At 32.9% G+C, this 72,089-nt stretch overlaps 1 long non-coding RNA gene across 1 annotated transcript; it reads left to right on the top strand.

Moving 5' to 3' along the window:
- The first annotated feature begins 28,809 nt into the window (after positions 1-28,809).
- LOC145107300 (uncharacterized) lies at positions 28,810-32,355 on the top strand. The gene is made up of 2 exons (XR_013707805.1): positions 28,810-29,960; positions 31,511-32,355. It is a non-coding gene; the product is annotated as an uncharacterized LOC145107300 (long non-coding RNA).
- Positions 32,356-72,089: the final 39,734 nt, after the last annotated feature.

The raw sequence follows: 72,089 nt of genomic DNA, 5'->3' as shown, positions 1-72,089 counted from the left end.
GTGTGCGGCCAGGCCTGTGTGCGGCCGTACACTCCCATAGGAATGTGTCCAAATCGATTTTTCCAAGACTTTGTGATGATCCTAAGAAGGTGTTTTGGCCATTGCTTAGCCGGATTGAGAGTTTGTTGCTATTTTGGACCCTTAAAAGGGTGTGTGCGGTCACACTTGGTGTGTACGGCCAAGTGTGTGCGGCCATGGTGTGTGCGGTCGCACACTCCTAGCAAAAATGGTCCAAAACGTGTTTCTAAGTACGTATCTTGTTCCCCTAAGTGTCCTTGATCATGTGCTAGAATACTACTTGAGTTTGAGGCCTTAAAGCACCAAAATAAGGGGTGTACGGCCACATGAAGGTGTGCGGCTGCACACTCCTTTCAGATCGAGTTTTGGGGCTTTTAACAAGGCTCTAATATATCTAAACACATGTAGGAGTAGGGTACTTACAGTGTAGAAGCGTATGGGGGTGTTTGGAGCCCAAGAACTTAGTAGATTTTCTTGGTGTTCTTGGTGTTCTTGAAGAACACTTGAAGATTCACTAGAATGAGTTGATTTCATGGAGGGATTCAGTGATTTACACTAGGTGGAGTAAGGAATCTATAAATCAAAGGCTAGAAACACTTACCACTTGAAGATCTAGGTGAAAAATCGGGATCCACTTGAGAGAAAACGAGTTCTTGACTAAGAGGGTGTAAAAGGGTGAAATGAAGGCTAAGACTCTTTCTTACAGGTATGTGAGTGCTGCCAGACGAGTATGCTGCCGAAGAAGGGGTGTGCTGGTCGGCTGTGTGCGGCTGGCTGAGTGTGCGGCCGCACACACCTTGCTGGGTGTGTTTGGCTCGATTTTTGTGATGCTACACACGTTCCTATCCCTCCTAAGACTCATATCAAGATTATACTATGCCTCAAGTACCCATATAGACCCAAAACTTTATTACAAAATAGCAAAATGAGGCTATCTTTGATAAAAATGAAGAATTGTACGAGTTAGAAATTTCGGGTTGTCACATTATCTAACCAAAACACGCTCTTTGACTAGACCTAGCTTTACTAATTCAACCTAAACAAGCTCTTAGATTGTATTGAAAAACCGCATTAAGTTTTGTACAAGGTTCCCAACAATGTTCATTTCATCTCATACGCTCGGAAGAGTGAAAACATGTGATATATGTTTTACAATAAGAAAACTTATTGTTTGTTACCAATTATTAACTTAATAGAACAATTAGGTGCCCTAAAAGTTAATTAACTACACAAAAACTCAATTCATGAAAGTGCCCAATCAAACACAAATCAAATTCAAGGGTTCTAGTTTAAACAAAAACATAATCACTAGAATAGAGTCACAAATCAAACATCAAGTTATATGCTTCAAGTCAAGAAATCAACATGTTTTGAACAAGAACTAGAAATTAGCGTTTCTTAGCCATACATGGCTAAGAACAAATCAATCAAAAAGAATAATGGAATTCGAAATGTTTAATGCTTACAAAAGGAAATCAAAAGTGTTTGCAATGATTAGGTCTACTCAAAAGCTCCAAGAAATCTCCCAAAATCGCCAATATCGCCCAAAGTTGCTCCAAAAACCGTCTCTCTTTGATAAATGGCTACCTCCCTTGTTTTATTAACTGATCACGTGCTTTCCATAAGACCATGCATTTTTAGCATGGCCAAGCCTTTTGCCTGTGTGTTTTTGGCATGGCCATGTGTCTTGACCATGTGTTTTTGGCATGGCCCATGATTTTTGTTAAGAGTCCAATAACTCTTTACTGTTGGCTCCTTCTTCAGTTTAGCTTCACCACGTGTCACGTTGCTCAAATATAAGATGATAAAGGACAAACACAACCCGTGTCGGTGTGACACGAACCATGTTTCAAACGTAGTCCTTTGCTATGATGAAAATACAACAAGGACTCAGGTTATGTCTTCATGTTTTCTTCCATCGCATGACCAGTCCATCTTCTCTTCATGCTCCAAAGCTCCATGCTCCATGCTCCAAGCTCCAAGTTCCATGCTCCATGCTCCATGCTCCAAGCTCCATAATTCCTGCAAAATAAATCAAAAATAGTGAAGTACCATTCATTCTTAATGAAATATGCAATTGTCCAAATAACTAACTAAATGGAAGAAATATGAAGTAGAATGCTATAAAAGGATGGAAATAAGCATGCTAAATAGGTTCATAAAATTCACCTATCAAACCTCCCCAAGCTTAGACCTTTCTTGTCCTCAAGAAAGAACAAAATGAAGAATCACCCTGGATTGGTTACATGTTTCAAACCACTTATACCAGCCAACGCAGTTCACAGCCAGCCCCGATGTCATAAGTTCAAGTTCAAGTCCAAGGGGATCTTTTGACAGCCAAGCTTATTTCCTAGTTGTGTTCATTTATGCAAATCAAGTGCTATGGAATTGTCTACTTATTGACTCTTGACTCAAAACTTGTGGAATTGTCCACTTATTGACTTTTTGTTTTGACTTTTTTTCCTCTTTTTTTCTCTTTTTTTTTACTCTTTTTTTTACGCGACATAAATAGAGGAGTACAGTTGTGAGGGGAGAGTACCATATCTACATGTTCAACTTACATGCTCCGCCTGATTCTTTATATTTTCGTCCTTCACTCTTTCTATTGTTGGAACATCTCACAATCTATTATCATGAGAGACTTCTAATACATTTTTCGGGAGACTGATGTAAACGCACAAAGACCCGTAAGTATAGTAGGAAACAATGTCCCCAAGCATGATATTTAGAAGGGAATAGATAGAAAGAATTTTTAGAGCGCTGGGAGATTCGAGTGACTGAAATTTTATATTCATTTTATGATTATTTTGAATTTGGATTTTGGGTATGATTGAGCACTAACTACTCATAAGATCGGTCGTGTGTTCCAAGGGCTAACCTATATCTATTGTTATGTTTCGGTGTTGATAACCTTATCAATTTTTGTTTTGCACGAGTAGCTTCGGGAGACGTGTTCGTGTGTGCTTAGATTGCTTTAAGATTTTTTTAATGAAAAACGAACAAGTTCTAATCTCAAGCCACAAATCATTTACCACCTCAACTGATTCAAGAAGATTAGGTTCCTTTATATTGATTTTTTTCTAATATGCAAAAAGATAAAAATGCTAAAAACAGAAATCCTTTTGGAATTTTTTTTAAATACAAACTAAGAAATAGTTGAATGGTATTCCTGCATTGGTCTTATTTGATTCAGGGGCTACCCTATCTTTTGTATCTCCTGCGCTTAGCAAGAGGTTTGGCGAGGCTTCAGGAGAGTTGGATCATCCACTAGAGGTTGAGATTTCTGATGACCATCTGGTGAAAATATCAAGGGTTCACTAGGGCATGTACCTTGGAGTTATTTAATGAGTAGTATCCGATTGACTTGGTTCTGATTCCCCTGTGAGAGAGCAAGGTCATTGTGGGGATGGATTGGTTGAGACCCAATGGGGCAAATATTGATTGTGGACTTAAGTTGGTACGTGTTCGGACCCCATGTGGGGGAGAGTTGGTGATCCATGGTGAGGGTGCTCAACATGGGCCGACTCTTTGTTCAGTAGCCAGGTCCAGGCGTTATCTTCAAGAGGGTTGTTCTGGGTCTGTGGCCTATATGATGGATACCCGGGAGAAGGGTGAGGCGAACATTGATGATGTACCGATTGTTTCGGGAATACCCGAATGTGTTCCGGGAGTGCCTCTAGAGAGGTAGATGCAGTTTCAGATTGATTTGGTTCCAGGAGCGGCTCCTATAACTAAGCCACCCTATCGGTTAGCAGCTCCATAGATGCAGGAGTTGTCTATGCAGCTGCAAGAGCTGATAGACAAGGGATTTATTCGACCAATTAGTTTACCCTAGGGAGCTCCGATCTCATTTGTGAAGAAAAAGGATGGGACGCATCGGATGTGTATTGACTACCGGGAGCTGAATAAGTTAACGGTGAATAACTGTTACCCACTCCTAAGGATCGACGATTTATTCGATCAACTTCAGGGCGCATCTTGGTTCTCCAAGATTGATCATGAGGGTATGGGACGGGTACATGCAGAAGACGGCCTTTTGAACTCGTTATGGTCATTACAAGTTTGTGGTGATGCTTTTCGGACTCACCAATGCCCCTACCGCATTCATGGATCTCATGAATCACGAATGCAGGCCCATGTTGGATCGGTCTGTGATTGTGTTTATTGATGACATGCTGGTCTATTACAAGACCCAAGAGCAACATGAGGAGCACCTGAAGGAGGTATTGGAGACTCTAAGTAGGGAGAGATTGTACGTGAAGTTCTCTAAGTGTGAGTTCTAGTTGTGCGAGGTGAAGTTTATGGGTACCTTGTAAACTAGATCGGTATTCTGGTCGACCCAGCCAAGATTGAGAGGGTGAAGACTTGGGAGGTTCTTAGGTCTCCATTTGGGATTCGTAGTTTCCTTGGATTAGCAGGTTAATTTCGGAGATTCATTCTGGATTTCTCCAAAATAGCGGTTCCCTTGACTAGACTGTCACATTTCGTTGGGGGCCTGAGCATCAGGTAGCTTTTGAGACCTTGAGACAGAAGGTGTGTGAGGCACCGATTCTAACCCTGCCAGAGGGCGTGGAGGATTTTGTGGTATATTATGATGCATCGATCACAGGTTTAGGTGAGGTGTTGATGCAGCAGGGTCATATGATTGCGTACACATCAAGGAAGTTGAAGCCTTAAGAGGCGAATTACCTTACACATGATTTGGAGTTGGGGGAAGTGGTGTTTATGATGGCTTTTGGTATACTACAGCATCCTATGGTGCATATACAACCCTAATTGCTTTGGATCTATGTTTTCTCTAATTATACATGCAATATTGTTTCCAAAGCATTAAGCCTACAACTATCATGCAAATGACATAATCAACATAAAAGAGAGTTATAGAATTACCTCTTTGTTGTAGCATGTAGAACTTCTTGAGTTTGGCCTTTAAAAACTTAGTGACCCAAGTGTTGCACCTCAAATGGAATCACAACACACCTTTGGACAAAGGATGACTTTTGAGAGAATATTCTTGCAACCAAAATCGGCTCATGGAACTCCAAGGATCACTAGTGCGCCATTTTGGATGTTAAGGGACTTCTTATATAGTGTGGTAAGATTAGGGTTACATCCATGTAAATTAATGCCCATGACCTTTCATATTACCTAGGATCCATGGGTTAAACCTCCATGAACTATCCATGGACTACCATATTGGTTTAGCCCATCCTAAATAACAATTGGCCCACTCTATAAGAATCATTGATTTACCAAATCAATCCCCATATATTTAATTAGTCTCTTTTGATCACAAAATTAATTCCAAATTAATTCTTGATCAATACTAATTAAATCATATGGTTTCATGTTAATATATTAGAACTTATAATATATTAACAAATCATAAATAACCTCTTCTCAAAAGTCCCTCCTATCAAATTGTCCTGGTGATATGCAACCCAAATGGACCATGCTACTCTCGGCTCAAGTACATACCAATTTTACTTATGGGCTTAGACACATAATCCAATAGTATCCCTATTGGATAAGTCTAATAACTATTATTGCAAGTACGACTCCACAACCCGACTAGCAACCGTAGCTCTTAAAAGCCCCTGTCGAACTCTGACCTAGTCAATGACGCGTCCATTAGATAAGGGATCATATATTCCTCCATTCTATATATCATATGGACATGAGACATGGATTTTAATCATTCTCCCTGTCCATCTGTTGTTTCCTGACTTTCGATTTATGATGACTGACTAATTGAACAAATCAAATCAGTCCAGGCATGGCCAAGCGCTTAGGGTTGTCATCACTAAATCATCGAGGGGTCCACAGATATCGCTTTTATCCCTCTAAGGGTAAAAGGAATGGATAAACTTCGAATCAAATGTTTGCTTGTACTTACTCATCAAATCACACACAACGATATGTTTTATAACACCAAGTTACTGGTGCGTTTACAGATGTCAATGTGCAACCGACTTGCAACTACAACTCACATGTCTCCGTTTCAAGAATATAATATATTACCGTCTCATGATCACTCGTGATAAAATCCATGAAGTGATACAAATGAGCGTGGGTGGAATCCAATACTCAAATCTTATTATAGGAGTACTCATGAATACTACAGCAAACTTGTGTTATGTCTAACACCTTAGACAATCCTGCAGACCCATTCATGACAGTCTTGCCTCGATACCTACTTCCAAAGTATGATCGACTGTGGATGGTTAGAATAACCTAGTTATTCGGGAAGTCAAAACATGCAAAGTGAAACACAAGAATAATCGAATCCAATATGGTCTCAGAACTTATGAATATAAATAAAACACCTTTTATTTAATCACCATATTGATTACACATTATTCATCGCATAATGTTTCGATTTATCAACTTAATACTTGAATTAAACAATAGTTATCCCATGCTCCAAGCATGCACACTATGGTTACCTATGGTCCTTTCTTTGTGAAATAGATCAATTGAAAGCATTTCAATGATACTCATTTCACAATTCCAAATCCTTACCGTAAATGTAAGAATACCAAATTCTTGCCATTTACTGTAATTTGTTAGATTCTAAACTTATATGCAATGATCCTCTTGTAATGACTATGCACAAAAGTCACAGAGACTTGGGAACAGACATTACAAAGTATTCCAATGGAGAGCAATTCCATGGAAACGAAGTCTCACATTCAAAGTACATTCCTTTTAACATCCTTCTTGCATTAAGTTTCCTAATCTTACACAGATTTAAAGAATAACATCCACTTATGGAAACATTTCCATATTCCCATTTTGACTATCACTCCTGAACAAGAGTTACCTCTTCTCAGAGTATGTCAATATGGTCCTTTCCAAAATTTACAATATACTTCCAATTGTCCATAAGCAACTACTCTTTGGTAAACCTCAGATTGTCCTCGACAATTGCTTAACCATTTTAGTCATATCTCGTTTTAGTCCCTTTTCCCTCTTAATGCCCTAGGTATTTGGAAAATTAGAACACGATAATATCATAGCATATGCAATCGATCCTATACCCGAAGCATATGGGATGCGATTCATAATGTCCTACATAAAGAAATGATACTTGATCAGTCGTTTGTTATAATATTTCTATTTTCCATGTTCTCACAATTCGAACTATGAAGAGGGATGCCGTAATCATAATCGAATTTGAGACCGCAATTAGAATTTCCTTATGTTGAACCATTCCAACATAGCATTAATATATATCCTTGACTAAATTTGATTAAAAAATCTCAATCTAAGCTTTTAGATTCGAAATGAAGTATAAATTCCTCTCCCTTAATTATAGCAAAACAACTTTTCAAACCCTACAACTTTGCGAATTGAAACCTTTTGTTTTCTATAATTAACATTGCGAACTTGCAACACTTACCATAATAATTATGCTCCCACTAGCATAATAATTATTATCTTACTAGGATAACACTTATGCTCCCACTAGCTTTGACATGTACCCAGAAATCAGTTGGACTTCTATAAATCAATACTTATTGACTTCCTTACCAAAGTTCAAATTTCTGGTATGAGATGCTTCAATAATACTTTATCTATGCTTCTCCAACTCACACACCTTTCCTTAGATAGCTCACATGTGTGTCTGAACAATTTTAGAACTTACAGTAATAAGTCTCAAATGTTTAGACATTTGTCATTTCTCACAATTCAAACTATGAAGAGGGATGTTGTAATCATAATCGAATTGGAGAATGCAAATATCACAATTCTATCTCCTTAAAATCTACTTAGTGAAAGCGTTTCCTCACAATCATTTTCATGAATTAGATAGAAACCTTATGACACTTAGATTTTTTGGTGTGTTCCTATCCATGTGAATCTGTCATAACCATAATCACAAGACAAGGTTAGTGACAAATCCAAACTCATATGGACTGGACTTGTTCAATCTTAATTTCTTGCCACCTGGCAGCACAAGGGCCTACCATTGCTTCCAAGTTGTTATGCAAACAATTAAGAACTCATAGAACTCACATACATAGTCAACTTTAACTGGAATGGGCACAGAAACAAGAATATGTCAACACGATAGGTTACAAACCTCAAGTCGCGTGCTAGCGATAAACAATAGGTTTACTCTTGATTAGTTCTTGAACCTTTTTCAAGATCTTTAAGACTCCCACTGACCTCTTTACATATAAGACTCTCTTGTCAAGAACCATTCCTTGACAAACAAATATTCAAGATTTAGTGTGGATTCTTATCAAGGCAAACACTTCACACAATTGGCCTTAGTTGGTCTTTGTTTTATCCAAAACATCACATGTTACCAATTTCAAATGTATAAGAGTAAGAAAACATTTTACTCTACATTTGATAAGTGTTATAAACCTTTCTTAAGATCATGTCACTCAAGGCATAATTTTGGAGTATGACTCTAAGACTTGTTTTTGGAACGAAGTATGACTCATCTTCTTGACTTAACCATTTCAACAATTCACGATTCCTCTTCTTAGCCATACAAATTCACTAAGATATCCTTAGAGGATCAATTGTGATATGGTTTTCCATAATCATTAAGATTATCATAAAACACGATACTAAAGCACTCTCCAATCTTTTCAGATTGGAGAAACTTTTATCTTTCTACCAAATTTGATTCTTCTCATTCGTTCTGCCATACATTGAAACTTTTCCAATGTTTCAGAATTGTACTTAAACTTGTAATCATAACCATATCTACTAACTTTTAGTAAATCATGACGAATAGTCTTATCGATCTTTGTGGTGGTACTGACCAGCGCACAACCAAGTATACCCAATCGCCTAGTCCTTCACTTGAGTCACATATACATGTGAACAAGGAATTAGTCTTAATTTCCCAAAGATGAAGGTTCTCATTCATCACACAATACAAGTTGCATGATTCCAAGTTTCTATCCAATTGAAACTTGGGTGATGAGAATCTTTCCTTATTTGGTAAATTTTGACTCTACCACAAACGAAAGAATCAAATCCATTTTCCAATATTGCTATCAATGGAAACATATTAACAATAATTTTCACAAATGCCATTGTAAGGAGACTTAAAATAAGATAAAAATCAAAAAAAATTCTTTATTTATAAAAGTGCGGAAAACTTGTCCTTACAATGAAAATACAAATGAAAACTATGTTGTTATCTATTCCTAAGCAATCTATCATAACTCTTAAGCAACAGCTCAAAATTCTGATCATAGAGCCATGCGATTGAAATCCATCTCTTCGTGATCAGAATCAGCTTATTCTTCCTTTAAGCTTCCTTTCTTTTCTTCGATTCTACAAAACATCAAAATGTAATTACATTACATCATGTATTAAGAATCTTCAAATAGGAACTTAATGGAGTTAGACAGTGGACTTACCTGAAGTAGAGTCAAACATTTTGACTTTACCATCTCTTAGATCTCTCAGGTAGTCAGGGTAGCTTCGCTTCCAATGTCCCTCTAAATGGAAGTAGAAACAAATGGTTTCTTTTGCATCGGCACATGAGACAATCCCAGAACTTGCCCTTCTCTTAAGTTCAAACTTTTTGACTTTAACCAATTTCTCTCTCCTAAGAGAAGAAATCATTTCTGTATTGTCACGGTTGTCCATGGAAATTTGGGAAGTAGATCTTCCAATCAACTTTGCTTTACCAGTGTGTCAAATCATTTCTGATTCAACAGCAATAAGCAAATAGGTAAGATCAATAAGGGTCATGTCGTGGTCTGTCATATAGTAGTCCTTAACGAACCCAGTCAACAACTAACTTCCTCGAGACTTCGACACCCAACACTCTCAGCCTGCCAATATGTGACTTCATCTTTAAGACATGAGTACACACAGGTCCTCCATCTTGATGTTTCATTGCAAGTAGGGCTTGAGTGACCTTGAATTTTTCAAGTCCTCGAGCTTGTGGGTTAGGGAGAATAATTGGAGAAGGTGGAGGAAATGAAGTATGATTTCTACTTCCACGATCCGACCGTGGAACATCATCTTCAAGAGGAACGGTTATTCCAAAAGATTTGGGAAGACCATAGTCGTCTGAACTAGACATCTACAAGGGAGAAATTCAAGTTAATTTATTTAAGTCCTTAATATAACACCCAAATGAAATATTAAATCTAGGACCCAACACAATATTTTACAATTCGGAAGAGGGATGCCATAATCCAATTGTAAAATATTTGAAGGTAGGTAAATGACGATTTACCAATTTCCACCATGAAAAACGAAATTGAACATTAGGTTTTAAATGAATTGAAATTCCTAGATCCTTTGAGATTCATTGTACTTTTCAATGGCATGTTTAAATCTCGATTGTGCCCTTCAAGTTTGTGACTGGGATGCCGAGGATCACAAACAATGTGTGAATAACCATGCAAATTAGCTTGGTACACTTAATGTTACAACCACCTAATCAATGTGCCGGTTAACTACACACGCTCCATTGATCTAAGAATAACATCAATCTACCCTTTGCCATGAACTGTCAGTCCCAGATTAGTGTGCTAGTTAACCACACACGCTCCACTAACGACTAAACAAGGTGCAAAGTGCAATTGCATGGGTTAGCACCAAATTCACATTTTTCCTAAAGTAACTAAGATTGGGAATTTAATAAAAGTTTAGTTACTTTATAATTATCATTATACTTTAAATGAAAATTAATGTCCTATCCTACCCGTTCGGCTAACGACCCTCCACCAGTTAAGGAAGCGGTGGGTGACAGTGGACACCCATTAAACTGCCATTTTATAGGCAGTAACCTTATACCCCCCCCCCCCCTTATAGACCGGATTCGGGAATGAGACCTACTAACGGTAAGACTGACTTTGTTCTTATACATATATAAATATTAAACCTATAATATTATAATAGTATAAGGATTGAATTTTAAACTTTTAAAATTCTAGGGTTTGGAACTAAATGTTTCAAAGTGAGACTTTGCATTTACAAATTCCAAAACTTGAGGGCAAGTTTTGAACTATTGAAAAACTTTTGGTATCCATAACTTATGAGTTTAACATAGGTTTTATGAAAAGACCCTTGACATTCCATAACTTGAGGACAAGTTATGGAGTTCATAAAAACATTTATGTAAAAGACTCTTCAAGTTCCATAACTTGAGGACAAGTTATGGAAGACTTAAAACCATTTAAGATGACATTTAAAAATGAGACCTTTCATTTTCCATAACTTCAGAACAAGTTATGGATTTCACCAAAAACAATTAGATCAAAAATTCCAACTAGCAAAATCAAACAATTTGCCTATGATCTAATTAAACTCATAAGTTAAGATAATTCATATCAAACAAGTTTCAAGAAATTAGCCTAATCATATAAACTAATACAAATCATGAAACTTTGATAATTATCTTTTATTTGGATGAGAATAATCATTACCATATCAACAAAGTCAGATTTTATGAACTAAAACATTTTGTGGTAATGAATATAATCCAAAACAGGCCAAAAAAACTCGAAAAACTGCTGTCTGGACAGGCAACTCGTCGAGCCCCATACTGGACTCGACGAGTCCAAGGAAAAGTTCAACCTACTCGTCGAGTACAATAATGGACTTACCGAGTAGAGCTGTCAGACAGCAATTTTCAGCTTTGAAAATTAACACATTGCATCAAATATAAAAGAAAACAACCCATGGCTCTAATACCACTGATGGGTTTTGGTATACTACAACATCCTATGGTGCATATACAACCCTAATTGCTTTGGATCTATGTTTTCTCTAATTATACATGCAATATTGTTTCCAAAGCATTAAGCCTATAACTATCATGCAAATGACATAATCAACATAAAAGAGAGTTATTGAATTACCTCTTTATTGTAGCTTGTAGAACTTCTTGAGTTTGGCCTTTAAGAACTTAGTTCCCCAAGTGTTGCACCTCAAATGGAATCACAACACACCTTTGGACAAAGGATGACTTTTGAGAGAATATTCTTGCAACCAAAATCGGCTCATGGAACTCCAAGAATCACTAGTGCGCCATTTTGGATGCTAAGGGGCTTCTTATATAGTGTGGCAAGATTAGGGTTACATCCATGTAAAATCTAATGCCCATGACCTTTCATATTACCTAGGATCCATGGGTTAAACCTCCATGGACTATTCATGGACTACCATATTGGTTTAGCCCATCCTAAATAACAATTGGCTCACTCTATAAGAAGCATTGATTTACCAAATCAATCCCCATATATTTAATTAGTCTCTTTTGATCACAAAATTAATTCCAAATTAATTCTTGATCAATACTAATTAAATCATATGGTTTCATGTTAATATATTAGAACTTATAATATATTAACAAATCATAAATAACCTCTTCTAAAAAGTCCATCCTATCAAATTGTCCTGGTGATATGCAACCCAAATGGACCATGCTACTCTCGGCTCAAGTACATACCAATTATAGTTATGGGCTTAGACACCTAATCCAACAGTCTCCTACTTGGATAAGTCTAATAACTATTATTGCAAGTACGACTACACAACCGGACTAGCAATCGTAGCTCTTAAAAGCCGCTGTCGAACTCTGACCTAGTCAATGATCCGTCCCTTAGATAAGGGATCATATATTCCTCCATTCTAGATATCATATGGATATGAGACATGGATTTTAATCATTATCTCTGTCCATCTATTGTTTCCTGATTTCCAATTTATGACGACTGACTAATTGAACAAATCAAATCAGTCCAGGGTGGCCAAGCGCTTATGGTTGTCATCACTAAATGGTCCACAGATATCGCTTTTATCCCTCTAAGGGTAAAAGGAATGGATAAACTTTGAATCAAATGCTTGCTTGTACTTATTCATCAAAACACACACAACAATATGTTTTATAACACCAAGTTACTGGTGCGTTTACATATGTCAATGTGCAACCGACTTGCAACTACAACTCACATGTCTCCGTTTTAAGAATATAATATATTATCATCTCATGATCACTCGTGTTAAAATCCATGAAGTGATACAAATGAGCGTGGGTCTATTCCAATACTCAAATCTCGTTACAGGAGTACTCATGAATACTACAGCAAACTTGTGTTATGTCTAACACATTAGACAATCCTACAGACCCATTCATGACAATCTTGCCTCAATACCTACTTCCAAAGAATGATCGACTGTGGATGGTTAGAATAACCTAGTTATTCGGGAAGTCAAAACATGCAAAGTGAAACACAAGAATAATCGAATCCAATATGGTCTCAGAACTTATGAATATAAATAAAACACCTTTTATTTAATCACCATATTGATTACACATTATTCATCGCATAATGTTTCGATTTATCAACTTAATACTTGAATTAAACAATAGTTATCCCATGCTCCAAGCATGCACACTATGGTTACCTATGGTCCTTTCTTTGTGAAATAGATCAATTGAAAGCATTTCAATGATACTCATTTCACAATTCCAAATCCTTACCGTAAATGTAAGAATACCAAATTCTTGCCATTTACTGTAATCTGTTAGATTCTAAACTTATATGCAATGATCCTCTTGTAATGACTATGCACAAAAGTCACAGAGACTTGGGAACAGACATTACAAAGTATTCCAATGGAGAGCAATTCCATGGAAGCGAAGTCTCACATTCAACATACATTCCTTTTAACATCCTTCTTGCATTAAGTTTCCTAATCTTACACAGATTTAAAGAATAACATCCACTTATGGAAACATTTCCATATTCCCATTTTGACTATCACTCCTGAACAAGAGTTACCACTTCTCAGAGTATGTCAATATGGTCCTATCCAAAATTTACAATATACTTCTAATTGTCCATAAGCAACTAATCTTTGGTAAACCTCAGATTGTCCTCGACAATTGCCTAACCATTTTTGTCATATCTCATTCTCGTCCATTTTCCCTCTTAATGCCCTAGTTATTTGGAAAATTAGAACACGATAATATCATAGCATATGCAATCGATCCTATACCCGAAGCATATGGGACACGACTCATAATGTCCTACATAAAGAAATGATACTTGGTCATTCATTTGCTATAATATTTCTATTTGCCATGTTCTCATAATTCGAACTATTAAGAGGGATGTCGTAATCATAATCGAATTTGAGAATGCAATTAGAATTTCCTTATGTTGAACCATTCCAACATAGCATTCATATATATCCTTGACTAAATTTGATTAAAAAATCTCAATCTAAGCTTTTAGATTTGAAATGAAGTATAAATTCGTCTCCCTTAATTATAGCAAATTAACTTTTCAAACCCTGCAACTTTGCGAATTGAAACATTTTGTTTTCTATACTTAACATTGTCAACTTGCAACACTTACCATAATAATTATGCTCCCACTAGCATAATAATTATTATCTTACTAGCATAACACTTATGCTCCCACTAGCTTTGACATGTACCCAGAAATCAGCTGGACTTCTATAAATCAATACTTATTGACTTCCTTACCAAAGTTCAAATTTCTGGTACGAGATGCTTTGATAATACTTTATCTATGCTTCTCCAACTCATACACATTTCCTTCGATAGCTCACATATGTGTCTAAACAATTTTAGAGCTTACAACAATAAGTCTCAAATATTTAGACATTTGTCATTTCTCACAATTCAAACTATGAAGAGGGATGTCGTAATCATAATCGAATTGGAGAATACAAATATCACAATTCTATCTCCTTAAAATCTACTTAGTGAAAGCGTTTCCTCACAATTGTCATAAATAGCATTTTTGCTAGGAAATTCTACTCTCATGTAATCATTCACCTAGTGTAATAGTTTGTACTCTAAGAAAATATCATACTCTATGCTCATTCAAATACATCTCATGTGTTTAACTAAGGGCTGAAAACCCTAAGAATCCCGGTTTAAGTCCATTATGGCTAGGGTTTCCTTATTGGGCCTAATGGACTAATAAGCTTCCAATTTGACTATTTTGGGCTTAGGACCCTTAAATAGGCTCTAATTGGACCCACCTTCATGAAAATTAATATTTTGGGCCATAATGGGCCTAAAATAAATTTGTTTACCTTTAGTGGGCCTTATTGGGCCATAACTAATCCAATTAACCCTAGTAAGCCATAAACCCATTCTTTTATGCCATTTTGGGCCGTGAACTACCCTAAAGGCCCAATGGGCCGAAAAGTAGTTATTAGGCCTCATAAGTTCGAACCAAGGCTAGAAATAGGCCAAGTTAATCTACCTCCCTTCTCTTTAGCCCATTTTCGGCCCAAGTAAAATCAAAAAAAAAAGAGAGAGATTAATGAAGGATTCTCTTAAACATGACACCTAAGTATTATATGAAGGTAACCTAAGTATTATATGAAGATTAATGAAGGATTCTCTTAAACCCTTCATGTAATGACCAAGGATCCTACTTCTCCTATTCTTCTTAACTCTCGGCTATGAGATCCAAAAACCATCACTACACTCATTCTTGTATACAAAAATCTCTTAAAGAAGCTCCCAAGAAATCCTACATTTTCCTCTAAATTTTCGAGAATCAGAGTATACTTCAAGAGGTTCTCATCTAGATCATCACTCTTTGGTAAGTTGTTATCATACTTAAGTCTTTGATTTTCATCCTTAAGCTAAGAACACTCTCTTATGAAGCTTCATTTCGTAATCTAACACCTTAGAAACTTTATAAGCTCAAAAACTACTTCAAGGTGTTGCTAGGACCAAAAAGCTCTTCATCTCTTCTCTAAAACCGAAACATCAAAGCAAAGCTGAGTTCATACCCCCTTGTTTTCGGCTTTTACATGATTTTTGGGGGAGAATACAAGTAAAATGTGTAGATTTATGTGTTATATGCATGTCTTGTGTGATTTCTTAGTTTATTTTGTAAAAATGTGTTAGATCCTAACAAATCTCGACATCTTAAGTAACACTGAGTAAAGATCCATGAACTAAGACACCTTATACATCATATTATCAAGTTAAAAGTGGTTATATGTTGAAGATATAAAAATTTAAGGCAAAAACCTTGTTAAGGGTCAAAATTGTCAAGAAAACAAAAGATAAGGGCAAAAAGTGACATATATGTTTTTATAAGGATCAAACAGGTCCTACTTGTATAAAAATGGATTTTTGTGATAAACATGCTTTCCAAAGGGGCAAAAATGTAAATTTTAGCTTAATGGGCCAAACATTTGGGCCTTACGGTTTTGGGCCCACATTTGCGAAAAAATGAAAGTTTTGGGATTTAAAAATGTTATTTGACCAAAGTTTGTGTCATAAATGTAAATAAACCAAATTTAGGGGTGAAAATAACATTTATTTCTAAATGGGACCAAAAATGTAACTTTTATCAAAATTGGGCCAAAAGTGTCAATTTTTACAATCAAGGGGCTGAAAATGCACTTTTCTGCAAAACTGGGCCAAAAATATCAAAATATAAATTCTTGGACTAAACCCGTGAATTTCTAAACATTTGGGACGAAATTACAAATTTTTATAAATTATGGACTAAAGTGTTATTTTTACAAAACTTTAGGCTTTAATTGAAAATTTGAGGCTTATTGGCCAAGAACGTTGTTTTTACAAAAAGAGGACTTTCTATAATCAATTTGGCAAACATTGAGCTAAAACAAACAACGAAACAATAACGAATGGACGAAATACATCGATAACAATTTTATTGGGCCTAATATTCACATTACATGGCCAATGGGCCTTAAGGGCCCATTCAAATGTATATTGAGCCCAATATCTTCCATGACATGTTTATTGGACCTTGCGACCTATGTACATGTTAATTTGGGCCTGAGTTATGGGTCACATGTTTGTTGGGCCTTGGTGATCCATTTACATGCCTATTGGGCCCAAATTACCCTCTTACATGTTATTGGGCCTTTGTGGTCCATTTACATGCTAATTGGGCTTGGATTGAAATTCACATGCTTAGTAGATCGTAACTATACCTTTACATAATTATTGAACTTCGTATACTTATATATGTACCTTTGGATTTGATAACATACAACATACCCGTAAACATTAAACATAGTACGAAAGGTTGAGAATCTGGTGAGACGTGTCGGTTGGCACCTTTGAGTGTACAATCGTAGCCTGTAGTTATAACCAGAGTTTCCTGGAGGGAGAGCGGGAGTTTGTGTATAGATCTATACGGGGTGACCCCCCATGCCTTAGTTGTTCGCTACAGCTAGACTAGGCCAGTCTAGGGCGACAAACCTTACCTACAACAAAACCGACGCCTGAAAACGTCAAGACAGGCGAATTAGTCATTATCAAGCATGGTTGTAACGGCTCACTTAGAGACTAACTTCATCAAAGATTTCGGTATTTTTATACAAATCTAGACGATACTAAAAACATACATACATCGATACTCGATCACGGGATTTTATGATTACGATACTTTTATATGCAGAAAATATCGAATTTTCTGGGATAAATACATTTATACATTACCTTCCACTTACAACAGAAAAATACAGGGTTTCTATCTGGATTACTTTTTTTGTTTATTTATACATTTCAAAAGCAGTAAACACACCTGCATTAATACTTGATTTTGACACATTATTTTCAAACCACTTTACAGAAAATATCGGATTTTCTAGTGCTTTACGAACCATACAAAACTTTTCAATCAAACATGCTTATGAACTCACCAACATAATATATGTTGACGTTTTCAAAATAATTTGTATTCTCAGGGACTCGTTAGACAGAAGAATCATCAAGAATGTGGGATTTTGTTTTGTGTACTGTTAAACATCATTCAGTGAATGTTTTGGTCATGTAATTTAAAAGATTGTACTTGATGTAAACAATGGCAGTTGTATTAAATTATGCATGGTGATGATGATGTTATGTTTCATTTATATTCACTGTAATGATATTTCGAAATGAAGTCACGCACAAGCCCCCGGACGTTTCCGCCGTCTGGTTTGGGGGTGTGACAACAATCATTTTCATGAATTGGAGAGAAACCTTATGACACTTAGATTTTATGGTGTATGTGTTCCTATCCATGTGAATCTGTCATAACCATAATCACAAGACAAGGTTAGTGACAAATCCAAACTCATATGGACTGAACTTGTTCAATCTTAATTTCTTGCCACCTGGCAACACAAGGGCCTACCATTGCTTCCAAGTTGTTATGAAAACAATTGAGAACTTATAGAACTCACATGCATAGTCAACATTAACTGGAATGGGCATAGAAATAAGAATATGTCAACACGATAGGTTACAAACCTCAAGTCGTGTGCTAGCGATAAACAATAGGTTTACTCTTGATTAGTTCTTGAACCTTTTTCAAGATCTTTAAGACTCCCACTGACCTCTTTACATATAAGACTCTCTTGTCAAGAACCATTCTTTGACAAACAAATATTCAAGCGTTAGTGTTGATTCTTATCAAGACAAACACTTCACACAATTGGTCTTAGTTGGTCTTTGTAGACCTAGGCATAAACAATCAAATAACAATAACCAATTTCCCCGGCAACAACGCCAAAACTTGGTGGGATGTCAAGTCCACCAAGCAAATTACACCCTTTGTTTGCAAATAAAACATAATATAATGGTAAAAATGGGTATTGATCATGGGGGAAATGGTTGTATTCAATCACCAATGCAATCCAATAGAACTAATGTAAATAAACTAACTAACTAGAATTAAATTAAAAGGGGGGGGGGGTGTTGTGATTGCTTGAAAACTAAAAGACTTGAATAACTAAGAAGCTTACAATTAAGCAAGATGGTGAGATGCTCAAATATTGGAGAGAATTGGTTAACCAAGGCAATTCAACATAATGAACATTTGTGTGTTTATCATTAGGATTCAATATGAAGCTTATCATTCATCCCAAATTGGTTGATATGTCAAGATTCCTCATAGGTAGTATGGAGGTTGGGGAAGCCCACAACACACCTTCTTAATCAAAATCAAGGATTCAATTGAAGCAATTGAACCCAAGAAGTTGATTAGCCTTAAGAATGAAGAAATCCCCAATTCCTAGAGGATGTCAATGCTTACACATCCATAAAGGAGTTATTATTCATAAGCTAGAGATGATTTCTACCATCATAAAGCCCTTGTTCTAAGTAAATTCAATGATTCAATGCTAAACCAAAGAAATAAACCAACAATTGCTCATTCAAGTACCAAGCTCATGATCAAATTATTAAACAAGCATAAGAAATATGAACTAGAATCATAGACATAAGATAATTAATAATCAAGCATGAATCCTTCAAAACCCACAAATATACAATGGTTTTAGCCAAAGTTAACCAAAATAGAGAAACTAGCCACTCATGGCAACAAAATAACAATCACAAAAGTTTTTTTGCATCAAGAATCTACCAATCACTTATAAAGATGAGAAGAATGAGTATCCAAGCTCCAAAAATCGCCTCCTCTGGTCTCTAATGGTGGAAAATCGAAATGTATTTGAAAGATCAAACCCCCAAGGTAAATGGTAAACAAAATGACCAAAATGCCCAAAAGTGTGCAGTTGAGCGGGTACCCGCGCAAGTGTTGCGCGACTGAGACTCCACCCTCGCAAGTGTTGTTGGAATGCTATTGGTCCATTTTTCTCCACTACCCAAGATTCCCTTGGTCCCCTCCATGCCTCACATGATTCAAATTTGGCCAATCATCTTCAAGCTTAAATATGGATAGTCCAAGCCCAAAATAAGAATCCATGACCCATCTTCACAAGCCCACTTCATCCAAATCTTCAACTTTTTAAGACCAAATCTCCTTTGATGGATCCGTAAAGCCTAATAATGCATCGAAAAGCCCACCAAGCCCAACTGAAGTCAAACCGCAACTGCAACGAGCTCCAAAACCCTGCAAAATATCTCATGCAAAATAGAAAGTACCCGACACGATCCAGGATAAAGAAAATAAAGAATATACAATGCAATATTAATAAAAAGAGCTAAAAATACTAAAATAAACTAATAAAAATAAGGAAATAAAATAAGTTATCACTTGATGACTCCATGTGTTAGTTTTAGTTTTGGGCTAATATTCTTTATATTATGGTCCTTAAGGTGGTTTTTGAGAGTATAAGCTACTCCAGAAGAAAATAATGTTAGATCCTAGTGTCTCTCATGTCCATTGAGCATAAAAATGGAGTCTTGATGGATTGAGCTTAACCATGCAAGGGTTGAAGTTGGGTGTATGAAGCTAGTTCAAGATTTGACCCATTTAAGACATGCAAAAGCAAAAAGTTTGCAACTTTATGGATTAAGACACCCTAATGAGCTTAGATCTAAAATTGGACGTTAGGTCTTAACTGATTAAGACCTTGAAAGTGGACTTTGGCCAGCTGTAGTGTACGTCGGGCGTACCTAGGCGTACGTCGCGCGTACGCTCAAGAAGTCTCGTGGATGCGAAGGTAGTGAGTACACCTGGCGTACTGGAAGTACGCTGAGCGTACTCACCAGAATGGGGCTTGGGATTTATTTCGGGTCGTTTTGGGGCTTAAGGACTTGGGCCCTTGTTAGGCCATGAATTTTTATGTGATTGGCTTTTAGACTTGGACCCATTTTTTTCATGACATATCTTTTACGCATTGGGACTAATTGTATGTAGGCCTTGGTGGGTTAGGCCCAATAAGGAAAGGATTGAGCAATTTTTCTTTTAAAGCTTGGACTCTCGGGTTAGATTATTAATCTAATTTCAAATTAGGATTTTGTACTTGTGATCAAGTGAGTGGATTTCGCGAGTCATTAGCCCGAGTGTGATTTGATATCTTCAGTCTGAGGTGAATTTCATTCACTGTATCCGTGGGTCGAAGGCACCAATGCCGTCCCACTAGATAATGTTTGTAGTATGAAGATTGTCTTCGTGACAGTTGTCGAAGGCATCAATGCCGGCCCACTCTGTTGTTATGATATTATGTGGTAGTGTTATGGGTGAAATAGACCCAATACTGGTTGAAAGAGATCGAAGGGGTTGAAATATACCCAGTACCGGTTGAAAGAGACCGAAGGGGTTGAAATATACCTAGTACCGGTTGAAATAGACCGAAGGAGTTAAAATATACCTAGTACCAGTAGTAAGAGACCGAAGGGGTTGAAAGCACCCATATATTCTTAACTGTTATATATGTATGGTATGAGGTACTTTGGAGGAACTCGTTAAGCTTTGTGCTTATGGTTTTTAGTTTATGTTTCAGGTACTTCCAGTTCGAAGGGGAAGGGCCCGGCATGATCGCATCGCATCCGTCTATGATTTTCCGCATCACGTGATTTTGGGATTTTGTACTCTGATAATATGTTATTATGATATACTCTCGACTGTTTTTATATGATTACCGTATGATTGAAATGAATTTAAAAGTGAAAATTTTATTTGAATTTTTTGGGATGTTACACCATTTCCAAGTTCCATTTGATGAATTTGAATGAACTCATCACAATTACGAAGATAATGGGGGATATGAATAATTACCAAGTTCAAGACAAAACTTCGAATATCATTAGGTATAGTCACATAAAGATCTTCTTAGACTGTTATTTTGCTCATCTAGCATTATCAGATTTTGAGTTCGCCATTGCCTTCAACAAAAAGTCAAAGGTTCCTACGTCTTTGTTGAAAGGGAAATTCAACATTAATGATTATGAAGATGGTGAAATCATCAATCAACCTTTGGGAGTTTTTTTAAAGGGAGGAATGTGAAGGGTGGGAAAAGGAAGTTTTTCTTCAATACTGATGATGTGGATATGTATTCAAATTAGAATCTTTTCGGTTCCCTTCTTTGTATCAACAATTGCAAGAAGAATTTGAATGAAGATAGAGCGGAGATTAGGAAGATCATCGTCTGGTATATGGAAATAAGAAGAGTGCTACTGAAAGTGATAAAGACAATACCCATATCCTGAAGATTCGATATTAATCTTAAAGGGGGAGATTATAGAGTCATATTTGTTGTGATATATCGAAGGCTTAGGTAGTTGTCCTAGTAGCGAAGGTTGTGTAAATATCGAAGGTCTTCATGACTTTGATATGTATGTATTTTATCAGGAATTTTTGTAGATTCTCTATTAACATCGAAGTCCTGGTAAACATTTTGCATCCGTTAAGTACACTATAAATAGTGTAGGTAGGTAAGTCTTCTGTAGCTTTTTCCATTTTGAGCACTGTGCTTTCTCTCTCTCTCTATCTCTCTCTCTACAATTGTACTTGTATCAATCCGGATCAATACGAGCTGAAAAAAGATCTTATTTACATCATGTGCTCATTTTTACTCTGATTTCTTTTTACGATTAATTAAACATCTTTTCACTTCCTTTCAACCATACCATTTTGTTGTGGTGTATAAGAAGTCATAATATGATGTATTAGTCCGATAGATTAGAAATAAACTAGATCATAATACTCACCACCTCTGTCAGTATCCAAACTTTTATCAATTCATTTTTGTGTAGCTCTACTTGTTTATAAATTTTCAATTTATCAAGAGCTTCCTCTTTTGAATGCAACAAATACAACTGCATAAGTTGAATATAATGCGACTGCTTCATGCACTTTGAAAATTATTTGGATTCGAAGCTAACTACGAGATTATGGGATAAGTACGAAGAAGACATTGTTATACTATGATTCGGAAAGCACAATCATAATATGTCATAATCCAGTACAACACTCAAAAATGTAATATATTGCATTGCAATATCACTTCATCAAAGATTATGATGAAGATGGTAATGAGTTTGGTTTGAAATTGGTTAATAATTTGTATGACCGGTTGTTGTTGATGATGATGAAGATGATTGATGGATTTTATTAAAGTGAATGTCATTAAAACGAAAACAGAATCTGTGAATGCTAAAGTGATCAGAAAAAATGTGATGGGAAAGTAATGTCGGAATGAAGAATGAAGAATTGAGAAGAACCTGACATCGGAGCGAAGAAATGATGAATGACAATGGCTTTATATTTGGAACCAGTCTCACAGGATGGTCTCACAATCAGATAATCGATCTCTTTGATAAACCTTTTCATAGTTGAAATTGACTCACAACTGATGCAAAGATCTCCCAATGATGAACGGTGTTGTAATCGGAGTTTTCACTAACCTCGTCGTAGTTGATTAAAACTCCAATCCGACTGTATCTCGCAATTTGGGTGTTGACTGGGTCTCGCAATTCATCTCATTCTCGCAAAAGTATCGTGGTTGGAACATTAGCTTCGCAAATCAAATATATCTCGCATATGATGTGATTTTGTAGATTGTTTTTGATCTCGCAATTTGTATTGGTCTCACAAACATATTTGGGTGTCGCTGGTTGTTGTGGCTTTCCCATTAATCCATCAAAAGGGGAAGAAGGATGCTGGTTTATCATTTTAGTTCCCTGTCTTTATGAAAAATGATAGTTTTGATCCAATTTCAAAAATGATTGTAAATTCAAGGGCTGCTGATCATATTTGGATTTTTGGTGAATGTATTTCCCCTGAACAGTACTTATCTGATTCCGATTCAAGTCATGGCAATCCGGAAGGTCAAGTTTCGCAAAACATCACATTTTTTTTGACTTTTTCGTATTTAAAGCTTCAAGTTTATTTCATTTGTCGAGGGGAGTATAACATTGATATATCTTATTCAAGCTCATTATCATGCCCATTTGAAGGTTTTATAATCACTTTTTTTATTATAAAAAGGGGGAGAATTTGATATGGACATTCGAAAGTGGATTGTGATTTATCAAATTGGTGATTTTTGATGAAGCTTGTGGTAGAGAAATGAAAGTGGGGTATATCATTTTTAAATATTAATGAACTTTAGGAGAAGGATCCAAAAGGTTCTACTAATGAGCATGACACTTTGATTAACTCTAAATCTTAATGACTTCTCGATCAAGTGAATTTAAGAATCTTGAGTTTAATTTGTTACATTATATTTTTTGATGATTTATATCATTATCTTATTTGAAGATCATTATGACTTGGAGGGGGAGTTCTTCAAAGATATACAATGATTTGGATTTTCGATTCTGAAATGGGTTTTATGGCGGGTTTGGTTTCTTGATTATCTTTGGGATTACTTTAGAAGATGAAGTTTGAAAATATTACTTCTAGAAGCTCTTTGGGGATTAAAGTTGATATTTTTACTTTGGTGCTTGGTTTTGCATTCCTATATCCTAGAACCTATTTTTGAATACTATTGAAGAATCAAGATGTGTAGATTGCTTTGATGTGTTGTCACATGTTCTCTTCTTATTTGATAGATGTTTATTTTGGATGATGAAGCCTCGTCATCCATTCCAAACTTTAAGGGGGAGAATGTTGGATGCAAAGTTATACATGGATGATGACAAGGTCCTCCTTTATGACTTATGTGGTTTTTTACCATGACTTGTATAGTTTTCCTATAAATAGAAATGTACCACTCCTAATGTGAGTAAGTGACATGATGTAATCCTTTTATGAGTTAAGGTTCTTTAGGTAGATTAGTTAGAGAGAGAGAGAGAGAGCTATTTCTTTATTGTAACATCTCTATTATTAGTAGATTACAAGATCATGTTTACCAAATACTTCTTCGTGATTGTGTTCATTCTTATATTTTGCATCATCAAATCATATTATTTGTCCTAAAAATAACAATATCTAGATGCATCATAAATAAAAGGAATGACAAACTTTTTGTTTCCTATGGAAGGTGTTGCATGAAAATCACATAAATCACTATGTATGTGTTCCACCACCTTGCTTTCCCTAACTACATCCTTAAAAGGTTGTCTAGTGATTTTAGTTAGCATGCAAGTTTTACTATTTTCATTATACATGTCAAAAGCAGGAATTAAACTCATTTTAGACATGTATTTAATTCTTTTGTAATGAATATGTCATATGCTAGCATGCCATAAATCTGATTTATATAAGTTATTGCTAGTACTGGTTGAAGCCATGAAAATCAAATTATCATAAGAAGGATAATTTAAATTAAGCCTAATCATACCATTACATACATAACTAAATCCAACAAAAGTATCATGTCTTGAAAATATATACTTGTCACTTTCCAACATTTGTTTGTAACCAGACTTATTTAAAACTATTTCAGATAAGAGATTCTTTTGAATCCCTGGTACATAAAATACTTTGTCTAAATGCAAACATTTTCCACAAGTAAAATTAAGTAAAACAAATCCTAATCCCTAGATTGGTTTAGTTGCAACATTTCCCATCTTTACAACAGATTCATCTTCAATTGGTAGACTTTCTTTAAACTAACGAAGATACTTGCAAACATGACTTGTTGCACCATAATCAACCCACCATGCAACATCATCATCATGCACATAAAATGCCTCATAAATTATAGAGAAGTAATTCTGAACAATATTAAGTTATACATTAAATCAGAATTATGACCTTGTTGATTTTCTCGATCCTTATATCCACTTGGACCAACATCTTTGTTCACTTTAAGAAGACGAAAATCGTTATTGAAATGACCATGTTTGTTGCAATTCGAATAAACCGGTTTTTTCTTTTTGTTAGAAGATTTATCCGCTTTCCCTTTGTACTTCCTTTTTCCTTTGAACTTGTTGGAGTTCTTTGATCCATCACTTACCACCATATTCACATAATAGAACGAACTTGGTTCTTTCCTTTAGGATTATTATCAAGTTCTTGAGTCCTTAAAGTGTCTTCAATCCTTAAATGGGTTCTAAGTTGAACCAAAGTTAACTATTCCTTGTTATGTTTCAAAATACGTTTAAACTCTTTCCAGGAAGGATGTAGTTTGTCAATGATTACAGCCACAAAAATGGCTTCATCCATTTTCAGATTATGTTGAACAAACTGTCCCAGAATCCTTAACATTTCATGGAATTGTTCCATTACGGGCTTAGTATCAACCATATTGTAACCCATGAAATTACTGACCAGAAACTTCTTACCAGAATCATCTTCAGCGATGTACTTGGATTCTAGTGAATCCTATAGTTTATTTGCAAATTCGACATTTTGATAAACATAAAATAGAGAATCAGACATACCATTGAGAATGTGGTCATGATAGATGTAACCATAATTTTCCCACTTCAATCTCCTTCTTGTTGCCTCCAAGGGTTCATCTATAACGAATTAAGGAATAGGTATACTTAGAACATACACCACTTTCAGAGTTGTGAGGAGGAAATGCATCTTCTTCTTCCTGCTTGTTATGTCCTTCACATAATCTTCGGTTTCCATTATCACAAAATGTTTTAATCTTTGTTAGAAAATCGGGGTATTAGAATGCTTGGATTATTGAGAGTTGTGAAAACACTTTCAGATTAAAGCATTTCGTGGGTACACTCGAAAATATCTAATCGGATAAAACTCAATATTCAAGAACAAAGAATGAAGAAGATGTTATGTCGTGTGTTATGTACCAATCTCATACAAAATTAATCAATTAACATGAGTTAACTTCTTGTCCAAAAACTGGCAAAGATAGTTACAGGTAAGTAACCTCATGTCTGAAAACTGTCATAAAATCTGTCACTAACCACCTTGAAAACGGGTCTAGAATTAGGGTCACAAAACCAGCTCGACCCCAGCTAGGGGTTGCCACCCCTTGGACACCGCTTCCAGAGGTGCTACCCCCGAACCCCCGTATGTTTCAGAGGTTTCACCCCTAAATAACAGTGTACATTCAACCAAGACAAGCTTAAACAAATGGGCACTCCTCACCATCCTAACTTGTTTAATATTTATCAAGACAATATTGATCAACAAATTAATCATATTAAACTTAAACAATATTAGTCATAAAAATCACAAACACGACATTCCAGATCAATGTCGTACTCGACTCTATTTCATAATCCAACAATATAAGTTATGATTGTTGTTGAAAAAGATTACAGGCGTTTACACCCATCCGAAAACCTCAAGTAATTTCTTATGATTTTGTACTTTTATAAATTATGGAGTTATTTGTGTTTTTTTAATTTATACATTTTATAAGAAATAAAAGAATAACTTTAGCGATATAAGTTTCCATAACTTAATATTATACTACAAGTTATGTACATAAAGGATAATGATAAATTTAAGATGGCAAATTATTAGTCGAAAACGTAATCATTAATTGAAAATTGCAATTTTATCATACAATAAGCTAATATTAGACTACTAGCCATGTACGACATATAATAATAATATAAAGATTGATAATTATTAAGTGAAAATGTCATTACTAACTGAAAATTACAACTCCTAATAAATATCCTCCCTTATAAATTAAGAATTTTTTGTCACATGTCATTCTCTAATGAGTTTTGACACTTGTCATTTTGTGATGATTTTTAAATAAATAATATCCACATATCAATTTATAATTTTTTTCTAATTTTTAAAATTAAAAAGCCTCATAATATTTATAGTTATATATGTAAAGTATCAGATGTAATAAATATTATACTAAATTGCAATTAATATGTTTTTCATTTTTTATTTCAAAATTTTATTTTAAAAAATAATTATTATTTACATTTTTAATATTTTATTTTTTTAATCAATCCGTGTAATACATGAGTTTTACACCTAGTACCTTAATATAAACTCCTAGTCTAAACCCGGCTAACTAAATATCCACTAAAAACTTAAAATAAAATATTGATTCTATCGTTAATCATGAAGGAAAAAAAAAGGCTTGAACCATAATGAAATAAAAAAGGCTTCATTAACCAACCGAAAATTCAAACAATATGTTCATTCATATACCCACTCAATTATGTTTGTTAAATGAAAATTCCATATTCACACACATATATATATATATATATATATATATATATATATATATATATATATGCGCCATATTCTCTTCATAACCCATGACATAATCGTTTCAAGGCCCATTACGTGTGTATATATCATGGTTCTAAAAAGCACGCCATGGCGCTTCAAGGCGTGCCATGGCGTGAGGCGTGGTGTAGCCGTTACGAAAACGTCCAATGCGGGTTTGTTAAGCGTGGCGCCCAAATAACGTGTCAAGGCGCGCCTTATCGTGTTATGGCTCGAGTTTTTTTCAAGGCGCGGGTTTTTTTTAGCGGGCCTAAAATAATTGAGTTTTTGTTAACTTTTTATATTAAATACTAATACAAACACTTCTAAAAACTTGATATACTTAATAAAATTCAATAAATATATGATTTATCTCTTTTAATATATATAAAATAGTCACGCCTTGAAAAACGTCATGACTTGCCAAAGCTTGTCATGGCTTAACTTTGACCTTGCCGTCAAGTCACACCTCGCGTTATTTAGAACATTGGTATATATATATATATATATATATATATATATATATATATATATATATATATATATATATTCAAACGAGAACATTTTTTATTGTGAACATTTAAGAACAAATTTGAACCACTAATATTAACATTAATGTTAGAAATGTAAAGATTTATTATTATTATTTAATTGTTTTTTAATATATTTATTATTTATTATTAGACAAAAGCTACATCACTTTCACAATACGTAATCAGATATTGTTTGAACACCACCATCAATATCATTGGACCACCGGACCACCGCACTGCCGCTGCCGGAATCACAGTACCACTGCCGCCAGAGCCACCGTCTTTTTCCTTCGTGTCTACTCCTTGTACCTTCGGAAACCACATCTTCCTGTTATCCCTACGTACGACTCCCTTGTTATTTATATCATCAGATAACGACGATTCAATCGCGTGTACAAGCTTCTAGATCGTAGCCATAATAATTTCCCCTTCGCCAATAAAGATTTCAACCTCGTTGTGAGGCTTGGTATGTCTTCTGAAACCATAAAAGAAGACTAGAATTTGATTATTCACTTAAGAGATTGTTGAATGATGAAAAGACATACCAATGTTATTAAGAGACATCTAGTCGACGGACAAAAATCGGTACTGTACAACTTCATTGTACTCCATTCTCAAGCCAATTAGGTTACAAATCGTTTCAATATATTATTAATTAGCATTTCTTTCCTCGCATCCTCATGTAATGTTGATAATCGGTATATATTCTCAACCCACTTTTTCCTCAAAATTCAGATTTTCCTTTAGTGGTTTTTAATTTGGAATAGTTTGCTGTCCATTATCTCATAATCGATCTCATCTTCTTTTCTTAATAAGATGTAATTCATTTTGGTAATCGGCCTTAATGCTGGAAATTGGTAAGTTTTATGAGTCATTTGATTATGCATTCCAAGTGTTTGTTGTAATGCCTAACAATAAGGGAGGGGGAAATGAACACATACTATAATGCTCTGATGATATTGCTGATTGATGTTGTTATGGTGTTGGTAAAATGACATTGCCCTTGGTTGGAGTTCCCTCAAAGTACATTGATTTTTGTTTGGTGTTATCCAAATCAGATCATGGAAGTTGTTCCACTGCATTGGCGCATGTGTTAACCCTTTTATAACTTTGAGAATGATATTTACAACTTTAAGGATATGGATGGTCTAGATCAAATCACTAAAGAATGATGGAGAGACACATAATCATTCATCCATCAATAATTCCTTTAGTTATATCAGGAGAGCATCAGGAACCGTGTGATTGATGGAGGATGAATTTTTGGACAAAATCGAAAAACCGAATCAACGCAAGAACCCATTTATCAAAAAATAAATTGCTCTTAGATTAACTAATTTATTTACTAATTGTTTTTTACAGTTGATAATTCATAATGTGAGCTGTTCATATATAGAGAAAGTAAAGAAAAACACAAGAATTCTTCAGAGTTACCATTGGATGAGAAAAGAAGTATTGGAAAAAGACTAGAGATCTTAAAGGATTTGGAAAAACATCTGTTGTTTCAGATTTACAAAAGCTTGATTGAGGTGATATGTTTTAGATGGTTACACTTCTTTTCCATCTCATAAAAGCACATTCCTAATCTACCTCTTCCATTAAGGTCACTTTCTTCCTTCCTTCATCTCCTAATTGAAATTTTTTCAAAGGATATGATCGATAACTGTTTTTGTTTTAATATGTAATTTGAATTTAATGAAAGTAGTGTGATATGTCATTTGTATTTTGTTAAAATATGCGGTTATTAATCTAATACATATATAATTTCTTAATGATAATGACGTGAAAAAATTCGCACATAGTAACCAATGTTACTAAGATCAAGATATGATGTGACTATTGTTCTGATAAAAAATAAATTTATATTCAATCTTTATAAATTAATAAAGACATGCTTAACTATCGGAGTTATTTTTGTTCTATGAAAGTTGTTTACGAGAAATTCATATTTAAGCATATGACATAGGTGGTGTCCTCCCTCCTTGAGGTCGAGGGTTTAAGTCCCGTCGTGGACATAGGTGAAATTAGATGTTAGTTTAGAAATAAATTATATATTTGTATTTGCCGGTTCAAAAAAAAAAAGCATATGACATAAAACAAATTAATGCCCATTAAGTTGTTAACATATTTATTTATTATGAGATGGTTTAGTCGATTAGTTTTTAAGGTTATAATATGCATTAACTGCTATAACGTATTTTTAAAATCAACATTTAGTTATTTATCTTATTAATTAGTTAGCAAATAATAAATTGTGTTATCAAATACGAGACCTAGTTATCTAACACAATTATATATAGGGGATAGAGAATATACATTACAGCTCCACCTAAGCTTAGGTACTAAACTTCTAAAATATGTCGTTTTAACATGCTAGTTATACCCGGTTTGGTTTCACTTGGTAAATATATCATCCTCCACAACATTTTTTTCTTTCATTATCGTTTTACCATCCCTGTTTTCTTTCCTCAATTATCGTTTACTACTTCACCCAAATAAACATTACTAAACCCTAAACCTAAACCCTAAACCCTAAACCCTAAATTTAAACCCTAAACCCTAAACCTAAACCCTAAACCCTAAACCCTAAACCCTAAACCTAAACACTAAACCCTAAATCTAAACCCTAAACCCTAAACCTAAACCTAAACCCTAAACCCTAAACCCAAAACCCTAAATCTAAACCCTAAACCCTAAACCCTATTGTGTCGATCTTGAATTTACATCTTGAATTATTAATCGTGAATCCATTAACCGTAATCTTTATATAGTAAAACAATGTATTTTCAAGAGGTTTAGTACCTAAGCTTAGGTGGGGCTGTAATGTATATTCTCTTTTCCCTTTATATATATATATATATATATATATATATATATATATATATATATATATATATATTCTTTACTAGTTATAAACTTATAATATAGCTATAATGTGATAACATGGTTTAATCATATATAATTAAATGCATATAATCATATATAAATAAATATATGACACCGACTTCAACAGGTTTTCCTCTTGGTGTTCCTCAACGGGTTCTTGCTTGTTTAAGTCTCTCAGTGTTTCTCACTTTTGTTTTTTTTTTTAGTTTTAATTAAGTGAAATTTACTCTTAAGTTTTCTAAATAGTGTTTAACGTTTGTTTTGCAGATTATGTTAATCAATGGTCAATTTCCTGGCCCTAAGCTTGATGTTGTCACAAATGACAATATTATCTTAATCTCAACAATAATCTAAACTAGCCTTTCCTCTTGACATGGTGAGTCTTTTTTTTTTTTCATTTCACATCTGGGAAATGCATTTAACATGATATTATGAAGGAAAAAAGGAATAATCACAAAAATATAATCATGTATAATGTAATGCTTAACAAATTGATCAATTATACAATTACGAAAATTATGTAATTACTTTTTATATACAAAAGGCTGCATATGTCACACCACCGAACCAGACGACGGAAACGTCCGAGGGCTTGTGTGACTTAAATTGAAATATCATCACAATGCATATACATGAAACATAACACCATCATCACCAACATTACATAGTACAACCATCATTGTTTACATCAAGTACATTGTTTTACATTACAACTTCACAGAATATAAATTGTTTAACGATTGACATTGCACAAAAGAAATTTCATAAACACGCTTGAAGGTTCTTCAGTCTAACGATTTCCTAAGAATACAAGTTATTTTGAAAACGGTCAACATATAAAATGTTGGTGAGTTCATAAGCATGCTAGATATAAAAATAGTTTGTATTGTTTGTAAAACCCAGAAAATCCGATATCTTTTGTAACAAAAACTGTTTACAAAAAAGATATGATGATCCCATAAGTGTATATGTATGTGATTTCAAAACATGTAAAAGTGAATGTTCTTCATAATTGTTCTTTGTATTGTAGTTATTGTATGTAGAAGTGAATAATGTCATTCCCCGAAAAACCCGATGTTTTCCAATTTAAATAGTATGATAGTTTTGTATTATTGTATAAATCACTTTGCATCGTCACAGTGTGTGAATATGATTTCTCATGAACACTTAGATGGTAATGGATCTCTATGTGAGTCGTTATAACCATGCATAATAGTGACTAATTCGCCTGTCTTGGCATTTTACCAAACGCCGGTTTTGATCAAGATTTTGTCACCCTAGACTGACCGAGTCTAACTATAGCGAACAGCTCAGGTGTGGGGGAGTCACCCCCGTATAATCTATACACAAACTCTCGCCCTCCCTCCAGGAGACTCTGGTTATAACTACAGGCTACGGCCGACACTTATTGGTGCCAACCGATAATTCTCACTAAATCCCTATTATTACCCCATGAATTTGAATAACATTGATTACGACCCATTTGATGTTTACATGAATATGAATAAATCCTAACAAACACGAAAAAGGACAACTGTGACCCATTAATCATGTATGTTATTACAGACTGTCGAGTATGCGACGGACACGTTAGCCCATCAAGCATATGATAATTGATTTGGACCATATTAGCGATGCAAATGGGCCACGAAGGCCCAATAGCATGTAAGAGCTAGTGAGGATCCATTAGGCATGTAATTGGGTCACCGGAAGCCCAATAAACATGTGTTGATTATATTGGGCCCAATAATCGTGTAAGTGGGTCATCGGAAGCCCAATAAGGGCGAATAGGAAACATTGGGCCCAACCGTCGTATCATTTATAGGTTTATCGATATAAGTTGTGGTATGGGATTTGGTTTACACTTAGTGTTTACTTTCGATGTTAAATACTCAATGTTGGTTTGTAACGATATTCTTAGTTTTTATAAAAATACCATTTTTAAACCTTCATGTTGTAAAAATTTATATATTTGGTCAAATTGTTTAGAAATTTACATATTTGGCCCAAAATGTTTATTTGACCATTTCAGTCCCTTTTTCATACAAAATTTACCTTTTCAGCCCTTAATGGTGCAAAATGACACTTTTAGTCCTTTTTGATGAAAAATGACATTTTAGTCCATTTGATTACTTAACTTGGCACTTTCGGCCCAAATAAAATCTTAAATTATAATTTCAGCACAAAATACAACTTTTGACATTTTCAGCCCTTATTTGTTAAAAATTTACATTTTTGGCCCATTTGCCGTAAGTTTTACAGTTTTGGCCCAAAATCTGAAAACTTTGCATTTTTAGTCCAATTTAGCAAAAAGAGTCATTTTCAGCCCCTGAAATAGTTTAATTATGTTTTAGACTCATACTTTTATGAATTTATAATTTCAGTCGCTAAAATTCTTCATTTTCGCAATTTTGGGCCCAAAAATCCGCGAGGCCCAAATATAAGCCTATTAAGCAAAATTCTATATCTTTGGCCCTTTGAAAAGTATTATTTTCATAAAAATTAGGTTTTATATAAATAAATACTTTATAACCCTCATAAAACCGAAAATTATCATCTTTCAACCAAATCTTTGTTATTTTTGCAAAAATGACACTTGTAAAGATCTTTGGCTTTGTTTTTCACTTATTAAACTTAAGGACTCTTAGATCTATGATGTATGTTGTTTATTATGTTTTTGTTTATGAATCTTTCACATTTTAGCTATAGATCTCGAAATATAATAAGTATTAACACATTATCACAACATAAACCAAAGAAATCACATATAACATGCAAACACACATAGATCAACACATAACACTTGTATTATCCCCCCAAAAACAAGTAAAAACCAAAAACAAGGGGGTATGAACTCACCTTGGGTTTGTTGTTTCGGTTCTGAAGAGAAGAGGAGGAAGGTGGTGTGGTTTTTTTTTGGCCTTGAACAAACTTTCTTGGAGTGGTTTTCGGACTTAGGAAGTTTCTAAGAGTATGATTACACACACTTGATTAGAAGGAGTCTCTTGACATAAAATGGAGTTATATCACTTGAATATGCAAGAACTTACCAAAGAGTGATGACTTTTTGGTGGTAAACCTTCTTGAAATTACTCTAAATCTCGAAAATCTTGGAAGCAAGTAGGGATGTTCTTGAGAGATTTGGAGGTGTTTGAAAGTAAGTGTGTGTGTGTTTGGTGCTTTCGGCCGAGAAGAAAAAAAGGGAGGGAAGAGAGAGAGAGTGAGGTGATGGAAGTTCTTGATGCATGATATTTCTTGCATGGAATACCACAATGTAATAAGTATGTGTCTAATTCTCCTTAATTCCTTTCTTTTTCTTTTTCTTTTTCTTTTTTTTATATATACATCAGCCTAGCATTTGGGCTTGGAGAAAAAAAATAGTTTGTCTTGGGCCATTGCTTGATCTTGTTCGAAACCATGAATCCATTAAGTAGGTTTTCGGCCCATTGCGCTTTTAGGATGGTTTACGGCCCAACAAGCATAAAAGAATGGGTTTCATGTCCCATTAAGGCTAATTGGAGTTGTTATGGCCCAAAATGGCCCATTAAGGTTAGAATGAATCATTCTAGACCCAATTGGTCCAAAATGTTATAGGTTTACAGGAATGGGTCCATTTAGAATCCATATAAGGTTTCCAAGCCCAACATACTTGAATTGAATGCTTATTGGTCCATTAGGTCCAATAAGGAAATCCTAGTCCAAAATGGACTTAGATCGGGATTCTTAGGGCTTTCAAACCCTAACTTGACTTTCGTAATGTTTTGCATGAAGTTTGGGCTTTATAATTGGATTTTTGATGAAAGTTTGCTGTTATTGAATAACATCATATGCATATCAAGTTATGGTTACAAATTGTTGTCATTGATATGGTTTACAAAAGTATAGAATTTCCTAGCAAATTTGCTAGTTGTGACAGCATAAAACTTCAATTTTTTACAAATAATTTCACAATTCATCAACAATTTTGCACGTTTATTGCACAATATAATCAATTTTGCAATATTATCACGAAATATAAATTAATCTATGGTGGATATTATTCATAAATAAATGTTATAACTAGGAGATCAACTATTTAATAAAAAAAATGAAAATAAATAAAAAGTTTAATACACGAGATCAACTATTTAATCGAAAACATGAAAATAAACATTTTTCACATAAATAATATGTGATTAAATATCTTTAATCACATGTGATTATATGTATCTAATCATGTGTGATTATATGTATCTAATCACACATGATTTATAAGAACATAATTCATTTTCGCTTTCTCGTGTATTTAATCACATATGATTTGTATGGATAAAAAGGAATTGTGTCCATATAAATCATATGTGATTAGATACATATAATCACATGTGATTATATACACGGAAACAACTATTGAATCAAAAACGTGAACAAAAAACTTTTCCACACAAATCATATGGGACTAACTACATATAATCACATGTGATTAATTATTAAATACACGAGACCAACTATTGAATCGTATGTGATTAGATACATATAATCACATGGTATTTTATATATATGGACAACTATTGAATAAAAAACACAAAATCATATGTGATTAGATACATATACTCATATGTGATTAAATACATATACTCACATATAATTAAATACACGAGAACAACTATTGATCAAAAACGAGAAAATGAATATTGAACACAAAAATCATATGTCATTAAATACATATAATAACATGTGATTATATGTATACAATATGATTTATGTGTACAAGCTTCATGTTCGTGTTTTTGTTTCAATAGTTGTTCTCTTGTATTTAATAACATTTGTTTATATGTATCTAATCATACATGATTTATAAGGACAATATTCGTTTTCAGTTTTTCGATTCAATAATTGTTCTCATGTATTTAGTCACATGTGATTATATGTATTTAAATCACATATGATTTATGTGAACAAGATTCGTTTTTGCGTTCTCGATTCAATAGTTGTTCACTGTCCCTATTATTCATGTGTGATTAAATACATATAATCATAATAATTATTATAAATAATCACATGCGAATAAATACATGAGATAAAGTATTTAATCGAAAACACAAAAATAAATATTGTCTACAAAAACAATATATGATTAAATACATTTAATCACATGTGATTATATATATCTAATCAGATATGATTTATAAGGATACGATTCATTTTCGCATTCTTGTGTATTTAATAACATATGATTTGCATGGACAAAAATGAATTTTCTCCATATAATCACATGTGATCAGATACATATAATCACATGTGATTAGATACATATAATCACACGTGATTATATACATATAATCACATGTGATTATATACACGAAAACAACTATAAAATCAAAAATGTGAAAAGAACTTTTCCACACAAATCATATGGGACTAACTACATCTAATCACATGTGATTAAATAAACAAGACCAGCTAATGAATCATATGTGATTAGATATATATATATATATATATATATATATATATATATATATATATATATATATAATCACATGTGATTATATATATCTAATCACATATGATTTATGTGGACAATATTCATTTTCATGTTTTTGATTAAATAGTTGTTCTTTAGCAACTTTAATCATATGTGATTAAATATATTTAATCACATGTGATTATATGTATCTAAACACATATGATTTATATGGAAAAAATCAAATCTTGTCTATATAAATAATATGTGATTAGATACATATAATCACATGTGATAATACATACGAGAATAAGTATTAAATTAAGAACACAAAAACAAATATTTTCCATATAAATCATATGTGATTAAATACGTATAATCACTTGTGATTATATACATGAGACAGACTATTGAACTGAAAACAAGAAAATGAATATTATCCACATAAATCATATGTGATTATTGTTGGGTTATGAGCATTCTAACACTCCTAAGTGTACATGCAACCCTAAATACCTTGGATCTATGTTTTCTCTATTATACATACAATTATGAACATCCAAGGTATTATCCTAATCTAGTATAACAAGATAGAATACATACCTCTTTGATGTAGAATGTCTTCATGAAGCTTGAGTGCCTAGTGCCCCAAGTGTGACACCTCAAATGGTTCACACAACACCAAATACACTTGGAATAACTTGAGAGAAACTTGAACACTCCTTGAAATCGTCTAGCCCTCACACTCACACATTAGTGCACGATTTCTTGAGCCATGGGATTCTTTTATATGGTGGCTATTAGGGTTACACCATGTAACTCATAACTTTACCCATTCCTTATGCTCCATGGATTTTAACCTCCATGGAGTATCTATGGGTCACCCCATGGACTTAGTCCAACATAAGGAATCTTGGATCACAAGCCCACATATATAAGAATGAATGTCTTACACAATCAACCCATATATTTAATTAGTCTCCTTTTGATCATTTAATTAATTCCAAATTAATTCTTGATCAATACTAATTAAATAACCTTATTAATATATTAGAACTTATAATATATTAACCAACCTTAAGTGTTATTTCTCTCATTATAGTCTATCCAAATGCATGATGCCATGCAACCCAAATGGACCATGCCGGGTCGGGTCAAGTCTTACCAATTATAGTTAGGACTTAGACATTAATCCAACAGTCTCCCACTTGGATAGGTCTAAAACTATTATTGCGTATGACTTCAGGAACCGATCAGCAATCGTAGCTCTCAAAAGCTTCTGTCGAACTCTGACCTTGTCGATGAACTCTGACCTTTGTCAATGACTTGTCCATTAGATAAGGGATCATATATTCCTCCATTCAAGATATCATATGGACTGAGACATGGATTATCAATCATTCTCTCTGTCCATTTGTTGTTTCCCGATTTCCGATTCATGATGACTGACTGATTGAACAAATCAAATCAGTCCTGGCTTGGCCAAGCACTCACATGTATCATCTTTAAATCATCGAGGGGCCCACAGATATCGCTTTTATCCCGAAGGTAAAAGGAATGGATAAACTTCGACTCATATGGCTTGTTCTACTACTTGTTGAATCATACACAAAGGCACGTTTTATAACATCGAGTTACCGAATGCGTTTTCGTGCAATCAATGTACAACCAACTCATAGTAACAACTCATATCTCTAGGTTTGAAGAATATAAGATATTATCGTCTCATGATCACTCGTGATAAAATCCATGAAGTGATTCAAATGAGCGCGGTTTGAATCCAATACTCAGAACTTATGAGCACTCATGAGTGTTGTATCACCACTTTGTCCACCAACTTGGACCTCTACAAACCAACCCATGACAGTCTTGATTCATATCTACTTCCAACATATGACCGACTGTGGATGGTTTGAATAACTTAATCATTCAGGAAGAGCGACTTAGTTATTCTGGAAGTCAAAACATGCAAAGTGAAACACAAGAATAAATGAATCAAATATGGTATCAAACCCTATGAATATAAATAAACACTTTTATTTATCACCATACTGATTACTCATTATTCATTGTTTCGGTTTTATCAACTTTATACTTGAATTTAAAACAATAGTTGTCCCATGCTCCAAGCATGTACACTATGTTTTCTAAACACTAGTCATGCCATACACCAAGTATGCATACTATGTTTGTCTATGATCTTTACTTTGTAAAATAGATCAATTGAACATCACTCCAATGATCCTCTTTTCACAGTCCCAAATCCTTACTGCAAATGCAAGAATTCCAAATTCATGCCATTTACTGAAATCTGTTAGATTCTAAACTTATATGCATTGATCCTCTTAATGATTATGCACAAAGTCAGAAAGACTTGACAACAATCATTACAGAGCATTCCAAAGGAGATCAGCTCTTTGGAAACATCCTTCTTTCATTAAGTTTCCTAATCTTACACAGATTGAATAATTTCTAACTTTGAAACATTTCCATATTCCATTTTGACTATCACTTCTGAACAAGAGTTGCCTCCTTACAGATTATGTCAATATGGTCCTTCCAGAATTAACATTATACTTCCAACTGTCCTTGAGCAACCAATCTTTGGTAAACCTTAGATTGTCCTCGACAATTGCTTAATCATTTTAGTCATATCCAATTCTAGACCTTTTCCCTTCATAATGCCCCAGGCATTTGGAAAATTTTAGAAAGGATGAATATAGCACATGTAATCGATCCTATATCTGAAGCATATGGGACACGATTCATGATGTCTCACATAAAGACTAAACCAGTCTTTTGCTATAATATTTCCATTTCAATTTGCCAAGTTCTCAAAATTCAGATTATGAAAAGGGATGCCGTAATCATAATCGAATTTTAGAACGCAAATAATGGACCCATATATAGAATTTCCTTATGTTGAGCCATTCCAACATGAAATTCATATATATATCCTTGATTAAATACGATTAAAATCTCAATCTAAGCTTTTTAGAATTGAAATGAAGTATAATTTCCTCTCCCTTAATTATAGCAAAACAACTTTTTCAACCCCTGCAACCTCACGAATTGAAACTTTTGTTTTCTATAATTAACATTGCTAACTTGCAACCTTTGTCATAATTATCATGCTCCCACTAACATGATGATTATTAGCATAACACTTATGCTCCCACTAGCTTTGACATGTACTCAGAAATCAGCTGACTTTCTTACCAAAGTTCAGATTTCTGATACTAGATTGTTTTGATAAAACTTTATCAAAATTATACACCTCTCTTAGATAGCTCACATGTGTGTCTAAACATTTTAGAACTATGAAAAGGGATGCCGTAATCATAGTCTCAATTGTTTAGACCTTTGCCACTTCTCACAAGTCCATGTTAGTGTGCCGGTAAACCACACACGCTCCACTAACGACTTTGAGAATGCAAATATCACAATTGCTATCTAGCTAAAATCTACTTAGTGAAAGTGTTTCCTCACCATCATTTTCATGAATCGGAGAGAAACCTTATGACACTTAGATTTAATAGTGTATGTGTTCTTATCCATGTGAATTTGTCAAAACCATAATCACAAGACAAGGTTAGTGACAAATCCAAACTCATATTGATTAAACTTGTGCAATCTTAAATTCTTGCCATTTGGCAGATCAGGTGCCTGCCATTGCTTCCAAGTAGTTGTGCAACCAATTGAGAACTCTCAGAACTCCTATGCAAAGCCAACTTGAATAGGCACAAAAATTTCAACACGACAGGTTATAAACCTCAAGTCGTGTGCTAGTGAAGGACTTTAGGTTTTATTCTTGATTAAGTCTTGAAACTTTCAAGAGCTTTAATACTCCCACTGTCCTCTTGACATATAAGACTCTCTTGTCAAATATTCAAGAGATAGTGCGGATTCTTTATCAAGACTAACACTTTACACAATTGGCCTAAGTTGGTCTCTGTTTTATCCAAAACATCACAACTTACCAATTTCAAATGTACAAGAGTAGATAACCTTTTACTCTTACATTTGACTAGTGTTAACAAACCCTCTTTAAGATATGTCACTCAAGTTACAATCTTGGAGTATGACTCTAAGAATTGTTTTGGAACGAGTATGACTCATCTTTTTGATTTAACCATTTCAACAATTCATGACTCCTCTTCTTGACTTTAGAGGACCAATTGTGATATGGTATCTTAATCATTAAGATGATCATAAACATGATACTAAAGTACTCTCCCATCTTTTCAGATTTGAGAAACTTTTATCTTTCTGCCATACTTTGATTCTTCTTATTCGTTTTGTCTCACATTGAAACTTCTCCAATGCTACAGACTTATACTTAAACTTATAAGTATAACCATATTTACTGAACTTAAGTAAATCATGACGAATAGTCTTCTTGATCTTTTGTGGTGGACTTGACCAGTGCACAAGAATGTGTACTCGATCCCTTAGTCCTTTCCTTATTCACATAAGGAATTAGTCTTAATTTTCCAAGCTGAAAGTTCTCATTCATCATACTATACAACTTGCATGATTCCAAGTTTCGGTCCAATTGAACCTTGGGTGATGAGAATCTTTCCTTATTTGGTAATATTAGACACTACCACAACCGAAAGAATCAAATCCATTTTTCCAATATTGCTATCAATGGAATCTTATAAGCAACAACTTTTCACAAATGCCATTGTAAGGATACTTAAAATAAATAAAATCAAAACCTTTTTTCTTTTATTTTAAAACTTTGCGGAAAAACTTATCCTTACAATCCATATGAAAACCTTGTTGTTATCTATTCCTAAGCAATATAAATATCATAACTCTTAAGTAATAGCCCAAAATTTTGATCACCGAACCATGCGATTGAAATCCATCTTCGCGATCAGAATCAGCATGTACTTAATAGAGTTAGACAATGGACTTTACCTGAAATAGAGCCAAACTTATTGACTTTAACATCCTTAGGTAAATTTGGCAGCTTCGTAACCAATGCCCCTTCCTTTGGCAATAGTTACCTATGGATCCTTGATAATGGGACTATCTCAGACTTCGTCTCTCTCTTTACCATTGGGTCAACAGAGTTGACTATGGCCGATCCCTTTCCATTGGGAAGAAAGAGCTTTACTGGATATCCAATGGCATCATTGTCAATGTCCATAGCGTTTTAGGAAGTTGATCTTAGCAAATAGATAAGATCATTAAGGGTCTTGTCTTAGTCTGTTTCATAGGATTCCCAAAAGAACTCACTATGTGACTTAGAAAGTAGTTGAGCCACCAACTTTCTCAAGACTTTGACACCCAACTCTCCCGGCTTGTCAATATATGACTACATCTCCAAGATGTGATCACACCTAGACCTTGCCTTGCCAATAGGGCTTGAGTGACCTTAAACTTTTTAGGAACTTGTGGGTTAGGGAGAATAATTGGAGGAGGTGAAAGAAGTATGATATCCATGGGACATCGTCTTCATTTAGGAAAGCTTGTTTCAAGAGATTTGGGAAGATCATAAATGTCTACACCAGACATCTTTTTGGGAGATATTCAAGATAGTTGATTTAAAGTCCTTAATATGACACCCAATATGAAATATTAAGGCTAGGACCCAACAAACTATTTTATAACTTAGAAGAGGGATGCCGTAATCCAAGCTATAAAATATTTGAAGGTAGGTGAATGACGATTCACCAATTTCCACCATGAAAAACGAAATAATTTAATTAGGTTTTTACTTGGATTTGAAACTCCTAGATCTTTTGAGATTCATTGAACTTTTCAATGGCATGTTTCAATCTCGATTGTACCCTCTCAAGTTTGTGACTGGGATGCCGAGGATCATAAACAAGGTGTGAATAACCATGCAAATTGACTTGGTACCCTTAATTTTACCCCTCAATCGATGTGCCGGTTAACCACACGAGCTCCACCGATACTATGATAAATATTAAGTTACCCTTTGCCTACCTTGTTAAATCCAGGTTAGTGTGTCGGTTAACCACACACGCTCCACTAACGGTTTAAGCAAAGTGCAAAGTGTAATTTCATGGGTTAGCACCAAATTCACATTTTCCTAAGTAACTAAGATTGGGTATTAATAAGAGTTTAGTTACTTAGTATTTATCATTAATACTTTTAATGAAAGGAGAATTATAGTCCTTGTCCTACCCGTTCGGCTAACGACCCTCCACCAGTCAAGGAAGCGGTGGGTGAGAGTGGACACCCATTAAACTGTCATTTTATAGGCAGTAACCTTATACCCCCCTTATAGACCGGCTTCGTGAATGAGGCCTACTAACGGTAAGACTGACTTTACTCTTATACATATATATAAATATTATTAACTTATAATATTATAAAGTATAAGGGTTGAATTTTAACTTTTAAAATTCTAAGGGCTAACTTGGAATTAAAGTATTCATAAGTGAAAACTTTTCAAATTCCAAAACTTGAGGGCAAGTTTTGAAACTATTCAAAACTAATTAATTCCATAACTTATGAGTTTAAAGTAGTTTTAATTAAAAAAAAAAAAAAAAAAAACTCTTCAAGTTCCATAACTTGAGGACAAGTTATGGAAGACTTTAAACTAATTAATAAAAAAAATAACCTTTTTTTTATTGTAACTTATGGAACTAATTAAGGTTACACTTTTTTTTTAATTTAATTTAATGAAGAGACTCTTCATTTTGTAACCTTTGCCAACTTTTATGAGTTTTATGATTCTTAAATGTGACTTTTCATATAACTTGAGGACAAGTTACAAAAACACACTTTGGAATCAACTCTTAGATTAAAATGGATTGAAAACAACTATTTCACACAACTTTTCTATTAATCTAAGAACCTCATAAGAACAAGATAATTCAAATCATCAATCTTCAAGAAATTAGCATGAACATACAAACTAATACAAATCTTGAAATTATGACAATTATCTTAGAAATTGGATTAGCATGAACATTACCACATCAAAAACAAGTTTATAAGTCCAAAAACATCTTAGGGTAATGTTCCTAGTCCAATTCCAGCCAAAACAATCGAATATATGCATCCAACTCGATTTTTCAGCTACTTTTGCAAGTATAACAAGAAAACAAGTCTAGGCTCTGATACCACTGTTGGGTTATGAGCATTCTAACACTCCTAAGTGTACATGCAACCCTAAATACCTTGGATCTATGTTTTCTCTATTATACATACAATTATGAACATCCAACGTATTATCCTAATCTAGCATACAAAATAATAAATATAACAAGATAGAATACATACCTCTTTGATGTAGAATGTCTTCATGAAGCTTGAGTGCCTAGTGCCCCAAGTGTGACACCTCAAATGGTTCACAGAACACCAAATACACTTGGAATAACTTGAGAGAAACTTGAACACTCCTTGAAATCGTCTAGCCCTCATACTCACACATTAGTGTACGATTTCTTGAGCCATGAGATTCTTTTATATGGTGGCTATTAGGGTTACACCATGTAACTCATAACTTTACCCATTCCTTATGCTCCATGGATTTTAACCTCCATGGAGTATCCATGGGTCACCCCATGGACTTAGTCCAACATAAGGAATCTTGGATCACAAGCCCACATATATAAGAATGAATGATTTACACAATCAACCCATATATTTAATTAGTCTCCTTTTGATCATTTAATTAATTCTTGATCAATACTAATTAAATAACCTTATGAGGTCTATAAATCGTAGGTAAATTCTTGGATGACCACTATGCTATAAAATGACTTCTCATTAAGTTTCATCGATTTTTGTTACTGTTTAGCGTGGTTTTGAATTTTCTTTTTGTTTATCCCCAATAAATCATAAAACCACTTTATACAATTTGAAAAGGCTATCTAATAATTTTCGCAGCTCATACCCTATGTATAAGACTTAGAAAAATATTTTCAGAATTTTTCATAATGCATTCCTATTTTTCCCCGATTTTTGTATTTATAATGGACTAATAATGGGAAAAATATTTGTACTCATCCAAAATTCATGAAAATTTACCAGAACACCTTATAATATATTAGGATGCTACATAAAATTTTTGATGATTTTTCTTTTCTGTATGCTATTTTTCTTCTATTTTCTCAAGATTAAATACACTTAAATCCATTTTTTATTAGAATAAATGCACAAAAATCATACAATTGGGTTAAACAGTTTATAAACCAGTTTTTATATTTTTTCCAACTTAAGAATGTTTAATAAAAGTAATACAAAGAGTTTGGGTAATTTTGGAAACTGTTTTCTATTTATCTCCATTTTTATTAGAATAAATGCACAAAAATAATAAAATTGGGTTAAACAGTTTATAAATCCATTTTTATATTTTTTCCAGCTTAAGTATGTGCAATGGCAGTAATATAAAAATTTTGGGGAATTTTCTTAACTGATTGCTATTTTTCATGATTTTTTATATATTTATAGAATTAAATATAAGAAAAATGGTTATACATATCCATAAACCATAAAAATTTATCTGGAAGCCTTTTAATGTAGTTAGAACCAAAATCTGAAGTTTGGTAATTTTTATTAACTGTTTAGTATTTTTCATGATTTTATGGTTATTCAAGAAACTAAAATGGTGAAAAATAGTTAGACAAATCAAAAGTTCAAGAACATTTATCTTGAGGTCTTTGACTTCAATTAAAACTGAAATGCAAAGTTTGGGAATTTTTATCATCTAGATTCTATTTTTCACGAATTTATATTGTTATGAAGGCACAAAAACTTGGAAAAATAGTTAATCACATCAAAAATTCAAGAGAAGATTTCTGGAAGACGTCTACTGTATTTGGAACAAAAATGTAAAATTTGATGAATTTTGGAAACTGTTTGATAATATTTTTGGATTTTTAGGAGTTTAAAACACCTTTAAATGTATTGAAATACCCTCAATTAATATTACAAAAATATGGAAAATGATATCCAAAATTATCTTAACCACATGAGTTATAAAATTTCACCATTTCAGAAAAATGTTTGTAACTTAACAATATTAAGTTTTGACGCATTATTGGCATAATTCTATTGTAATAATAAGTATATTAGTATTAGATTTCAATTAGAGACTCATTAGTGTGTAACATCGTTGTAGGAAAACGATAGTGGTACAATTGGAACTTAGATCAAGGCATCATTTGCATCATCTCAATGCATTGTGAGTATTCACCACTCCCCTATTTTCGGTTTTTAAATGTTTTGGGGTGGAAAAGCATGTCCTAAACTATTTATGTTCGTTGTATTTATTTTGACTCGTATGAAACTTGGTTACTATACTTTGTATGTATGTGTATGTTACTTTAATTCATGAGGACTGTATCGCGGTTAAGTCCCTGGAATCTCTAGACACAACTCATTAACTCTTTTGAGCCTATGGTTATTATGGATAGCGCTATCAGGAGGTAGACAACTCCTCACTCGCACGATTCGCTTGATTGCATTTTACCATTTTATACACTATGTTTGCGATACACATAGTAGTCAATAGGGAACGATTCGGTCATTAGGCTTGGGTTGTGAACTCATGAATGGAAACTTGATGCACATACGAATCTTACATCGCATTTTAGCGACGAAACTTGTATACTCATTTTAGCAACGAATTTTTATTACTGAAAAGTTCTATACTTGTTTTAGCAATGAAATTGTTTGCTCCTTGTAACAACGAATATTATTTCGATTCTTTAAAACTCATTTTAGCAATATACTTTTATTTATGGAAACTTTTATCAAAACTTTTATTTCGATTCTTGAAACCAATATTATTTTTAATCTGTGACTACTCACCAACTATTTTTATAGTTGACGCTCGTTTTACATGCTTTTTCAGGAATCATCGAGTAAGTGGCACTTAGGGACACATCACTTTTAGGAGCATTTGCATGTGTTGTATTTCAATTTACATTGTAATTTCTTTTAAAAGTTGTTCAAACCCATTGTAAATTTGTAATGATTTTTAATACTATGGTTGGTGTTGTCTTTAAACTTTTGCTATGAAACCCTTTGTACTGCCACGCCACGTGTTTCCGCTTTAGCGGGATGTGACAGGAAATGGTATCAGAACCAAAGGTTATCGAGAATACAGGTTTTCTTTTGGAGAACCACAACTATAGCCAAAAATTTTCAAAACGCTTTTAAAATACTGAACATACTAATGGTATAACTAATTCGAGTACGCATTATTGGACTTTAATTAAGTATAGCCTGGCCAACTATGCTTAATTAAGTAAAATTAATGCGAGGCTGGAAACGGTTATAGTAGAACTATGTTCAAAACGATTTTTAACTTAAAACTTTTGAAAAACAAAATTTTACGGTGTGCGTACGGGCATTGCATATTATAGGCATTCATCTAGGTACACTTAGAAACTAAGTGCACTTTTACCACAATGTCATATTTAGAAGTATTCTTATCCTTTATCAAGTGCTAGGTTAACCACTTAGGTTATATCACTAGCCACTCTAGGAGCAATGCACATAGTACTAAGAATGGGTATTCCTCGGTAGCTACTGACTTTAGATGTAAGGTTAGTAGCTAGCTATACACTAGTAATAATCTTAAGTCGAAACCTATACCAATTATTCGATAATACCTCTTCATCATCTTCGTATTAGAGTTACAACTAGGAAAAAGCGTTTCGATACCGACACGAATGATAATTGGAGCATCGCGTAAGGAGGTAGGTGAGTCGCCACTAAGTAATCACTTGGATACCATTGGCGGGCATTCCGGATTCGACTCACGAGGAGACACGGAGGTTTAACTCATACGTGAGAACTTATTACTACGCTACGATTTAGCTCTAGGTTGTTTCCCACCTTGAGCTTAAAACTTAACATAGGATATCCCTTTGACCTCTATAAAAGGCTGCGAAACTGCATTGGCACCATAAAATGTTTTACAAACAGTTTTTCTTGTCCTTTATCTTTGGAAAAAGACATCGGTACTCACCTTATACTCGTCTTATACTCGTCTTAGTATTTAGGTACGATCAGCTACACTAATCTACTTATTCCTTAATTCTTAATCTTCCATCGAAAAGTTATTTTGTTTCATCGGTTTTATTTATCATCGATAAAATACTTTATAACCACTTCATACAACTTACTAGACATTTCCTAACAATTTAAGCCATATTCTCGCTAAAAATCTTTTGACAACTAGCTTTAACTTAACACTTTTCTTCAAAACTCAATTTAACCAATATTGGTTTTTACCTTGCTATTTCAATTTCATTTCAAATCCATTTCAATGGATAGATGTGTTTTTAAGGGCATAGAAACCATTTTAAACCTTGATTACCATTTTGGCACATTTTCGAAAAACTTAGAAACATTTTCTTTTATAAAAGTGTTTAAAGTCTATTCTATAAAACTTAGACATATGACATTGAAGTTCATATTACGTGTAAAAGCCTCATCGGATCTTTCAAACCACTTTTGTTTTGACTCTTTTGACCACTTTCTCATTTAGGCATTGTACTTTACTTAAATGTGTTTTCTTGAAGCCTAACATGATATTTTTTTTACAACTTCCTACTCCAAGCGTGATTACAAGGCATCACTAATGCGTACATTTCAAAACACACCTTATTTGTATATTTTATTACAAATTAGTTATATAATCTGTAAAACTTCTAAAATATAAAGCATTGCAAAACCTAGTGTTCACTTTTAAATTTCCAGTGACGCACCTTCAACAATGTATAATTACTCTTCTAAATCTATTGAGTATTTACCTTATATGTTTTAACTATTATTGAACTCCATTCTAAAAAGTCAAATTGTCAGATTTTCAACTACCGTTTGTAGTGCTTCTTCTTTTTCACAAATGGAGTTTAACTTAATAAGATAACTCGTGATTTTTAGCAAACATTTTAAGACTCCCACATGTCTATTTAATCATCAACATACATCAAATATTGAAGTTTGAAAAATATCTCGACTTGGCTTTAAATCTACCTATACATATTATTCTTAAAATTTTAACAATAGTAATCATTGTCGCTGGTACCTTCCTTTTCTATCCCCCGCACTTAATTTCTTGCTCTCCTTCTAATTTTAGATATTGCACACCCACGATAATAACATAATACATTGACTAACTTTGTTTCTGTCTATTTTGCTTCTCTTGGTACCATGTTCGTACACATATAGACTAGAAGTCTACCGTTTCGTTTTGAGAAATTAATACGTGCATAGTCATGAGACATAATTTTGATTTAGTCAACTTCGATATATTCAGATACGCCTTTTATCATATACATTTTGTTTTTATTTTAAAATCTACTGTAAAAAAAAAAAGTAATCCTTATTTACATTTTTTCTTTCAATCTAAATTCGAAAACTTGATTTAAAACGTAATTTTCATTGTATTTTCCTTACAATTAATACACAAGGTGACTGCCCTTGTTCTTATCATTTTTCAAAATCCAGAAAATATATGTCAAGAATACATTTCTTATGTTTCATCTTTTCTTTAAAATCATAAAAAGTTTTAAATGTTACGATTATTTATCCTTCAAATGATTATTTTTGTAGAATCACTAAATTAAGAATGCGTTGTTTTCGATGATCGACATTTTTACACATTTCTTAAATAGCATTCTACTTTGTAATTTTTAGTGAGTTCCTAAACTCACAACCTTGTTTTCATAAATATTCTGACTCGTAAACTCGAATTTGTCCTGACTTAAGCAATTGGACAATTTCCAAAAATTGTAATATGAATATTTCTATATAAATTCCCTCATTGACGACTTAAACTTTTAACATTAATTAATCTCTTTATTATTTACTACTTCGTTTTATTGTCACACATGTATCTTCATTCTCTTGGAATTATCACATATTTTTAATAACAGTGAGATTATTTATCATTTTTAAACGCTCAAAATGCTACCTAAATAATGTGATCTAAAATATCATAAACTTTCACCGCCTTTATTAGAAACAACGACTCTCTAAATATATATGTTCTTCAATTATGGTTCTATTATAGTTAGAGTACCTGTAGTGGAAATTATAACTTCGGAAATCCTCGATCGTTTCGTAACTTCTATTGTTGACGGGACTTAAATAGTTTTACGCTTGAGATGTACTAATAGCACGTATCATTAGGAACTTACCCTTGATTGCTTCTCTTTCATTCGTGCTACCCCTTCTTATTTCGGAATATATCTTTTTCCAGATTTAGTAGCCAACCCGGAAGTGAACAAATTGTTCCTAATCTCTTCTTTATTAGGCGGCAAATTTACACTTAGTGTTGATTGAGAATGCAACTTAAGAATCAATGAGGATTTAATGCTCAGTGCACTTGGTGCTTCGGCAAAACTTGTAACGCTATTTTAAGTTAGATAATATCTAACTAGATAATCTTTTTCAACTAGGTCGCCATGGTTAGATCATGATTTCCATGCTCCTAATTTCCCAGGATATAGACTGTGGAACTCGAATTAGGGAAAACACTAAATTGATTATAGCTAAATAGTTGGGCTCTTCCCTTGAGTAATTTGCCCAAAATAATCAAAGAGCTCTTCAAGTCACCATCTCTCCAATTATACAATTGTATTCGGCTGAGTTCTAATAGAATGCGTCACGAACTGAATTTCGGGACGAAATTCTTTCAACCGGGGGAGACTGTGACAACCGTCAAAATTCGAGTCAGTTCTAGAATAGATAAACTTGGTTGCATGTATAGGCACGACACATGCTAGACTTAGTAACTAGAAGCTAAGTTATAACCTACTAGAAACTTGGAAACAATTAGAAACAATGGATAATGTACTTAGAGTTCACATTGATATGTGAATTCTACAACTACTTAACTGTAGAGACTATCCATATTCGGGTCACTCTTTGACTCGAACACATTTTCATGAATCATATACACACATCATGCACTTGACTTAAAAGTAGAAATTAGGTCAAAGTCTTATAGAAACTTAAGTCAAAGTTGAAGACTAGGACTAGTATACTTGATTCCTAAATTTCGCTTGAATCTCGAAACCACTACATAGAATGCCAATAAATCGATAAAAATAAACTACAAACATTATTTTTAACTAGAAAAGAGTTATGAAACTCTAACATAAATTGAAATCTCAAATAATTCAATTCATTTTGATATCCAAATATTTATTAAATCTTAAGACCCTAAAAACCCTAAAAACTCAAATTTATAAACTCTAACACCTAAAAATCCATAAAATTTGGTATGGACTTTATAATATCAATTTAAAATAACTCAAATTAGTAAAATATAACCAAGGATAAATAAAATTTAAGTCATTAGTATTTAACTTTATTTTCTAAGCCAAAAATCAAGGTTTTGTGAATGAAAATTTGGATAAGGTGCATATTTTATAAAAAACTTGATATTTTTATAAAATAAAGTTATATTTTATAAATTTTAAATGAGGGAGACCCTCTCTCCATTGAAAAGTCGGATTCCTCTCTCTCTCTCTCTCTCTCTCCTCTCTCTCCTCTTCCCAACACACTCAATCAATTCCTCTCCATTTCTCCATACTTCACTTTCTCTCTCACACTCCTTCACTTCATCTTCTCTCTATTCTTCCTCTATCTCAAACTCACGAATTTTATTCCAGAAAATGAGTCCAAGAACAGACCTTAAACTCAAAATCTTCATCATCATGTGGTGTTCTTGAAGGTAAAATCGATTTCTACTTCACCATTCCTTCAAGTTTTACTTGTTTTTCATGGATTTTCTCCATCTTCTACTCCATTCTATTGTAAAATCATGAACACTTGCACCTACTCACGGTTTTGATGATGATGGTGGTAGGATTTCATCCAAAAACAACATGCATGCTGTAGATGGTGAAGCCCCATGAGCTAAACCTAAGCCAAAATCAAGGAAATGCACCTTTCTACATGTTTTGGTGGAAAAACACCACATGCATCCAAAGTTTTCTTTTAAAAACGAATTTTGAACATTTCAAACTCATGAATGGTCTTCAAACAAACATGCACGTGATTATCTTCAAGCTTAGAAGCTAGATCATCAAAGTATGTTGTTAAAAGCTTTCAAAAATGTTCATGAAGGATTTATTTCCAAATAAATATCTAAAACTCCTTTTCTGACTAAATCCGATTTTTTCCAGATTCCCACCAACAAAATGAGATGTTCTGCAAATTTTCAGAAAATGATTCATTTTTCTCGAATTAATATAATTATTGCAATAATATAGGGCAATAAATCATATAAAATACTTTATGAGGTCTATAAATCGTAGGTAAATTTGTGGATGACCCCTATGCTATAAAATGACTTCTCATTAAGTTTCATCGATTTTTGTTACTGTTTAGCTTGGTTTTGAATTTTCTTTTTGTTTAGCCCGAATAAATCATAAAACCACTTTATACAATTTGAAAAGGCTATCTAATAATTTTCGCATCTCATACCCTATCTGTAAACTTAGAAAAATATTTTCAGAATTTTTCATAATGAATTCCTATTTTTCCCCCATATTTGTATTTATAATGGACTAATAATGGGAAAAATATTTGTACTCATCCAAAATTCATGAAAATTTACCAGAACACCTTATGATATATTAGGATGCTACATAAAATTTTTGATTATTTTTCTCTTCTGTATGCTATTTTTCTTCTATTTTCCCAAGATTAAATACACTTAAATCCATTTTTTATTAGAATAAATGCACAAAAATCATAAATTTGGTTAAACATTTTATAAATCCATTTTTATATTTTTTCCAACTTAAGAATGTTTAATAACAGTAATACAAAGAGTTTGGGTAATTTTGGAAACTGTTTTCTATTTATCTCCATTTTTATTAGAATAAATGCACAAAAATAATAAAATTGGGTTAAACAGTTTATAAATCCATTTTTATATTTTTTCCAGCTTAAGTATGTGCAATGTCAGTAATATAAAAAGTTTGGGGAATTTTCTTAACTGATTGCTATTTTCATGAATTTTTGTCTATTTATAGAATTAAATATAAGAAAAATGGTTATGCATATCTATAAACCATGAAAATTTATCTGGAAGCCTTTTAATGTAGTTAGAACCAAAATTTGAAGTTTGGTAATTTTTATTAACTGTTTAGTATTTTTCATGATTTTATGGTTATTCAAGAAACTAAAATGGTGAAAAATAGTTAGACAAATCAAAAGTTCAAGAACATTTATCTTGAGGTCTTTGACTTCAATTAAAACTGAAATGCAAAGTTTGGGAATTTTTATCATCTAGATTCTATTTTTCACGAATTTATATTGTTATGAAGGCACAAAAACTTGGAAAAATAGTTAATCACATCAAAAATTCAAGAGAAATTTTCTGGAAGACGTCTACTGTATTTGGAACAAAAATGTAAAATTTGATGAATTTTGGAAACTGTTTGATAATATTTTTGGATTTTTAGGAGTTTAAAACACCTTTAAATGTATTGAAATACCCTCAATTAATATTACAAAAATATGGAAAATGATATCTAAAATTATCTTAACCACATGAGTTATAAAATTTCACCATTTCAGAAAAATGTTTGTAACTTAACAATATTAAGTTTTGACGCATTATTGGCATAATTCTATTGTAATAATAAGTATACTAGTATTAGATTTCAATTAGAGACTCATTAGTGTGTAACATCGTTGTAGGAAAACGATAGTGGTACAATTGGAACTTAGATCAAGGCATCATTTGCATCATCTCAATGCATTGTGAGTATTCACCACTCCCCTATTTTCGGTTTTTAAATGTTTTGGGGTGGAAAAGCATGTCCTAAACTATTTATGTTCGTTGTATTTATTTTGACTCATATGAAACTTGGTTACTATACTTTGTATGTATGTGTATGTTACTTTAATTCATGAGGACTGTATCGCGGTTAAGTCCTGGAATCTCTAGACACAACTCATTAACTCTTTTGAGCCTATGGTTATTATGGATAGCGCTATCAGGAGGTAGACAACTCCTGACTTGCACGATTCGCTTGAGTGCATTTTACCATTTTATACACTATGTTTGCGATACACATAGTAGTCAATAGGGCACGATTCGGTCATTAGGCTTGGGTTGTGAACTCATGAATGGAAACTTGATGCACATACGAATCTTACATCGCATTTTAGCGACGAAACTTGTATACTCATTTTAGCAACGAACTTTTATTACTGAAAAGTTATATACTTGTTTTAGCGATAAAATTGTTTGCTCCTTGTAACAACGAATATTATTCCGATTCTTGAAAACTCATTTCAGCAATATACTTTATTTATGGAAACTTTTATCAAAACTTTTATTTCGATTCTTGAAACCAATATTATTTTTAGTCTGTGACTACTCACCAACTATTTTTATAGTTGACGCTCGTTTTACATGCTTTTTCAGGAATCATCGAGTAAGTGGCACTTAGGGACACATCACTTTTAGGAGCATTTGCATGTGTTGTATTTCAATTTACATTGTAATTTCTTTTAAAAGTTGTTCAAACCCATTGTAAATTTGTAATGATTTTTAATATTATGGTTGGTGTTGTCTTTAAACTTTTGCTATGAAACCCTTTGTACTGCCACGCCACGTGTTTCCGCTTTAGCTTATGTATCGAATGATTAATCAGTATATCGTGTGCATTGAAGATTGATTATATTGTTCTTATTCATCTTTGTCTTGCATTATACACTTTGATTGGGATTTCGCACCATCAAAGTGAATCCGATTGATTTGTAGGAGAATTCGGGACTTACAAGTGGTATCAGAGCTTGGATCGGTATCATTCGGGTCATTGCAAACGGTTTTTCTTGGAGTTTCTTAGTGTTTTTGATTTTTTTTTTTATTTTTGGCCATTGTTCTTCATGTTCTTCATATTTTTGGAGTTTTGATAGAGTTTGGCATTAGAAAGTTGAAAATCTCGTGTTTTTGGCAAGATTTGTGTGTTTTTGGTTAAGATTTGCAAGATCCTGGTGTCAGACTTCGAATCTCGGTCAATCTAAGAAGATCTAGGCGGCTAGCAGCGAGGTTCTCGGACCAGCAGTTCTCGGACTCGCAAGTTCTCGGTTCGCCATCCGTTCTCGGCCTCATTCTCGGTCCGACGTCTCGCCTGTTCTCGGTCTACACTTCTCGGTGCGAATCTTGGATTTCCGAGATTTTAGGCTCACTTCTCGTTTCGGATATTACCCCTCGCATGCTCGACTAGAATTTCGGAATTTCCATATTTTGGCTTGTTTTTGGTCAAAATGCCATATTTTCGATCCAATAATTTTGTTTTCGGTCCTTAGGCTTCATATTTGATAAAAAAAGACCCGTATTTGGTCAAATACTCTCGTTTTTGGTCAAATATTCTCGGTTTTGGTCTAGAAATTTTTGTTTTCGGTTTAGAAATTTTTGTTTTCGGTCAAGGTTATTCTTTTTGGACAAAGATCTTTGATTTTCACCTTTGACTTTCAGAGTTGACTTTCTAGTTTCAAGTTTGACTTTTGACCTTTAATTTTGACTTTCTCGTTTAACTTTCAAGTTTTCACGTTTGACCTTCAGATTTGACTTTTAAGTTTGACTTTTCAGATTTGACTTTCAAGTTTGACTTTCAAGTTTTATTTTTCAAGTTTGACTTTTCAATTTTAACTTTCAGGTTTGACTTTCAAGTTTGACTTTTCAATTTTGACTTTTAAGTTTGACTTTCGAGGCTTCAAGTCAAAGGGGATTTTTCTTGGCTTCATAATCAGTTCTATTTTTGGTAAATTATTCTTTTTGGTGAATAATGAGTTCTTCAATCACCGAGGTTACTGGAACTTCATGTTCTCAGTCCTGTGAAGCTACTGTTAAACTTTATCGTGATCAACTTGATTTATTAATTAGGGAGATTGAGGACCTTAAATATGAAAGATACACTCTTAGAAAGGCCCAAAAACCTTAAAACAACAATTAGAGGCCCAAACCAAAGACCTGAAAAGGATTAAGGTAGAATATAGTACTAAACGTGAACAATATAATTATGCTCAAGTAGAGATTTCCAGCTTAACTGCCGAAATTGATGCACTAAAAGCTAAATATAAAGATGTTGAATTTAACTTTAAGAAATTTGATGTGTCAAGTGAGGTAGTTGTGTCCATGATATAAAAACAATTAAAATTTAAAGATAATCAGAATAAGGGTTTAGGGTATCACAGTGTTCCACCTCCCTTCAATGTCAACTATACCCCACCCGTTGAAACCAATGAGGTAGAGACACCTGCTCAATATGGTCCGCCCCCTGTACCAGCTTCAGTTAAGACCGAAGAATCTGGACCAACTAAGAATATTAAGGTGAATGATACTAATGCTTCTACTTCATGTGCAGGTAAAGTAGTGGAAGATGAGAACAAGGAGAACAGAAATAATGCTAGTTCTGTTAATTCTACTGATTGTCAAACAAATGTCTCATTGAACTCTAAATCTGTTGCTTCTAATTCTGTTACTTCTAATAAACCTATTGTTGGTAAATACATGCCTCCAAAACAAGCGCAATAGACTGATTGCTGCAAGTGTGCAAGTGGGAAAAATCAGAAAGAAGGCATGGGCATGCTACCAGGGGCAGGTAGAAACAACTTCTACGTGAAGAAACAAACCTATTTTTACTGTGGAATACCTGGACACATTGCCAGAAATTGTCCAAATCGTGCATATGCTCCCTACTATGCACAAGGTTGGCAGAACGCGCCAAGAGGGAGATCCTCCAAAATAAACCCTTCGAGGTGACAATCGGACAATGGTGACTGGAATGCTAAGAAGGGCAATAATCAAACTCCCAAGGTCAAGAAGGGAATGTCTGACAAGATGCCAAATTCAAGAGATTGTTCTGTTCGACAAAGATCAGTTGGGTCAAAGTCATCTAGGCGGTCGGTTTCAAGTTCTAAAACGAGTGATAAGGCATCCATCCGATCAAACAGGAAATGGGTTAAACCCGACTACAGATGGGTACCGAAGGTTCATACTCCCAAATCTTCTAATGATTCTAACATTTCTTCATCTTCTGTGTCTGAGAAACAGGATATGTCATGGGAGAGAGTTCCTTGTGTCGATGATAATGGTCAAACCAGCTTCAAAATGGATTAGGTCCCAAAGACCAACTAATCTCGCACTCTGTGCTGGAGCAGCTATGAAGGAATATCATCATACTTCGGTTTGTTGATAGTGGTTGTTCCAAGCACATGATAGGGGACATCTCTCAACTGTACAACATTCAGAACTTTGTTTGAGAGTATGCGTCCTTTGCAGGAAAGGAAGAAATAAGAGGATCACAAATGGGGATCGTACTTAACAATGTGAAGAATTTTTTAATATGTTCCGGAATTTAAACACAGTTGAGGCTGAACATGTTGTTGTATCTACATGCTATTCTAAGATCATCTGAATGCAACTTCATTAGCTGAATTACGGTTTCAGTTTTCTTCTCGATACTTCTAAGTTTTTCTTAAAATGATTCGTTTTAAAGACAATTTTTTAAATTTTGCGCATTTATTTTGTTTTTTTATTTCTCATGCACAAATTAAGGGGGAGAAATCAAAAACAAAAAATATATATATAAAAAATAAAAAATACAAAAATATGTTTTCTTTCGTAAGTATTTTTTTTTGGAAGTGATATGAAGTTAATGCTAAGGGCAATATGAGATGTGTGTAATGCACTGAAGCCAAATTGTTTAGACTCTGTGTTCAATGTGCTGGTAGGCACGAAGTATTCAAAAGGACTAGACATAGCTGACAATGAAATGACTTGACAGTGCTAACTCATCTGGACTTAGATAGTTACATTTGGACTGACCATACGATGCTTGGATAGATTGAGCAGTGAGATAAAAAAGGGAGCCTACAAGATACATTAAAGTTACTTATCATCTAGAACTGTGGCTCAACACTTCTTCGATGTACGGACTTATGCCCTTAATTCTGGTGCTGATAGGGTGACTGGGGGGTTCTGATAAAGTAGGTCGGTGTGAAATTGTTTTTTCTTTCTTATCCTCTCTGTCAGTCATATGTTGCCCCCTTTGCGTGATCGGAAGATCCGACATGGGACGCAACATATGCACCTCTATTTCTCTACATCTCTATCTATGTTTCTCTCTCTCTCTCTATGTCATTCATATGTTGTCCCCTCTGCGTGATTGGAAGATCCGGCCTGGGACACAACATATGCAATATTGTATATCTCTATCCCTCTATCTACGTTAGTCATATGTTGTTCCCTCTGCGTGGTTGGAAGACATCCGACATGGGATACAACATATGCAAATATGTCCAATTTGTCAATATCCTTTGTGTTTAAGTGGATCACAATATTGGTGATTGAACAGAGCTAAACATGCAGGTGTGTACTGATAAATGATATTGAATTGCTTGACAACTTTGATCCCAAAAGTCTTAAACATTAGTTATTATTTTTGCTTTTGTTAAATTTGTTCATAGTTTTCCTCTATGCACAAATTTAGAGGGAGAATTTAAAAAAAAAATCAGAAAATTTAAAAATACAAAATTATGTTTATTTCTGTTTTTATTTCTTTTTCAAAAAATCAAAAATCCAAAAATATTTTATTTTTCATTTTATTTTTATTTCTTAGTTATTTTTATTATGTGCTAAGTTTATTTTTATTTTTTATGTTTATCTCAAAATTTTCTTTTGTCTTGAAACGTGAAGTGAAAAGGAGAAGAAGCTTGGAAAGGAATTGACGGAGGATTCAAATGCGAGTGATAGACTCTTCCATATTGAGACATATACCCGTCTTAATAGGAGTCTTCACATCAAATGTTAATGATTAGAAGTCATTGTCACCATGATTCTAAGTGAAACCCTAAATCCGAAATCCATCTATTTCTGGATTGACGGTGAAAATTTTAGTGTTCTAGATATTTTCACCCATGAAATTGACGGATAATGGTTCATACCTGGTGTGACACTGTACAAAATGTCAGTTAGTCAGTTTCTTTATAAGAACTATCGTAATTAAGGAATTGAAAGTTTGAAACTGTACAAATTGTCAAATTGGTCTTGTTAGCTTTCTTTACCTAAGAACTGTCACGACACCAGGGCGATTCACCCAACAGGGAAATAGATATTGTTGAACGTCTCGCCAAGGGCCAAGTTAAATTGATAACTTGAAAAACTGCGTTGAGATCTTTGATCTAGGATATGCAGGGGCTAACATCAAAATAGTCATGAGTAGTTCTCCAATACTCAACAAATCGCAGTGCGTTCCTCCGTGTTCACATAGATACTGCGAGTAGTCTCCTTCTGAGCCAAGGGTGGGTCTTTGAAAAACTGTGGTGAGAAGGGTCTTTATGATTCTGTGATCCACATGGACTTTTTAGTCATGATTACTTTTCAAGGAGCGACGGTGATCGTTAAAGAATATTCATTCGAAGGAACTGGACGTGAAGATTATCTTTCAACATTTAATTTTTTAACCCCAGAAGCAAGGTGAAGCTGTACTTGAAGTTATGTGACAGATTGCATTGAAGCCTCCTCAATCAATTTGATGCTATCTATGAACTTGCTGAAGTGATCCAGAAGAATCGGTATCTCTATTATTTTCTCTGAAGATTTTCAAAGCTGAAAGTGTTGATTTTCAAGAACCATTACAAGAAGCCCCTACACCCAATGTGTGTTCAAAGTCAAATTCTTTAAAAGAAGTCCAAATGTTCAAGATAAAGTCATTCATGCAGACATTCACATGTTCATCTTGAAGTTGTGAAGAAATCGAAGATTAGAGCTGAAAGCCAAAGATCAAGGAAGACTAAAAAGAAAAGAAAGCAATAAACAAAGGGGGAGATTGTTAGGACTAAATTATGGTTTATTGTAAGTGAAAAGAAAGCTATAAACCAAGGGGGGGGGGATTGTTAGGTCATAAATTGTGGTTTATACTTTGCTTTTCATAAGCTAAAAGAGTTCTCGGTCTAGGACCAAAAACACCATATTTTGGTGTTGTTTGGACCAAAATCACATGTGATTTTGGTTAGGCTTAATATTGGCCTGTTTGGTTTTTGGGCTTGCGCTTGGTTATTAAGTCTAGGTATAAATGGCTTTATTTTACCTTTGTAAAGGGATTTGGATGTTCTAGGGGCTGCCAATAAGCCAAGAACACGTTTTGGAGAGATCTAGAGAGAAAACAAGAGAAAACCGTGTGAAATCGTGAATCTTATGTATCGGACGATTAATCAATATATCGTGTGCATTGAAGATTGATTATATTGTTCTTATTCATCTTTGTCTTGCATTATACACTTTGATTGGGATTCCGCACCATCAAAGTGAATTCGATTGATTTGTAGGAGAATTCGGGACTTACAAATATATATATATATATATATATATATATATATATATATATATATATATATATATATATATATATATATGGAAAAGTTCAATATAGAACCATTATTAATAAAGGAACCAAAGAATCAATCCAAAACGTCGAAATTTAAAGCGATCAATGGCAAAAGCAAGGTTGTAGACTTTTACAATGAACGCATATGCACCAGATTATAACAAGACTCATTTCCTTTTTTTTAGATCATATTTTTTATCAAAAAAAAATCAAATATACCATTGTTCGTGATTTTTCGTCCTCTTTCCATAGAGATCCATATTGATATATAAAAAATGATTTTTTTCTTTGTTTGTTGAAAAGTATGTTTATTTTTTTATAGAAAAAATTAATAAATATATCAAAAAACGTACTTTTTAATACTCTTTAAACATAGATTCATATTGATGTTAAAAAAAAATCGATATTTCAGTTCAGATTCACATTGTGAACCTGTTCAGATTCACATTGTGAACCTTCTCAGATTCACAGTGTGCATAATAGTAAGTCAGATTCACAATGTGGATCTGAACTAATCAAGCTTTTTCACATTGTAAATATTAAAATTTGAAATATTTACAGTTTAGATTCACAGTGTGAATCTACACTGATCGAGGTTTTTTTAGTCGGTGTTGATGATTATTAATAGAGTACAAAAAATTAATATTTTTTGTATAATTAGTTTTTTTTTTTTTTGATAAAAATAAACTTAAATATTGAAAAAACTAACAAAATGAAGTGGGTTTTTTTCGAAAAAAAAAATTTCGTTTTTTATATACCAACATAGATCTCTATGGAAAAAGGATGGAAAATCGAGAACAACGGTATATTCGGTTTTTTTTTTCGATAAAAAATGTGGCCTAAATAAAATTTTAAATGAAAAAAAGAGGTGAGTTTTTTTGGTAAGGATGTGGATTTTTTTGGTATAATCCGGTGTGTGTGCGTCCAATATACAAGTGTACATCTATTTCCTTGGCCATTGATCATTATGATTTCCGACGCTCACGATTGGTTCCTTGGTTCCTTATTAATTATAGTTTTCTATTGAACCTCACCTTATATATATATATATATATATATATATATATATATATATATATATATATATATATACACACACCTTAATAAACATTAATAAGCATTTAGCGTCAAATGCTGAATTTTAAGAGGTACAAGACATAATGTGATTTATACAATGAATTTATGCATTGCAATTTTATTTGGTTGATAAAGTCAAAAAAGTCAAAGATAAAGGCATGTATCTCTTAACTGAAAAACTCTTCTAAAACATGAATTAGTGAAAACTGAATCGGTCCTCACATTATTCAGCCTATTAATTCGGTCGACATGAGATACACGCCTCTACCCTTCTCCATGAACCCACACCTCTGCTATTCTCCATAAACCCACACCTCTGCCATTCTCCATAAACCCTACACTCTTTCACCCTATATTGTCGCCCTCATCCATACTCGCCAATAGTCGAATTCTTACCGGTAAAGATCCGGTTTTCGTTTACCTCCAGACTTCCTGTGCAAAGAAGTGCTAATTTATTGCCTAAAAGGTCATATTCCAGGTTAGTTGCTGCTTTCATCTCTAGAAAACATCATCCTTTCGTTTCTTCTCCTTCATACTTTCTCCATATCCATCAAATCTCTATCACAGGTCGAACTCCAAAGAGAAAAAATCGACAAGTATTGTTTCTATAAGAAGAAAAGTTGCATTTTTGTTGATTTTTTTGCTTGATTTCCGATCGGGAGAGACAGAAGTGGAGAGAGCACACACTGGTGTCTATGTTGCATCATGAGATTTCGGTTGTATCTCTTCCGCATATATCGGTTCAATTCCATTTTTTTATGGAAAGTTAAATTGATCAACCTATGATCCATATGCACCATAAAATCAAATTCAAAATTCAAAATTGTCTTGCTATTTAGGTTTCTATCCACCAGCACCCGCCCTGAAATCGATAGTAACGGCACTTGCATTATCAAATTCGAGAGAGCCTCTCTAAAGAGAAACCACAAGTCTCTTACTTTAGTTGATCATGACCACGTAGATCAAAAAGGTACTCTAATTAAACCATGATTTCTCCTAAATAATTATTAAATATCCTAATCAACCTCTTTTTTCTCTTATTGCAGTCTTTATAAGCATAGACTATGGTAGCAACATGTATGAAAAAAAAATATTTTCTAAAATCAATACATATCTTTTCCAGTTTCAGGTTAAATTAATACCATTTGTTACAATTCCTTAGCGATAGATTCCATTCCTCATTTAGCCAGAAAATGATTAAATATTTAATATGTTGTCTTATAGGGATGATATCTTTGTATTCTTGTTGAGTACATATCCTCACCTTATACTTAATTTTGTTTTATTTCTGCAGGGGATAAACAAAATAATGGTAATCTGATACGAGTTTCAAGATGGTTGTCATGAGAATTCAAAATGTGGTTGGAATGTGTGGGTTTGATTTCCATGTATAAGCTTTTACTTTAAACTGTATGTATATAGGATCGTTTATTGTTTGTGTTTCTCTTTAAAAACTAATTGTCAAAAAGAATAACAGAAAGCTTAATTTTGTGTACTGGCTTTGGAGGGAAACAAAGTTTTGTGAGCATGAATATTTATTTAAGCTAATGTTAAATCTACATGTTGTGGTTCTTTCTATTTTTTTTCTTAACTTCATTTGATTTTGATTCAAATGCAGGGGTGGGAGTGGCTTTGGAAATCTGAAGAACATAAGCAGGATTTCAGGGTGTTGATGAATGAAGAACATAAGCAAGTTGATTTTTCATTCTCTACCAGGAAATTATTCCATTAGACTAGTTAAGGGAAGCCATGTAAGACTGCTCTTTTGAAAATCGATGTTGGCAGTTGTTGCAGTCCAACTAGGACCAATTTACCATTTCTTGGTATGTTTTTGTCGACTCTAATCGAGTCCCGTCCAATCCTGAACTGGCTTTGACTTTTAATGACAATTTTGAGTAGTTTATTCTTTGCAGTATCTTTAATTTTAACAACATTTCTTTAGCTATAATGGTTTTGTAAAGCTTCACCAGTTTTTATCATTGTGTGTAAGTCACAATCCCCTCTACAAGGTCGCGAGTCTATGATCTGTGAGATCGACAGTCAAGTAGTAGGGATGAGGTTTGTTATAATAATATGCATGGCTTATATTTGAAACACGAGTTATCTCAAGTGTTGATTTAGCAATAACAATGGTTTTTTTCTCAATATTGATTTTGGATGTTTAAATAATTTACCAAACAAATGGTGAGTTTCAATTTTCAAATATTTCCTTAATAAGTACATTTTTAGTTTGATTTTGATGTGTCATTTTACACATTGGGTGCGGTTGGTGATATGTTTGCTAATGTATGGAAGAAGACATATCATTGACGACAGCTACAAAACGTTTTGATCGTCACAATTGACCTCAAAACTTTATCCTTTTGGCATAATTCTGGTGTTAGTGGGCATTTTTGTGGACTAATCAAGTACTTGACACCTACATGTAAAGTACACTAACCAAATACATAGGAATTTAGTGGTTATGTATGATTTTTTTTTCGAATATATCTATTTTTTTTTCTTCTCATCAATGTTTTGGACTTTAAAGTTTCAACATGTTCCTTTTCATATTTCAGTTTCCATAGCTTTGAAAGATGTACTGATGGAGGAGATCGAACATGTCACACCCCCAAACCGGAAAGGCAAAAACGTTCGGGGGCAGAGGACATCATGTACAATATCACAACAATTGCATAATAGTAATCAAAGCAAACACAACCATTACATTGATAGAACATAACATTTACATCTGTTCAATACATAGTTTGTATGACATCAAAAATGTATAACAAAAGTATAAAGACGTGACTCTAAAAGCTCCGTCTTCTCAAAAACTTGTGGGTGTACCTGTCTACCGGTTCCCTGAGAATACAAGTGGTTTTGAAAGTGTATCAACATTTAAGTTGGTGAGTTCATAAGTATGTTTTTGTAATGGAAACTTGTCTTTGATCTTTGAAAAATGTTCATATGTTCCTCAAGAAAATCCAATATTTTCTTTAGTAGTGAAAAGTAGTCTTAGGCCTTAAGACCATAATGTATGTTTGTTACTGCTTTTCTGTAATAGTATAACATAGTGGTATTTGTTATGAAATCCTTGTATGAAAACCTTTGTATGTATGCATGGATGCTACCAGCTGTAATGTATAATAGTGTTTTGTATGAAAACCTGTGTATGAATCCCTGGATACCACCAGTAGTAATGTATAGTAGTGTATTGTAGTTTCATTAATTAAAATAAAACAATTTGTTTGTAATCCCTGGAATCCTCCAGTTGTATGTATAGTAGTTTTATTAATTAAAATAAAACCATTTGAAGAGTTGTAATCCTGTAAACAAATGTTTAGTTTATACTGTTGTGAGTTTCATATAACCATGCTTGATATGACCTAGCGACCTCTACGACGTTCTTCAGGCGTCAGATGTTATGACATTTGTCACCCCAGGCATGCCTACCTAACTGTATCTAGCAGTTCAGGTGTGGGATTGTCAGTCCCGAATAGATCTATACACAAATCTCACGCTCTCCCTCCAGGAGACTCTGGTTATACTGTAGTAGGATTTAGTTCCGCACCCCGAAGGGGTACAATTGAAGTAGTGCCTCACAACCCTGTATTAACTAATTTACGTGTACTGTTGTATTGTTCTCTTGTACTTGAAAATGTATGTATAACCTTGTAGTAATGTACTTTGTAATGTAAAATAATTATACTTAAATAATTATCTAGTAATGCGTCCCTTATCCTCGGGAAATAGTATAGTGTTCCATAAACTATATCTACCATAGTTTATTTGTTTGTTTCTGAAATATGTTCTTGGACTTGTAAAATAATGTAATGTATCCCAAACTATACCTATTATAGTTTGTATGTATGTTCTTGTTCTGTACTGAAAACTTTTGCAATTTAGTTGTATATAGGAAAAACACCCTTACGTTCGACATGGTACAAAATGGTTAAAATATCTAAACTATTTTATGGAAATGTAGAGAAATCTCTGTTTGTATCAATTGCAAAGTTTTTTGAAAACTGTTGAAATCATTTGTATAAAACACAAAAGTCCTTGTGTTTTACTTGTACCCACCCCCCCCCCCCTAAAACATTAGAAAACAGTGAAAATGTAGGGGTGTGAACTCACTTTTGGTATGTGCTCGTGACTGGATGGCGAGACTGAAGAGATGACCCTCGAGTTGGCGTACGCGAAACTAACGGTATCCTAATAATATTTAAACACATAATTTTATTTAAATTAGCGAAACCATTAATTAAAGTGTTAGAAAACACTTGTTTTGTGTTGAGGGTAATTACCGAGAATTGCACAAGTGTTGGAGAGTTTTCGGTTCCAATGGGTTCTCGGCCGAACACAGTTTTCGGTCCTAGGCTGTTTTCGGTCACTTGAAGATTTGAAGGATGTTCTTGGTGTTCTTGGTGAAAATATGAAGATTTGAAGGTTTTCTCTTGAAGGTTTAATTGTTCTTGGATGATGTTTGAGAGTAAAATGAGTGTGTTTTCGAGTGTAAAAGGTGAGAAATAACTAAACTTTTTAGAAAACATACTTATACCGGTTGGGTTTTCGGCCGAAAACTATTTTCGGTCCGAAGGTTTTCGACCAAAAATGGTTTTCTATGCGAAGGTTTTTGGTTCCAACGGGAAAGGTGTTGATTTTCGAGTGTTTTTGATTCCACAAACTTATATAAACTTATTTATATAATTTAAATTAGATTCTAAACCCCACGAACTTAACGAAATAAATAAAACTCAAATTTTATTTATCAGATTTGACTTTTGTTGACCTGAAAAGTATCGGGTTGTCACAAAACATATAATATATGTCAAATGGTGGACCATTGATGAACTTCCCTCCTTCATATTCATCAAAACAACAATGTTACCCCCACCATTCTAGACAAGAATACTCTGCCAATCCCATAACAATTTCAGAAAAAAAACCAGCTTTAAATCCGGTCAAAATATATATATATATATATATATATATATATATATATATATATATATATATATATATAAAATTCAGTTATTAATTAAAAACAAGTAATTATACAATGTGTGTAAAAGTGATGCGTAAAATAGTTTAGATATTTTAAAGATTATTTAAAATGGAGATATTGCTGCGTATTGAATACGCAGCAATATCATCATTTTTGATGCGTTTGGTATTTGAGGTTTATGTTATATGGCTTCAATACGCAGCAATATCTTCATTTAATTGTTATTGGAGATATTGTTGCGTATTGAAGCCATATAACAAGAAAAATACAATAGATAGGTAACCCCTATATATATGATCGGTTAAATGTAATTTCATCCCCATGGTCATTTTTACCCACTCTACAATCTTAAATCTTTAACATAAACCTCAAATACCAAACGCGAAATATAAATGATATTGATGTTGATTTGTAAAAATAACTAATTTGATATATTACAAACGGTAAGCAATATATTTCTAATTAAGTATGTATAACTTATAGTATAAAATGTAAATAATCAAAAAGGTATAATAATAAATTAATATTATATAATAATGTATAAATGCTAAATAAACAAATGCTTAAAGGGAGAAATAAAAAAAATAAAAAACCATCAAATTTTTATCATTTTTTCGGTTTAAACAATTTTTTTTTATTTCTAATTTGAGTCAATGTAGAAAAATTTCCATCACAACCACAACCACTATGATCTTCTATTTATGACCTTCTATTACCGATTTAGCTGCTCAAATCTTAAAAATTGCCAATCCTCAACATAAAAAAAAAATTGATTTTATATGCAAATTGTTTGTGGCGAAAATTATGAAACTAAATCAAACCAACATGGTTGGTTAGATCCATTAACCATTTGTGTTTGATTTTATTCCGTGCTCGATGAAATTAAGGTACTAATTGTTGTTTGAAAACTATTTGCAGATTGAATCTAATCGTCATCGCCATATTGCTAAGAGGGTATTTTTTCCAAGATTCCACTATGTCTGTCTAAAAACTATTTGATGAGGAAATAAACATATTCGATAATGTTTCACTATAACAATCAATAAAGTTTAGGGACTAATAATTTCAAATGTAGGTATTTATCTTTTATAACTAGTTTTATCTCATGGCCTACTTTATGTGACATTATCTAGAGAGATCTCATGTGGAAATACTTAATATTAGTGATGTTGGACGGTAAATTCGAAGGTAATCAAGTTTATACAATTAATAATGTAAAATCAATCATATGTTCATGTATATTTGTAAACTCTTCCAACTTTTCATTTTAATTCTTATTGATTTCATTTCTGCTAACATGACTCTAATTAATAATTATTTAGATGTAGTAAACTATTTGTGTAAAAGAACTAATCGACACTAAAAATTAATTTTTGGAAAAATTTATTGACACCCGTCGTTTGGCGCGGGTAAACGGCTTCTATATATATATATATATATATATATATATATATATATATATATATATATATATATATATATATATATATATATATATATATATATATATATAGGGCAGGGTTATATGGAAACAAAAAACCCTAAAAATCATAAAAATGCATAAAAAAAGTACATAGACATCACACATTTTTTTTTTTTGACTTTACACATCAAAAAATCGCAGTTTTTTTTAAAATTACGCTGAAAAAAAAAAATAAAAAATCAATTTTTTTTAAAAAAAATCAAAAAAAAGTTTTGTTATCTCTAAGTATTTTTTTTATGCATTTTTTTGATTTTTAGGGTTTTTTGTTTTCCATAGAACCTATATATATATATATATATATATATATATATATATATATATATATATATATATATATATATATATATATATACCTCAAGGCCGGTCCAAACGTATATAGGGCCCGGGGCGAAGAGAAAAAAAGGTCCCCTTAAAGACAAAGATAATAAAGATTCAAAAACATATCATTTATTCTTCACTATAAACGCGTTGAATTAGCAATAAGAAGCAAGCCGGATTGTTTATCTTTTGAGCTAGTTTGAGTTTGAACCAACTTTACGCCCTAAATATCATTTAGGTAATAATTTTATATATATATATATATACACCACATAACCCAGAAATTTTGGGCCCTCCGGAGACATGGGCCCTGGGCGGTCGCCCAGGTTGCCCACCGTCTGAACCGGCCCTGATATACCTCAATCGTTAGATTCTCATTGTAAGACAACAATATATAATTTGTCCGAAGTTGATATCTAAACATAATAAACCACATGGTTATGCAGTACAAAATTGTACATTCTCATGACCCTAAAAATGAGAAATTTGTAATTGTTCTTCTAAGGTACACAAAAGATTGATCAAGGATTCTTGCTGAAGCAAAGAAACGAGTAACAAAAGGGTGATGTTGAAAATAGAATCAAGTGATACATAAGTAAAGAATGTATACTACTGTGTATGGATCAAAAGACAATGGTACCCCTCTCTCCAAAATGTCAAAAAGCCACCAAAAATAGAGAATCAAATGGACCAAATATTTCACTTTTTCACCTTTGATCTAGGCTGACCAACAACTATTCTTTTATTCACCAAAATCCACATATGCAATTTATGGGTAGTGCTTGTAAATCAAGCAATAAACTTTAAGACACTTGTTCTTTATATCACTTTGTTGGATTGATCATCCATGTTTTCTTTCTTCTTTCGCCCATTACAAAATAATAATACAATTTTCATTTAATAGTTTAATACTCTAATCTTGTAGTTTCTTAAAAGGTCACGAATAAATAAAGGAAGTATAAATGCACATGCTATGAACATTGAGTTTTCGTATACACGATCAATAGATTCAAAGACTTGATGATTGCTATCAGTTGTGTCAACTATAATCGATTACATATAAGATGATTTTTTTTTTAAATGATCGGCAGAAAATATATTAGCTAAAACATATACTTTGTGTAATGTTAATGAATCATATGGGCTATAAAATAGAAAACGAAAAATGATGCAATGGAATATTTATTTCAATATCTGTTCTATCAATATGTATAATTTGGTTGTTCAAAATTGGGCTAGAACCAACTACTTAATTTTAATCAATTTTTAGCAAGATCCATGTCATGATAATATAGATGTAAATCCACTAGTCTGAACGAGATATTTAAAGAAAACATTCATGTCGAGAATGATATAAATGCCTAATACTAGAGCTAAAAACTGTTATCAAATAATATTAAAGATTATTTAAAATGTAATCATATATATTTTAGAGTAAGTTATACCAATAGTTATTGGAATTTTGGAATAGTCTTTTATATATATATATATATATATATATATATATATATATATATATATATATATATATATATATATATATATATAGGTTTAGGTTCTATGGAAAACAAAAAAACTCTAAAAAAACCCTAAAAATAAAAAAAAATGCATAAAAAAAATATTTAGAGATCACAAAACTTTTTTTTGAATTTTTTTTATAAAAAATCGCAGCTTTTTATTAAAATTCGCTGAAAAAAAAAATAAAAAATCAGGTTTTATTTATTTTTTTATAAAAAAAAAAATAATTCAAAATTTTTTTCAGCGAATTTCTTTAAAAACCTGCGATTTTTTCATAAAAAAAGTCAAAAAAAAGTTATGTGATCTCTAGGTATTTTTTTATGCATTTTTATAATTTTTAAGGTTTTTTTGTTTTCCAAATAACCTTTCATACATATATATATATATATATATATATATATATATATATATATATATATATATATATATATATATATATATATATATATTTGAAATGTCCTTATGATATGTTCTTGTTATAACTTTGGTTGCTCCAATATATGAAAGGACTAACTTGCTTCTAATAGATGTAACTATTTCTTTTATTTTTTTAATTAATTAATTGTTTCTTAATAGATGTAACTTAGGAGAGTAATGTACCTTTCATTTTGTTTATATTTAGACAAAAAAATATTTGTACAGGATTAACCATTAAACTTATTAAATATATTTAAATATTGAACATTATATCATTCAAAACTAGATGATTCAAAATATTTATGATCAAAAAATATTAAGGCAAATGACATAAAAGCTCCTAAGTTTTCAAAAAAAAAAATCGATTTTACCTTTGGACGTCTTTTACGTCCAGTAAAACCAGATGTTTTGTTTAATTTGTTCATTTATACCATTTTAGTTGGTTTTCAGGTCACCTATCAGTTACCTGATGTCATTAAAATCCTTAAGTTTTAGAAAATATTCAGATTTATCCTTAAGTTTCAAAAATGATCGGATTTACCATTGCTTCGATTACTATTACTATCTACATTATTATTATTATTATTATTATATGTTTAATACGTTTTTAAATGTATAAAAATATTATATACATACATTTTTAAATATAAAAATATTTTTATAGATTTAAAAACATATTTAAAAATATATTTACTTCTATTTAGTATTTATATACATTTGAAAGCCAATATACGCCTTTAAAATTTTATTTATATATTAAAAATGTATTTATTTGTATTTAGTAGTTATAAATATATATGTGTTTCATATATAAATATATTGTATACATATAAATATAGAAAAAATATCTATTTATAAGATGTATATGTACATATTACAAAGTATAAATATGTATTTATTTCATATTTATATGTATACAATATGTATTTTATATATATTCATATGCTAAAATACATATAAACGAAATATTTTTTAATTCTTTGGGTGATACATCAACCAAAACAAAAAGAAAGTTTTTGGTGTTTGCTTACTAAGTAGAAATATGTATTTATTATATATATATATATATATATATATATATATATATATATATATATATATATATATATATAGGTTTAGGTTCTATGAAAAATAAAAAAACCCTAAAAAAACCTTAAAAATCATAAAAATGCATAAAAAAATACTTAGAGATCACAAATCTTTTTTTGAATTTACAGGTACAAAAATCGCTACTTTTTCATTAAATTCGCTGAAATTTTTTTTTGAAAAAAATCAAAAAAATCGATTTTTTTTTTCAGCGAATTTGTAAAAATCCTGTGGTTTTTTGGTAAAACAAAATGTCAAAAAAAAAAAGATTTGTGATCTGTAAGTATTTTTTTATGCATTTTTATGATTTTTAGGGTTTTTTTGTTTTCCAAATAACCCTTCCCTATATATATATATATATATATATATATATATATATATATATATATATATATATATATATATATATATATATATATATATATATATATATATACACGTTCTATGGAAAACAAAAAACCCTAAAAAAACCCTACAAATCATAAAAATGCAAAAAAAATACTTAGAGATCACAAATCTTTTTTGACTTTATAGGTACAAAAATCGCTACTTTTTTGTCTCACCCCCAAACCGGGACGGCGGAAACGTCCGGGGGCGGGTGACTTCATCTTGTAATGTCATAACAATTGAATATAATTGAAACCGAGCAACCATCATCATCATACATAAACGATATCAACATGCATTGTTTACATGATTGGGTTTGTTTACGAAATACATCCAAAATAACATAATGTATGATAATTTAAAATACAACGAATATCCAAATTCCTTAGCTGCTAACATGCTTATTGAGTTCCTGAGAATACAAGTCGTTTTGAAAAGCGACAACATAGAATATTGGTGAGTTCATAACCACGTTTGTAAGAAAACTTTGTACTAGTTTGTAAACCTCCAGAAAATCCAATATTTTTTTGTAAAAAAAATAGTTTGTAAGTCTCGTTTCAAATCATGTATAGTTGCATGTGTATTCTTCGTTTACCTTGTTTGAAAGTGTATAGAGAGTGTTCCAAGAAAATCATATATTTTCGTTTTTACAAAAGTTGTGGTCTTAAACCCTAAGACCCGAGTAGTGAATTTAGATGCAAAATAGTCAACACATAGTTTTGTACTTCGTAAAATGAGTGGAGTATATGTTTTGCATAAATTTT

The sequence above is a fragment of the Lactuca virosa genome, chromosome 1 (assembly GCF_052849685.1).
Source record: "Lactuca virosa cultivar CGN04683 chromosome 1, Lactuca_virosa_CGN04683_v6, whole genome shotgun sequence".
Lineage (NCBI taxonomy): Eukaryota > Viridiplantae > Streptophyta > Magnoliopsida > Asterales > Asteraceae > Lactuca > Lactuca virosa.
The sequence above is the reverse complement of the archived record's forward strand: the minus strand, read 5'-3'. Positions and strand labels throughout refer to the sequence as shown.